This window comes from Protopterus annectens, chromosome 2.part0, assembly GCF_019279795.1.
Source record: "Protopterus annectens isolate FY-2018-M chromosome 2.part0, PAN1.0, whole genome shotgun sequence".
NCBI classification, from domain to species: Eukaryota; Metazoa; Chordata; order Ceratodontiformes; family Protopteridae; genus Protopterus; species Protopterus annectens.
In genome coordinates, this window is record NC_056728.1 from 920,477,773 (window position 1) to 920,549,861 (window position 72,089).

The following is a 72,089-nucleotide window of genomic DNA, read 5'->3' on the forward strand; positions in this document are numbered from 1 at the left end:
CAAAGTTATTGCCTTCCCCATATCCATCCTACTTAACAGAACTATTAATGAAGGAAGTATTCCAGACATCTGGAAAATCTCCCACATCATCCCCCTACATAAAGGAGGTAAATCCTACGATTACTCTAATTATAGACCAATAGCTCTGCTATCACCTCTAGTGAAAATCATGGAAAAGTGCATTCACCACCAGCTATTAGACCACCTAACTAAACATGACATACTGGCTAAGTGCCAGCATGGCTTTAGGCCATTTCATAGCACTACCACTGCTCTACTCTCTTTCACTGACTCCATTTATAGGAATCGTGATAACAACACCCTCTCCTCTGCTCTCTTCATCGACCTTTCAAAGGCTTTTGATATGGTTAATCATCCACTGCTTATTAATACTCTTGAACTTCTTGCTCTAGATACCCTAGCTATACAATGGTTCAAGTCTTACCTTAACAATAAGCAGCAGGCAGTTCTCTGGGAAAACAAACTTTCATCCCACCTGCCAGTCACCCTTAGAGTTCCCCAGGGATCCATTTTAGGACCTCTTCTTTTCTCACTATTCATCAACGACCTTCATATAGCAGTCCCTGAAGCCACCTGTATTCAATATGCCGATGATTCCACACTTATATGTTCTACCAACTCCACTTCTGATCTACACTTTCTAACTCAAAAATTATTCAACTCAGTAGAAGACTGGTTCCTGAAACGCTGTCTCCTTTTAAACGCAAAAAAAAACAAGCTTCTACTTTTCACACCTACCTATAGGTCCTCTCCCATAAACTTCTCTATTAAATCTAACAATGGTACCCTCATCTTTCCCGATCCTACTACCAAACTATTAGGAGTTACAATTGATAACAACCTCAACTTTGATAACCATATAAATAACACCATTCAAACAGTGAACAAAAAAATGGGCTCCTTATATCGAATTAAACCCTTCTTAACTCCTATAGCTAGAACCACTATTGCCCACTCTCACTTAGTCTCAACTCTTCTCTATGCTTCTCCCATTTATACTAATCTAAAGAAAAATAATCGTCTCAAACTGTCTAACTCCTATAACAATATTGCCAGATTTGCCACTGGAAATGCATTTCGAACACACCACTGTCTGAACTTAAAGCAGCTAGACTGGCTTGAACTCCCTAACATGATAACTTATTCCCAACTCACCATTGTTCATAAAATATTTTACAAACCAAATCATACTCCAATACTTGCTAAACTCATTACCTCTTATAATAATCTAAATTCCCTACGCTCTTCTAGCAAACTACGTGCTAACATAAGTAAGTCCAATAACTTGTCAGGTGACAGCCTATTCTCCAATACTGCTGGGAAACACTGGAACCTTCTACCTACCGACCTAACACTACTACCTTCACTGTCACTCTAAGCAAAAACTCAAACATCACCTAAAATCTCTCTGGTTATGCCCCTGCACTAACCCTGATTAATCTACTACCTATCCTATTTTATCTTCTTACTGCCTATGGATATATAATCATACTCTATATACCTCTCTGTATGCTAAATCTGGACATTGTAAAACTTATATAACCACAAGCATTTAAGTTAACTACAATGAACTGTAGTGTATGCTAGCATATCATATGATTATATGACTGACATGACTTTATACTCACCTTTTTAATATTGTACTTTTTAATAACCTTTCTTCTTTATTTTAAATACTTACTATTTTATGTGCTTTATTATTTTTATGTGTTTTTATAATTTGATATTTCATTTTGTGCTATGCTGGAGCTTTTCTCCCCGGGCCTATACTGAAAATGGAAATATATCCAGTTGGACTAGCCCGGTCAACAAATGTAAAATAAATAAAAAAATAAATAAAAGTTTAGTTTTGTTGGGGTTAAATATGAGCTGTGAGTTTGATAGTCATATTTTGATATCTGTAAAGGACTTTTGAGTTATGTTTTGAAGTTCCTGTAGGGTTGATGCTGCACAGATAATAATACAGTTGTCTGCATACTGTATTGTGGTGGCAAGGGGGATGGCTCTGCTAAGGTCATTGGTAAAAATACTATAAAGGAGGGGACTGAGTATAGACCCCTGTGGGACACCTATAGTGACTGGGAGAAAATGGAGAGAGATCTTGTTGCCACTTTACTGCCTGATGACGACCTGTTAGGTTGTTAGGTAACTTTGGAACCAATTGAGGGCAGAAGGTTTGAGTTTTATGGCTGGGAGGACAGCTAATAGTTTATCATGATCACCACTGACATGTCTAGGAAAATAGATGTTACTATTTTCCCTTCATTTCTGTATCGGTTTATGGTGTTAGTGAAGCTGAGGAGAGCTGATGTGGTGTTTTGATGGGGTCTGAAGCCATGTTGGGATTTGGCTTGGAGGGTGATATAAGGTATTGCAGACGTTGGGATGGATACACCTTTCTAGAATTTTGGATAGTGGGGATAGTATGGAAATTGGTCTATAATTTGTGAGTTCTATTGATTTTCCATCTTTGTGTAAGGGTATTATGTGTGAGTTTTTCCCAGATGGAGGGGGACATATTATTCAGTGATGGATCAGTTAATTAGGATTGCTTCAACTGTTATTTTTAGGAATTCACATGGTAGGTTATCAGCTGCGATAGTAGCTGGTTTGAGCTTTTTGAGTAGTTTTTCTATGGTTTTGGTAGGTATGGGTTGGAATGAAAAAGGTTCATTACTATTGTTAGTTGGAGTTGCTGTAGAGTTTTGCTTGTTTTGGTATCTTTGGTTGTTTTTGGTGATGGATAGATTACTTTCAGTGAAATATTTATTGATGTGCTCAACAATGTTACCTGAGTTGTTTGATATTGTGGGAGAAGAAGTAGAGGTTTGACCTAATTGCAGGATGCTTTTTATTGTGTTCCAAATTTTTTGTGTTTTTTTTTTTTTTTGGTGTTTTAGTTGGATATTGGTGTAGTAGTTTTTTTTTTTTTTTTTGTTTTGTTTTTTTTTATCTAGTTTGATTTGGAGTTTGGCCTTATTTCTAATTTGTAGATAAGCTATTTGATTAAACTGGGTTTTGTTAATGTGCCATACAGCTCATGCTTTATCCCTTAGTTTGAGGAGGGTTCTTGTTTCTTGAGTAAGCCAAGGAGTATAGTTTGACTTAACAAGGATTGTTCTGGATGGTGCCAGTGTATTGAGAATGTTGAGGAAAGTGGAGTTAAAGTGTTCTACTGTGGCATCTAGGGGTAGGTACTTGAGTGGGTACCAACAGAGTTTCTTTAGAATGTTTATCAAGTCCTGGGGGTTGAAGTGTTTTTTTATTACTAATTAGGCAGTACATGGAAAGTCTTGTTGAGTTGGTATGTTGCCTGATGAGATATGTGGGTATATGGTCACCGAGGCTGCCTGGTAAACAGCCTGTGTTTTGATAGTTTGATTTTTTTTCCTTTGTAGTTAGGGCAAAGTCAAGGACTGACTGCTTCTTTTACTACCAATTCTTGTAGGGGATTGGATAATTTGTGAAAAGACATAGAGGTTGATATAATTGCTGGGATTATTTGAGTTACATGCTAACCAGTCAGTGTTGAGGTTTCCCGTGATGATAATTGCATAACTGATGTCATTAGAAATGGTTTGAAGGAGATGTTCAATCATGGTGGCATTGTTCCCTGGTGGGAAATTTATGTGGCTGTTATAGCTATATGATTGTTATTAAAAAGTATCTCAATGTTATTTGCAGTAGTTATGTTAAGGTTTAGGGGTTTTATGTTAAGATTGTTTTAAGATAGCTTAGCTACCTCTCCACATCTTTTTTCTTTTCTATCTGCTCTGAGTATGTTATAGCCAGGTGAGTGATTTTGGTGTCCATAATGTGCAGTTTTAACCATGTGTCTGTTAATATGACTATGTCTAGAAAGTACAAGGAGATGGTAGCATGAAACTCAGGGGCATTATTCACAATGTTTAAGTTCAAAATTACTAGGTCGATGAGTTTATGATGGAGATTAAATCTATTTTGAGGGTGAGGAGGCATTGAGGAGGAGTAGGTGGGACCAGGGTTTGGGTGCATTTCTGCAACACACTACACATTCATGTCAGGGAATGCTTCTTATTGGCCTCATTACAAACTCATGTAACAACTGGTTGTGAATGGTGAATTTAGCCAAGGTAGTACAGTTCCGGCACAGTATAATTAGTGCTGGTTTGGGAAACCTTTGTAGCCTTGAGTGACCACCTGATGCTTCATGATGATGGCCTATGGTACTATACCCCATCAAGTTATTGTAACCACAGTACTACATATAGCTTTCATTGCTATACATCTTAATGTTCCGTGTGCACACATATGCACCTCTAAACAGTATGCATACCAATCACCATTTGCACAACTGACACATATATGTCTTGTGATGCTGTTGAGTGGCTAGGTCATATGACACACATTGGGTATGTGTAGTGTTTAAATATGCAGTTGTGTTTTAGCATGCCATGTCATAGATGAGACTGGCATGTCCAAAATATGATCTACACTCACCATAAGTACCGTACATTGGGTATGTGGCCGAATGGTATTCCATCAATTATCCATGCGCCACTGATCATGTTGTGTGAATACTCATCATGCATGTGCTAAAAATGTGTCCACAATTACTTGCTAAAGACACAGAGGCTGTAATCAGCACTGGATACCTATCTGACACACAGATGCACATCCAGCAATGGTATGTACACCTGTGAGTTATGGTACACAGTACATTACAGGGTTATTAATACCTGCACAGCAATGTTGCGTCCATGTATGCATTGTGTTTCAGGGGGAGGGCCATTGCCTAATAACAAAACACATGCATCAAAGCCATGTATACTGTTAGTAACAAGGGCTGACTACACTTGCACTGCATGCTGTTGAGCAACACATGTCCTGCATTCTGACATGTGTGATATGACTGTTTTGTTTGTGATACTGTACCATACCATCACCTGCTATTGTGTATGTTCTGTGATTGCTGGTGTTGTGTGTGTCTGCTTTAGTGAGGAGTGTATTTTTTTTGTGTGTGCATGCGTGCATGTGTGCATGTGCACATGTGCGCATGTGCGCATGTGGTCTGAAATCATGTTCAGGTCTTAAAGTGTGTTTCCTGTTTTCCTCTCACAGGTGCCGAGGTGGGGCTGCTTCAGTACAGCAGAGAACCTGATGTCACTGAGACAGACAGCGATGATGAGGATAGGTGTGTTGAGGCAGAGGCAGGTTTGTCAGGGTCTGTTGTTGGGCAACCAATTGACAGTACACAAGTCTCCACCCCATCCATGCACACAGTCATACTGCCTGTACATCCATCATCACCATTGGCCTTAGCTGAGGGACAGTGTACGGTTGACACTAGCCAGGACAGTGTGGTATCTATGACACATGTATCAAGACACAGCAGCCATAGCCAGATTTCTGGAATGGTACCACATAGGCAGATGCCTAGGGGTTCTCGTCAGAGCAGTGCTGGTTATCATGCCCCTGGCAGATGTGGCACACCTCTTTCTACCACACGCATGTTCCAGGCTGTCATGGCAGCACAGACATGAATGGAGCGGTACACCAGACAGGGGCTAAGGACACAGAGGGCTCATTACACCTCTGTAAATGACAGTATCTGTGACCTAGCAGGTGCCATACATAACTACACTGAGGTCATTGATAGACGTTGGGGTGAGACATTGGATGTCCTCCACAATGTCATGTCCATGTATCAGGACAGTGCAGGATGGTTGAGACTGGACGTATGCCAGCAACATCAGCAGCTGGAGGTCTTCGTGGACGTCCAACAAGTCACAGCCGCTCCCGTAGTGCCAGTACCAGCCCCAGCAATGTTGGGGGGGGCTGTCCATAGACCGTCCTAGCAGACCACGTGCACGTGGCTCTGGCTAGTCCCAGCAAGGACCTGGATCCAGTGGATATTTGTCAACCTCTTTGGATAGTACGCAATCTGGATTAGTACCTGATACTGTCTGTAGCACCCCTGCCAGGCACAGGTTCCCTATCCATGGCCAGAGATGGTGATCTGCAAAGCCTGCTAGGTACAGTCTGTAGCTGTCTCACAAATCCTCATATATGGCAGCCACATGGTGGAACTGTGTGCATGCAGACACACACACATAAACCAGAAACCTAGGGCAAACACATACCCGCACACATTACATCAACAGTGTCCCATAACAGTACTCATGGCCCTCACACACACACACTCACACACACATGTCGATTGTATGGCTCAGTGTAGGCCTCTGGCAAACCAACAACACACCCTGTGCATATGATGAAACTTGTGGCACCTCCTGTCATCTGTAACATTGATGCAGGAACAGGCTAACATGGTGCTGATGCACAGGGTGACTTTAATAAAGTATAGCAATGGTTGTATGTGTAGCATGTTGTCAGCAGTAGAGTGTAATGAGATCCTTGAAGGTGTAGCTGAGCAGGCGTGATGCATTAAAGCTGTAATTAGCAATGTTGTATTGTTTTCACCAGTGTTTATTCCAATTGTGTTTTGTTTGCCCATGGCTGATGTGTGTAGTTGTGTCAGCATGCATTATGCAGTGGACAGTAAGTGTGTGGTGTGTGCAACACAGGTTTGCAGGTGTCCATTTGTGAACAGGGTGGAGGTGCACTGTCTGCGTGTACATGAATATTGGATGCATGGGCAGGGTGACATGCCATGTACTGGCCAGTGTTAACACTCCATAGTTTCTGTTTGTGGCCAGTATGCATTGTACTACACACATTTTGGAACTTGAGTACGCATATGTGTGTATGACACAGGCTGACACCCTGCTGTGGGTGATGCTGTTGTTGCTATCCGTCATTGGTTTGCATTACTAAGGTTAACACTGTCCCAGCTGCATAGTCCTTTAGTAATGCACACTGTTCACCTACAGGGTTGCATGGACCGTGCTATCACAAACACAAGAAATTCTCACTTATACAGTAAAAGTGCATTAGTCTCATGGACCCCTGCCATAAACTAAATATATAATAGAAGGTATGAAGTTGTACCAAAAAAGAGTTACATACCAAGAAGGGATAACCTCTCTGGTCAGGATCATTGGGAAAATACAATCCCTCAATAAACATACAAGGCAAGCTTCAAAATACAAAATGGCAAGGATTCCAAAGACAACACTAAAGCTTTCTTTAGTGTTGTGTATAATCTACAGGGGAAATCTCAGATCGGGTCACAGTTAATGTAAATGGTCACAAAGTACACTTATCTGACTAACATTACCAATTTATAGTCAGACAATTTGAATGCGGATTTCACCACCCTGTCGTTACACAAGGGCCACATTTCCAGACCTGAAGAATGTAAAACCTGATGATTCAGACACTCTAGTTAAAACATCTCTTTACCAAGGTCCAAACCACAGTGGCAATGGTACTGGACAATGTCTCTGGCTGTGTCATGCACAAGCTGACATATGAAGTCACCACTCACCTAAACACTCTGTCCAGATGCAGCTGCTATACAGGTTACATACTTGTGGAATGACACACGGTAATGGTGTTCACAGTCTACAAGGGTTGAGCTACAACGTCTTCTTCTTCTCCTTTCGGATGCTCCCATTAGGGGTCGCCACAGTAGATCATCTGTTTCCATTTCTTCCTGCCCTCTCCATCTTGCTCTGTCACACCACCCACCTGCATGTCCTCTCTCACCACAGCCATAAACCTCATCTTAGGCATTCCTCTTTTCCTGTTACCTGGCGGCTTCATCCTTAGCATCTATTTCACAATATAGTATGTATCATGGGAGTTTATTAGGAGGCTGCTAATGGTTTGGTGCGGGGTATGTTAGTTAGGAAATATTTACTGTTGGCATTATTTTTCCCATGCTGATACCACTGAGTACAATTGATTAATTATATGGTTCATGCAACATTGCCTCCTCCTTAACCCTAAAAAAAAAATTATTGCTCTTTACACCTACCCAAAAGTTATCACAATTTCATTTTACAGTAATCTCTAACAATGGAACTAGCATATCTCCAGATACTACGACCCATCTCCTAGGAATCACAATAGACCACAACCTCAGCTATGATGATCATATTAATACTACTCTAAAATCTGTCAACAGAAAACTAGGCTCCCTTTATAGAATCAAACCCTTCCTTACGCTGCTAGCCAGAACTACTATTGCCCAGACCCACCTTATCTCCACCCTGTTCTATGCTTCTGCCATATATACCAATCTATCAAAAACCAACCTTACCAAACTTGCAACTAGCTATAATAACATTGCCAGATTCACCTCTGGCTCCTCTTTCAGAACTCATCACTGTCATAACCTCAAACAACTGGGTTGGTTAGAACTGCAGAACCAACTACTTTGTCAACAGCTTACCATCACCCATAAGATCCTTTACCACCCCATGAATACCCCAATCCTCACCAATCTAATTACCCCATACAAAAATCTTGCAACACTATGCTCAGCTAATAAGCTTCTAGTTTCCACTATTAAATCAAACAACAAGTCTGGGGACTCACTATTCACTAACACAGTGGGAAAAGCCTGGAACCAGCTTCCAAATGAACTCTCAACTCTTTCTTCCACACTGCTTTTTAAAAAGTATCTTAAAGAATATCTTAAAACCCACTGGCTATGCCCCTGCTCTAACCCTGACTAAGATCTCATTCCCCATCGTGCTCTCCCAAATTGCTCTCCCTATACATTTCTGCTTTGTTGTTCTGATACCTACCTGTGCTAACTAGTAAGCTAACCTCTAACTAGTAGTTAATCGAGTTTTGTTCCCTTCTTAGTACTCGATATGAGTCTACTTTCTCTAAAAGTGTATTAGATATCATCATAAGTTTGTATGTCTATAAAACATGCCAAAAAAATATTTTTGTTTTGTTCTCTGTATTCGATCTTAGCCTAGCCTTAACTAAATGACTCTGTACAAGTTTACTTATGTAGAATCTAAATAATGTACTGTATCTCATGTTACTCATTCATACAATGTATGTCATGTCACTGCCTATTCTTGGAACTTTTCTCCCCGGGCCTCTACTGAAAATGGACATGTATCCAGTTCAACTAGCCCGGTCAACAAATGTAAAATAAATAAATAAATATCCTCTGTGACATCAGCATAGCAACAAAGAGGGGCTGCTTTGATTGACTTTTAGGAATGTCCCACTGCACATCCATTAAACTCTATAGATGCAGGATACAGAAATTGATTTGGTTTGCAATTTAATGAAATTTTACAAATAATTTTATTGAATTCACAAAAAATGGTAAAGGTGTAAATGCATCAAGATACATAACATAAGCCAGTGTATAGATATGAACATCAGCAAAGAACTTGAGTTTCCATATGATGCCAAGCAGTTTTTTTGAGATATTTGCAGAAATGTATCAATGTATAACATTTACAGTTTTCTTCGGCATTACCTAGTATTTCAGCTGACAATACACAAGATACAAGAGACTATTCATAATTTGGATATGGCAGTAATAAATAAAGTATGAAACAAAGCATATTTCCATAATGCTAAAGAACTACCTGACAGTATCCCCAGTGTATTTGTATGTCTTCATGACATTTGACATTATGCCCTTCAATAACATGTAGCTCACTAAGTTGTGAAAATGTTACTGCAAATAAGAAAATATTTATAAACTGCAAACAGTGGTTAAAATTGCCATTATGTTGCATTCTGTATAGTCAAGGTTGGATTCAATAAACCCTACACAATTCGTCCATGCTGTGTTCATACTGTGGCACAACACACTCATGACAGTGTGCGGATTTGTGTTCAGCAAATGGCTCTACGCAAAGCTGCGCTAACTAGGTAAACATTGTGGCATTCTAGTTGATGAATAAGCATCTGAATTATTTGCCAATCAACTAATACAATATGGTGGAGTTATTCAGCAAGCTATAATGGAATTGTGTACATCCCATGTAACCATGTACCCTATACTCCAAAAGCTTTTGGAATACAGCCACAAAATCTAACCATGAAAGAAGAATTTGTTGGGCTGCTGCTGTTCTTCTCTATGTCTGTTTGAAACAGACACAAGTCTGTGCCTCTGCTGCTATTGATAGACTTCGCACAAGCAGTATTTAGACCCTGTTAAACTTTTGATGGTCTGCATAAAATGGAACTAGCAGAGGATAGAGACAGAATCCAGGAACTCTGCAACATCTGCCATCCTCACCTGGTATCAAGGGCAAACTGAGGGTAACGCATGTCTTTGGAGATGAAGGGGACAATATGGAGTGTCACAGGCATCAGCTTTTACACAATTTCCTAAAGGCTATGCTACAGCATGCCAATGACTACATATCTTTTTCTGTGCCCTAAGCACAAAGCTAGAAATATGCAGGGGTTCTTTCCCATAGCACACTTCCTGGAAGTCTTGGGTGTAATTTATTGCACCCACATTGAGATCAAATCACCACCTAGGGAACAGGGAAGGGTCTGTATTAAACGAAAGGGGATCCACTTGCTTAACTGCCCAGGCATGTGTAATGCTAGGGGAGTCATTCTGAATGTGTACACTGGCAAACCCTACAGTTACCACAACTCCCATATCCTGCCCACCTCACAGCTCTACCAGAGATTTCCCAGGGGTGTTATCTCACAAGGCCATTTACTAGGGGATGCTGGGGATGCATTGCAACCATAGCTGATGATGCCAGTCAGAAATGCACACAGACCCATGGATGAATACTATAATAAGGAACACTCTCAAACAAGAAACATCATAAAGAATGTGTTTTGACTGCTGAAGTCATGGTTTAGCTGCCTAGATACATCAGGGGAGCCCTGCCATGTGATCCCAGCACTTGTGCTGAAATTATTACAGTCTATGTACTCTACACAATATCATCCTATGAAAACAGCTGCAGCAGGAACACCAAGGGGAAGAAGTACACATTCTACCACCACTGGCAGGGGCACCACATCCACATGCAGTTGAGAAATCAGAGGGGGAACCCCTTGCTGCTGCGTGTGTAAGTAGATGTAGACATAGGTGTGCACAATTTTCCCTCATCCTGACCAAGAGGCAATGGACAGCACACATGCTAACCACCTAAGGGATACACCTTTTATCCAATGCATATACATAGAGTACAACTGATGCCAGGTAATGCTCACAACCTTTACTTAATAATGGCTGTGTGCTGCTAACATCAGACAGAGTCAGCCCTGAATGATAACAGTTGTAAGTGAAGGAGTGTCAATGTAAGTGTGGAACCTGTGATAAAAAAATGTCTGAGAACATGAATGATTGGCAAATATCTGCATTACTGGTACTTGTAAATGTAGCTAAGTAGAATGTGTGAGTTGTCCAGCAATGCCATCAATATCTGGCATGTCTGACATCTGTAATATATATTTATGCAGTTTACCAAATAACCTGTTCCATGAAACTGAAATACCCCCTATAGAAAAAGCAGACCAAAAAGTCTACTCATCCCAAAATTTTCGCAAGTAGAGCAAAAAGCATGATTGTAAACTGCCTTCCCCTTCAAGTTCCAAAACTGCACAGTTACATTTCAGTGTAGATTCAGCCATCTGAGAACTCTGAATATGTAAACTCATTAGAATTGCTGAATAACAAACTTTTGACTTCATGTAGAACATGTAAACATAGTTTAGCATATACACCATTGTTGGGTGCTAATACCTTGCAATTGTGTATGATTACTCTGAAGGAAGCAAAACACAGTAATGCACAGACACCCTTCACTGAAGTGAGTGTGCTAGTGAGGATACACTTACAAAGAGTGGAACTAACTGCACTGAGCTTTTAAACAAAACCAAACACCCTACCGGTATATTTCCTTAGCATAATAGCACAGTTTCCTGCCTTTGCTGAAAACTGTTGTCCACTGTGATGTGTTTGTATCACACCTTGAAAGAAAAATGAGAGAACATGCACTGGAGAGTACATGCAATAGTAAAGCTGAGATAAGGGAAGGATTCCCAGAATACAAAGAAAAGGCAGAGCTGCAGTTTTGCAACTATATTCATAAATATTGTGTAATCACTCATTCCACTAAAAAGGTTATCTGCACATTTACAATCAACTGGAATGGCACAGTGGCATTGTGGTAGCATTTGGTCCTCACAGCGAGAGGTTCTCCAGTTCGATTCTTGGCTGGAGTGCCTTCTCTGTGGATTCTGCATGTCCTCCCTGCATTTGTGTGGGTTTTCTTCGGGTACCCCGGTTTCCTCCCAGTTATAAGTTCATAGGTAGGTACTAGGCTATCGGCACTGGGGCCTATATAAGCTTATAAACCAAGATTTTCCTATACCCAGACGCGCCAACAGAATAGCCAATCGCAAACAGACAAATTTTTCTGCTTACCAGAAGGTAGCAACCAAATACAGAAACCCTCCGAAATGGTAGGAGATTCTTTTTTAGCTTCTAGTTTTAATAGTAATTTGTCAAAAATTCAATATACTATGAATGGTTTTCATATTTTCAATTATACAGATCAAGAAATTACACCTGAATATTTTTCTTTATTCTCTAAAGGATTTAAATTTGTTCCAACTAGAACACCTGATATAGCCGACACCTTTGTGGAATTACAATTATATCTAAGGAAGCTTAACTTAAAAGTAATAAACGTTAAGAATGAAAAGGACCCTGTCAATACAGTTAGGACAGGTTTTAAGAAAAGTACTACCTTCAATCCACCCCTTCATCCTCTTATTGGTACATTTGAGAAGGTTATTAGGGATGAAATTTACGAGATTTAGGGAAGGGATAAAGAAATCTTTTACAACCTTAACAAAACAGAGAGGGCCCTACTTGACAAACTGAGAAATGACAGGAGTATTCGTGTCATGGTTCCTGACAAGGGTGGAGGAATTGTAGTATATAACAGTACTGATTATACCGATGCTATGCAGAAAATTTTGTTTAATGAAAATTATTATTCAGTGTGTTCTAGGAATGAGATTTACATAGCCTATAGAAGAATAGATAGCTTCTTGTATGAATATTTGATGGACCAAAGAATTGAAAAGACAGTATATGATTTTCTAACCAATTTGCATCCAAAAATTCCAGCCATCTTTGGGATACCTAAAGTACACAAAAGTGTTGAGAATCCTCCTTTTAGGCCCATTGTGGCCGCGGCTGGATCTAAGACCCACAATTTATCTGTGTATGTGGACAGGAGGATAAAGCATGTTGTTGATTTATGCCCCCACCTGGTTAAAGACTCTTGGGATTTCCTTGGGCAACTTAAAGATCATTTGTGGCATACTGACCTACACCTCTTGACTATAGATGTAGTTGACCTTTTTACCTGTATTCCAAAGCAGGAAGGATTGTCCTTTTTTGAGGAAACCTTGTATAGTTTGTCTAATTTAGACAACAATGAGGTTAAATTGCTTAGCGAAATTATGGAAATTATTTTGGACAACAACTACATCTTTTTTGAGGGTGAATTTTACCAACAGGTCAGAGGTGTAGCGATGGGAGCGACTTGTGCCCCTACTTATTCCAACTTAGTTTTACTGGGATGGGAAAGGCAGCATTTATTTAAAAGTAAATTATATGAGAACATATCCTTTTACTGTCGTTTTTTGGATGACATATTTATTTTATGGAATGGAAACGTTGCTGAAATTCCACCATTTATACAGTATTTGAATCAAACCACAGAATTTTTGAAGTTTACATTCCATCATGACTTTTACGAAATTAGTTATTTGGATATTAAAATTATTAAAGGTCAAGAGAACTTTATATCTAGGATTTACAGAAAAAAAACTTTTTGTAATAATTATTTGCTTTATAACAGTCACCACCCCTTATCTCAGAAGAAAAGTATCATAAAGGGACAAGCTGTGAGGGTAGCCAGAATGACGTCTTTGTATCAAGACGTCATAATGGAATTTGCATTTCTCAAGGAAATGTTTTTGGAAAGAGGCTACCCTGCAAGTTTGGTAGAAGATACTTTAACTGAAGTTCTAGACGAGTGGGGGAAAAATATACACCCCTTCTTGGTAAAGGTTTAGATAAAAACAAGAAAAATGTTTCAAGACATGAGGAGGAAATTGGAAAAGTGAATAGTATTAACTATGAACAAACTTGTATTGTACAGTATAGCCCCTTATGTCAACAAATAAAAAAAGTAATGCAGAAAACTGGAGCATTTTTAAAGTAGGTAATGAGATATTTAAAGTGGTGGGAGCCAAACCTTTTTTTACTACCAGAATAGGACTAAACATTAAGAGAATTCTGGAGAAGAGACAGAATGTACCCCCACACAAAAATAAAAATAAAGGTGTAATGGGTACTAGACCTTGTGGTAGATGTAAATACTGTAGTTATATTTTACAAGAATCAGTAATGCATTTGAACAACCTAATGAAAAGTATTATTTACCCTAGGGGAGGAAACTGTTGTACCAGTAGGCTAGTGTATATAGCCAGGTGCAACACATGTAGTTCATACTATATTGGGAAAACTGAAAAAACCTTAAAAACTAGAATGTATGAACACTAGTATGACATTAAAAACAAAAGAGAAACTAATGCACTGTATAAACACAGTGTTATTTGTGAGAATCATACAGGTTACAAATTTGCAATACTTGACTGGGTAAATCAAGATGTTAGAGGAGGGGACTGGCAGAATTTTTTATGTAAAAAAGAACTTATGTGGCAGCTTAGGCTAGCTGCCAACCTTCCCCCTGGTTTAAATGGCTATTTGAGCATTTATCCTGTTTTAAAGGAAAAAGCAGAAGCTATTTATTCATAGATTAGTACTAAGCTAACTGCCCTTGTGAGCCATTTTAAGCCTAGCCAATTATCCCTTGTGGGACTCAAACTCTGCACCTTCTGTTAATAAGGCAAACACCTTAACCATTAGGCCAGCCCTCCAAATTTCATAATTTTATATGCACTACAGTTTGTATTTTTTAAAATTATATTTACTGTGGCATTGCTTCCACCTACTGAGAAATGTTAACATATAAAAAAGTGTTTCAGACAACATTTTCCTTATTGGTTTGGGATTTCCTAATAACTTGTTATTGCATTTTCTAAACGTTGCTGTTATATTTTAGAAAAGCTTTTCCTTTAAAGTTTTATTGTTTAATCGATCTATTAACCTCTTGACAGGTAACTATGCAACCTATTGGTTATTTTACAGTATTTAAGAAGGTGTTTTGTGGCTTTCTGGTTGATTCTGATGAAGTCAAGGTTTTATTGACGAAAGCGCTCAATTTTTATGTAATTTTATGTTAATAAAAGAGCATTTCGGACTCGCAACTTTTAGTGCTGACTTTATTGCCTATATAAGCCTGGCCAAAAAGGTTCCCTGGCTTTTGCCACCCAAGAAAATTATTTTCCTGTGCCCCTGTCAAGCAGAGCCACAGAAGTGATCCCCATGGTAAATTTTCTATTTCCCATACAGTCATTAAGATTTTTCTTAAAGAGGGCCAATGAGGAGCTTTGCTTGACATGAATATGTAGTTTGCTCCAGAGTATGAGAAGTCTCTGGGACAGGAGACTATCCCTCCAGCATGTTCAGTTTATTGTGGTGACAAGTATAGGTCTCTGGAGCATGTGATTTGGAGAGATTGGGATTTCTTTAAGTGTAGCATGTCCAACAGCTCTGGGTTTGACATAGCTTTGTACTTTAGGCAGAGATAGCCTGTGAGTAGGTGACATGTGATGGAGTAGAGCTGGAGTTTTTTGAGATGGTCTGCATATGGCATCTGTTTGAGGCTGATAATCCTCTTAGTGAGGTATTTCTGTTGCCTTTCCAATTGTTGTAGGTGTCTTGTGAGATACATGCCAAATGGGGCATTGTACTCTATAATGGGTCTGATGAGGGATGAGTAGAGAAGAACAATGACCTCCTTTTTTCTAGAAAAAGCCCTTTTGTGATGAGGTGTGCCATGTACAAGGATTTTCTGACTACTGTGGCAAAGTGGTTATCAAGGGACAGACTACTGTCCACCTGTGTCCCGAGGTCTCTTATCACACTTTCAGTGTTTAGTGAGCTACCGCCTATGTGGTAGTTCATGGGTACCAAGTTTTTCCCAAAGGGGATGACAATGCACTTCTTGGCATTGAGCTTGAGGCCATGACTTTGACACCAAGCATCTCTCTCTGTGAGGCCCTTTTGTAGAATGTCTACATCATTAGGTGATTCTGTTATTGCTTCCAGTTTGCAGTCATCTGTGAACTTTGTTAGCCAAAGACCTTCTGTTTTGGCCTGCACTTCAGAGAAGTAGATGCCAAACAGGAGAGGACCCAGGACCGAACCCTGTGGTACTCCACTCATCACTGGTCTGAAGTCCAACTTGGAGTTGGCTACTTTTACTGTGCGAGTTCTGTCAGTGAGCCATTTGGCACCCATCTTGTGGCATAGTTATTTATGCCCAGTTTAGTGAGTTTATATATAATTCCAAAGTGGGGGATGGTATTGAAAGCCGTGATTAGGTCAGATAGGCTGTGTGCACTACCTTGCCCTCATCTATGGCTCTGATGATTGCTTCAAAGAAGTCAATCAGGTTTACTAGACATGATCTACCTTTTACAAACCCAAACTGAGTGGGGCCCAGGGTTTGGAGGTTACCTATGTCTTTGTTTATAAGCTCCAAGATGATGCGTTCCATAGCCTTGCAGACCAGGCTCGTCAAGCTAATGGGGTGGTAGTTTCTTGGGTTCATCGTGGCACCCCCTTTGTGGATTGGGATAACCATTGCATTCAATAGGCACATAGCCTGAGGTGAGGCTATGATTGAACATGATACTTAGGTTGGGTGCCAGTTCATTTTGTAGTTCATGGAGTATGCAACCTGGGATGTTGCCTGGTCCCATGGATGCTGTGGTCTTGGCTTTGGAGAGTGTGGTCTTTACTTGTTCAGCCATGATTACAGGGTCTTTGTATTTTTCCAGTATTAAGATGGGCCCTTTGGAGGGTGAGTGGAGGGTAAAGTTAGCACTGAACCTATCTGCCAGGATGTTGGCAATATTGGTTGGTTTGGTATATTTAGTGCCATTGTGCTGTAGCTCTGAGCAGATCTGAGTGTTGCCATTGAGAATCTTGACATAGCTGTAGAAAGCTTTGTGGTTGTCTTTGGAATCAGTGGTGATTTTATTTTCATAACTGGCTTTGGAGGATTTTATGAGGGATCTCAGTTTCTTGCTGAGGCTGACCAGGGAGTTCCTCCAATCTTGGGATTTTACTTTTTTTTTGCAACAGCTTCTTCCTTCTGTTGTAGAGTTTGCTTATGGCAGGGGACCACCAGATTGGCTTCCTTTTTTTGGAGGATAGCATCTTGGTTCTGTTAGGGTGGTTGCAGTGGTGCAGCGGTTAGTGTTGTCACCTCACAGCAAGAGGTTCTCCGGTTTGTTATTCGGCTGGGGTGCCTTCTGTGCAGAGTCTGTATGTCCTCCCTGTAGTCATGTTAGTTTCTTCTGGGTGCTCCAGTTTCCTCCCACATCCCAAAGACATGCTGTAGGTAGATTGGACACTGTAAATTGTCCCTAGGCATGAGTGCGTGCGTCTGCGTGCATGTGTGTGCCTTCCATCAAAGGTTGGGCGCTGGGCTGGCAACTCAACACAGTAAAACTATACTGCCAATCATGAGCAAACAGGTGATCCACTGTGGTGAACCCTAACCAGGAAAAGGAGAAGAAGCATCTTAGTTCTGTTGGGGATGGCATGATCCATGCACTTGTCTATGTATGTATACAGTGCATTTGTGTAAGATTCAGCAGTTGTACCTCTACTGTCCGTCTTCATGGGTGTCGTAAAGTTTGCCACGTCTGTGTTAAGAAGCATGAAGTTGGCTCTGGAGTAGTTTTTTATGGTGGTTCCCTTAATGGGGGGTGGGGTGGGATATGGATGTCTAGGGTGATTAGCTTGTGGTCGGATCTAACCAGCAAGAAGTTGACCTCTGGCGTAGAACACCAGTTATCCATATTGGTAATGACCCAGTCCAGGATATTGCCCCTGATGGGAGTGTGGACAAGCTGATCCAAGGCATTGGAATTTATAAATTCCAGAAAGAGTTGAGTGAATGAATTGGTACACGAGTAGTTTTACCAGTTGATTGTGGGGTAGTTAAAATCACCCATCATTAAGGTATTGGGTTGTACCTTAATATTTTCCAGCATCTTAAGAAATGAACAGTGGGAATCCTGGGGCATGGTGGGGGATCTATAACAAGCTACAACTTGGATTGCAGTCTTGTCCAGTGTTAGTTGCACTTGGATAATTTCGGATGCATTATGTTGAGCAACTAGCCTGGAGGTGTGGATATCCTTAATGAATATGGACACGCCTCCACCTTTAATATTTCGGTCCAGGTTAGGTGGCCGAAAGGTGTGGTATGAATTATAGCCTGGTAATGTATGGGTGCTCTATGGAGCCTTGAACCAGGTCTCTGTCACTGCACAGATGTTGATGTTCTCCATTTTAAGGAGTGCCTCGAGTGAATGCATTTTGAAGTTTATACTTCTAGCATTGAGTAGCATTACCCTTAGAGTTTGCTTGCTTGTACCTGTTATGGTGGTGAATTTGGCATTTGAACCTTGCCTAAAAAGGCACTATAGGGGTGGCAAGAGCCTTAACCAGTATCCGGAATCCCAGAGGAGAAAGGTGCAGGCCATCTCTGGCAATGTAACATGGTCTGCCGACCATATCATCCCAGGCAGACAGATACTGGATCCCCTTATAATGCCACCAGAAGCTTAGCGAATTGTTGAAGTCAATCATTTTGTCCTTGTACTGTGGTATCATTCTGGGTGATGGCAGGATGCTACTCAGGGCTAGGGTCATAACTGCCTGGGCTACAAGATACAAGAGCTCAACTCAGAAGTTAAGTTAATAATATTGCTACTTAGCCTGGTTTCATGTTTAAGAAAATCAGTAATAATGGGTATTGTTTGACCTGTGGCGCTTTTTATATAGGAAAAACTGAAAGGGAATTTAGGAAGCGCATATATGAGCATATCTATGATATAGGTAAAAAGAAAGATAGTAACGCATTCTATAAACATTCCCTTGGTTGCCCTAATTTCAAACTTTCCTTTATGGTGCTTGAACAAGTTCATCCAAGTAACAGGGGTGGAGACTGGGAATCCACCCTGGAATTTAAGGAATTAATCTGGCAGCTTAGGCTTGATGCTAGCAGTATACCTGGCATGAATGAGACGCTAAGCATAGGGCCAGTTCTCAAACTCAGAAGAGCCAGATTATAGCTTATAACACACACAATTTTTAATATAGGTTGACATTTTATACAACAAATTCAGTAGCTGACAGTTTGGTTGTTTGGTGTACAGACAACACTTTGTTGTCTATTACAATTTTATGCAATACTTGTAGGCTTGAATGTTGTTTTTTAACAGTTTTTAAATGTAATGTTTTAAGAAAATGTGTTATTGTACAGTATATGTTTAATATATTTGTATATGAAATCAATTTTGGTTTACACTAACATTTACATCCCAATAGACTTTTAGTAACAAGCTAAAAGGAAATGGTATATGTCTTTAAATAATTTTCTGCTAGCTTGTTTTGTTTAATTAACAATCAATTTAAGCATGTGATTTAGGTATATAGGTAGTGCTTTCACAGTTTGTTTTTACTCTGACTTGATAAAGCCTGGAATTGTCCAGGCAAAAGCGCTTGTCTCCACTGTGTTCTTTTTCTGTGCTAAAGGATTCGTTTGGGAATTAAACCTGCTTTTACCATCTTTTTGCAGCAGTTGAATTATTGTCTCCACGGGTGTGTTTGGATATTGTTCTTAGTTGCTTCTCATTCTTCACGAGTTTTGTTCCTGTTTGGTACCATGACCACCGGCGTAGAGGCGTTCAACCCTGCAGTTACACCCCGCCTGTTACAGGAAACAGAAGCAAATCTTCCTGTAACATGAGCGGAATTTAACCAGGTGTTAGACATGCTAACTGAGCTTAAGGGATTGCTAAAACAACAAAGTAAAGACGACGTAGGAACTTCTTCCTCCAATATCGCACCTAGCATTGTTCCACCGATACAACGGTCTACCGGAGGGGAGGTAGACGGAGTTAGGATTCCATCTGAAGTTTCTCAAGAAAACCATGTGGCCCAGGAAAGTACAAGATCCTCTAACAACCGAAGTAATCCAGGAGCTCGTTCCAAAAAAGCCAAAGACAAAACAAAAGAGTTTGATTTCGCAAATTGGGCTGAACCAGCCCTTTAACTTTAACAAAGGTACTGTTAATTATGTTAACTCTGTGGCTATTGACACAGACTTCACAGCATTTAAAACAAGTTGTACGCATTAAAAAGCAATCAATGTGAGATTGACTATCTGGCAGAATGTGTCAGGACTAAGCGTATCCCTAAGGGGCTACGCTTCTTTAAATTTCCTAATTTTGTTAAACAAGGCTCTGCACAATATAAACAGCTTTGTAGTATTTTTGATAGAGCAGGCCTTGAAGTTTTAACAGTCATGATAGAGGAATATGAAAAGAAGGCCAGGGCACTTACAGAGGAATTAAATAATTTACATAACAATGTCATTTCAGACACTGACTTTGGCATGGTCAAACATGACTATGACAAAGTCTTTGATGAAGTTGACCAGTTCTGTTCTAAAATCATTTCCAGAAAGATCAAAAAACTGGAAAGAGATATGCATGAGTATAGGGAAGAGATAGCATATCCCTGTTACAACAAATCAACAAATAATAGTAGATACAACAGTACCTATGACAATGGAACTGATGAAGTTTTTCAGCGTAATTATAATGAAGCTCCACGTAGGAGCGAACGTTTGGCTGAGAAAGATAGAAAGGAACGAAATCAGGATTTTCACTATCCCCCGGGGAGAACCGGGGGATGGGGGTACAAACCACAGAGGCCAGGGGCCAGATGGAACAACAAATAAGCATAGGAAGCCATGATGACAAAGCCCCTTATCCAACTTCAGTTACTGCTCCATGCCCTTTGGTTGAGTTGGATGCATATTATGATTGCATCCAAATAGTGGATGAAGTTAATTGTAAGGTGTTTAAAATGAATAACTTCAGCATTTATAACTTTACTGATGTTTCAATAGACACTACAGCCTTTGGCATTTTTACCAAAGGCCTTCAATTTGTACCTTCCAACAGAACTAATTTAGCTAACTTATTGGTAGATCTTAAATTATTTACCAGAGCACTAAATTTGAAACATTTTTTCAAAAACACAGTATATAACTCAAATGGGCTTAACAGAAAAAGTACATTTAATCCACCTATGGTACAACCTTTGAAACTGTATGAGGAGCTAGTGGAACATGAACTGCGTGATAAGTTCCTTTATTCTACGAACATGCAGCAACCTAATATAACCAAACAAGAACTTGAATACATCTCAATGCTATCCAGGGAACACGTCAGGGTATTGAAGCCGGACAAGGGTGGTGGTGTTGTACTTATGTATGACCACACCTATGAAGAAAGTATACATAATATGCTGCATGATGACCAACAATACTGCCTCATATCTCGTAATGAGTACAACATAGCCCTAGCTAAGATTAAATATACACTATATGATTATCTTTTACAAGGAGCTATTAACGAGCAGCTTTACAACTTTCTACTAGTGAATAAACCCAGGGTTCCTATTATTTTTGGAATCCCTAAGACCCACAAAGGCATCAGCCCGTTACCATTCAGACCAATTGTCTCAGGTGCAGGTGGGGTAACGGAACCCATTTCTAAATTTATAGATTTTGTCACTAAACAGTACACCCTGGCCATGACCCATGTGATTAAGGACTCATGGGAGTTTCTCAGACTTTTCCCAAAAGAAAAATGCCTCACCTCTTCATTAATGATCACTGTGGATATTAAGGAGTTATTTCCGAGTATACCCCATAGTGTTGGTGTTGAATGGTTTACTGATTTTCTTAAACATGAAACCAGGCTAAGTAGCAATATTATTAACTTAACTTCTGAGTTGTTAAATATTGTTCTTAACAACAGTTATGTGTTTTTTAACGGGGAATTGTTTAAACAAACCAAGGGAGTGGCTATGGGTGCTTCCTGCGCTACCGTATATGCCAATGCGGTATTACATAGATGGGAACAGGTGCACATTTTCCAGTCCCCTTGGGCACAGTACATCACTTTTTATTGCCGTTACCTGGATGATATTTGTATCATCTGGGACGGCACTAGAGATCAAGTAACAGGTTTTCTGGAATATATCAATTCTTCCACTGATTTCCTTACATTTACTCATGAAATCAGTGAGAATGAGCTTCATTATTTAGATGTAGCAATCCTTAGAGATGCACAATCAATGGAATTATACTCTAAGGTTTATAGAAAACCTTCATTTTCCAATTCCTGCTACATTTTAACAGCCAACACCCATTCCAACAAAAGAAAGGAATAGTTAAAGGTCTGCTTATTAGGGCATCTCGTATGTGTAGCAGATTGCCTGATTTCATTGCTGAAGCTAACAACCTCAGGGTGATGTTTATAGAGAGAGGTTATCCGGATTATTTGGTGAATAACCTTATCCATGAGATTCTTAGTAAAAGGGACTCGTTATACACACCATTGTTTGGGAACAATGATGTTGGTATCCCCATCCCAAGGCCCTCTAGCACACAAGCACAGGAGAATTCTAGCTATTTTATTTATACTTTTTCAGAGAATTCAAGGGAGATAGAGAACACAATTAATAAGTTTTGGTTTGTGCTACAAACCAATGATGAATTTAAAAACTTGATTCCAAAGAGACCAGCTTTTGTTAGAAAAAGAGGTCGTAATTTAAAAGAGGTGTTTGAGCAAAGACATATCACTACTTGTATGACAACTCAACAAAGGAATGGCACCTTTAAATGCGGCACGTGCAAACAGTGCCCTTTTATTATCAATAGTAACCATTTATATCTTAAAGCACGTAAAACAAACTTGAAACCACACGGTCACTACACTTGTAACACGAAAGGTGTGGTATACATTGGGTATTGTTTGACCTGTGGCGCTTTTTATTTATTTTTATTTATTTATTTTACATTTGTTGACCGGGCTAGTCTAGCTGGATATATATCCGTTTACAGTAGAGGCCCGGGGAGAAAAGCTCCAGTACAGTTAAAATTACAGTGTTGAATATAAATAAAGTAAAAATATGTAACAATACATCAAAGATTTTCTACATAGATTTCTAAGTGGTACAAGAGTGGCAAGGCAATAACATTTCAGAAACTTATCAGTCTTACATTACAAGAGAGAAAAACAAACAAATTTACAATGTACAAGTCTAGTTCTACTAGTAACATAATAGGCTATAAAAAAACTAAGGATAGAATGATTTAAGGCATAACTAAGATTAAATCTCATCTCCAGAGAGGCATCAGGTAGGGGCTTAATAAGAAGATAAAAAAAAAATTAGTTGTATTTTTATATAGGAAAAACTGATAGGGAATTTAGGAAGCGCATATATGAGCATATCTATGATATAGGTAAAAAGAAAGATAGTAACGCATTCTATAAACATTCCCTTGGTTGCCCTAATTTCAAACTTTCCTTTATGGTGCTTGAACAAGTTCATCCAAGTAACAGGGGTGGAGACTGGGAATCCACCCTGGAATTTAAGGAATTAATCTGGCAGCTTAGGCTTGATGCTAGCAGTATACCTGGCATGAATGAGACGCTAAGCATAGGGCCAGTTCTCAAACTCAGAAGAGCCAGATTATAGCTTATAACACACACAATTTTTTAATATAGGTTGACATTTTATACAACAAATTCAGTAGCTGACAGTTTGGTTGTTTGGTGTACAGACAACACTTTGTTGTCTATTACAATTTTTATGCAATACTTGTAGGCTTGAATGTTGTTTTTTAACAGTTTTTAAATGTAATGTTTTAAGAAAATGTGTTATTGTACAGTATATGTTTAATATATTTGTATATGAAATCAATTTTGGTTTACACAAACATTTACATCCCAATAGACTTTTAGTAACAAGCTAAAAGGAAATGGTATATGTCTTTAAATAATTTTCTGCTAGCTTGTTTTGTTTAATTAACAATCAATTTAAGCATGTGATTTAGGTATATAGGTAGTGCTTTCACAGTTTGTTTTTACTCTGATTTGATAAAGCCTGGAATTGTCCAGGCGAAAGCGCTTGTCTCCACTGTGTTCTTTTTCTGTGCTAAAGGATTCGTTTGGGAATTAAACCTGCTTTTACCATCTTTTTGCAGCAGTTGAATTATTGTCTCCACGGGTGTGTTTGGATATTGTTCTTAGTTGCTTCTCATTCTTCACGAGTTTTGTCACTATTGCATACATGCCTAACCTGCGCCCTAACCCTAACTCACGTAAACCACCCCAACCCTAACATAAAACCAACCGCACACTTACCTGAACCCAACGCATGACCTAACACCACAGGGCTAACAATAGCAAAGCCACAATGACGTCAGTATGTCCATTTTGTGTTTTCAGGATTTTGAGTTTCAGGATTTTGGGTTTTCGGGATTTTGAATTTTCAGGCTTTAGGTTTCAGGATTTTGATTTTCAAGCTTATAGTGTTTCAGGCTTCTGATAGGGAACCGTATAGCATGTTGTGTAAATGCATACTGCAGTAGTACCATAATGTACTTAGGTAGGAGGTTGAATCCCGCACTTGCTACCTGTGTGTGAGTGTGTGTGGCACTGTTGGTAAATGTGGAGTGGGTTTTGTTTTTCTAGTATATGACATATCACAATTACAACTGTATGTGCATAACACATAAGGTAGCTGTGGGGCAAAGCCATATACATACATGTGACCTCAATTATTTCATAGGTGGGTGGGTACTCTGCTTTCTCCATGAAAGCATCTATCTTTGCCAGAGCATGCTGGTGCTTTCCAGACCTTAGGCCACTTCTGTATGCTTGTGACAAGCTTAGCCACTGCAGTGATCCCTGGGCTATGTCTTCTGTTACACATCCACTCATCACAGTTTCTATTGAAAAGTGTGAGTGTGGGTTTATGCTTGAGGTATGTTTGAATCCTGTTCCAAAGCAAGCAAAGCCTGGCAAAGATGACTAATCATTATAGGTGTGCAACAACCTCTGTGGATCTGCATGCAAACCTTTTATTGCTTATGTGCTCCAAAGAGGGATTTCCAAAGCCCTTTGGTAATGTGGTTATCAAAGGAGAGATGACTAAACACATGGCTCTATGTATACATTAGTACCTGTTCCACATTTTGGGGGCTGCTACCTATGTGGTACTCTGGGTATACTTTGTTTTCTAAAAGTGGATAACTATGCTTTCTTTGGCTTATAGCTTCACAGCATGATTTTGACACCAGGTATCTGTCTCTATGATACCCTTTTGGAGGATGTGTGTGTCATCTGGAGAATAAAGTATAGCCCCAGTATGTATTTTCATCAAACGTGGGCGGACATATCCCTACTGTGTTTGTTTGTACTTAAGAAAGCTATATGCCAAACAGGAGTGGTCCCAGGACTGAGTGCAAGTAAATACCACTTGTTACTGGCATAGAATTGTACATGGAGGCTGCACATGTTACGGTGTGTCCTACATCTGTGCGTCAGTTGTCAATTCATCATCTAACAATCGTTTATGGTCAGTCTGTTGAGGTTATGTATAATACCAGAATGTGGGATGGGTATGAATTGCTGGTGAGCTATAGCTTGGCTGTGTGGACCTCCCCTCCCTCACCTATAGCCTTATTAACTGGCTTGAAGTCTACTAGGTGTAGGAGCCATGATCTGGCCTTTAGAGAACCTAAGTGGGTATGGTGCAGTGTTTGCAGGTTCATAATGTCTCTGTTAATGAGTTCCATAATGCTGTGCTCCATAGCTTTCCAGATAACATTTGTCTGGCTTATAGGGTGAGTGTTTCCAGGATCTGTTGTAGCTCTACCCTTAATCAATTTATGTTAACATTTGTATTGGGTGTGATGAGGGTGGACAGGATTAGGAATAAGTATATTAGAGGGTCAGCCCAGGTTTGAAGGTTAGTAGACCAAGCCATTAGGCAGGATTACGTTGGTCTGTACATGTGCTGAAGAGGGATGAAGAGTATATTGTGAAATAGATGCTAAGGATGAAGCTGCCAGGTAACAGGAAAAGAGGAATGCTTAAGATGAGGTTTATGGCTGTGGTGAGAGAGGACATGCAGGAGGATGGTGTGATAGCGCAAGATGCAGAGGGCAGTAAGAAATGGAAACAGATGATCTACTGTGGCGACCCCTAATGGAAGCATCTGAAAGGAGAAGAAGAAGACGTTGTAGCTCAGCACTTGTGGACTGTGAACACCATTACCGTGCGTCATTCCACAAGTATGTAACCTGTATAGAGGTTGCATCTGGACACAGTGTTTAGTTGAGTGGTGACTTCATATGTCAGCTTATGTATGACACAACCAGGGACACTGTCCAGTACCATTGCCACTGTGGTTTGGACTTTGGTAAAGAGATGTTTTAACTAGAGTATCTGTGAATCATCAGGTTTTACATTCTTCAGGTCTGGAAATGTGGCCCTTGTATAATGACAGGGTGGTAAAATCCACATTCAAACTGTCTGACAAGAAATTGGTAATGTCAGTCAGATAAGTGTACTTTTTGACCATTTACATTAACTGTGACCCGATCTGAGATTTCCCCTGTAGATTATAAACAACACGAAAGAAAGCTTTAGTGTTGTCTTTGGAATCCTTACCAATTTGTATTTTGAAGCTTGCCTTGTATGTTTAATGAGGGTTTGTATTTTCCCAATGATACTGACCAGAGAGGTTATCCCTTCTTGGTATGTAACTCTTTTTTGGCACAACTTCACACCTTCTATTATAGATTTAGTTTATGGCAGGAGTCCATGAGACTAATGCACTTTTACTGTATAAGTGAGAATTTCTTGTGTTTGTTATAGCACGGTCCATGCAACCCTGTAGGTGAACAGTGTGCATTACTAAAGGACTATGCAGCTGGGACAGTGTTAACCTTAGTAATGCAAACTAATGACAGATAGCAACAACAGCATCACCCACAGCACAGTGTCAACCCATGTCATACACACACATGCACACTCAAGTTCCAAAATGTGTGTAGTACAATGCATACTGGCCACCAATAGAAACTATGGAGTGTTAACACTGGCCAATACAGGGCATGTCACCATGCCCATGTGTCCAATATGCATGTACATGCAGACAGTGCACCTCCACCATGTTCACAAATGGACACCTGAAAACCTGTGTTGCACACACCCCACACTTACTGTCCACTGTATAATGCATGCTGACACAGCTACACACATCAGTCAAGTGGCACATGGGCTAACAAAACACAATTGGAATAAACACTGGTGAAAACAATACAACATTTCTAATTACAGCTTTAATGCTTCATGCCTGCTCAGCTACACCTTCAAGGATCTCATTACACTTTACTGCTGACAACATGTTACACATCCAACCATTGCTATACTTTATAAAAGTCACCCTGTGCATCAGCAGCATTTTTGCCTGTTCCTGCATCAATGTTACAGATGACAGGAGGTGTCACAGGTTTCATCATATGCACAGGGTGTGTTTTTGGTTTACCAGAGGCCTACACTGAGCCATACAATCAACATGTGTGTGTGAGTGTGTGTGTGAGGACCATGAGTACTGTTAGGGGCAAATGTTGACGTCATGTGTGCGGGTATGTCTTTGCCCTAGGTTTCTGGTTTATGTGTGTGTGTCTGCATGCACACAGTTCCACCATGTTGCTGCCATATATGGGGATTTGTGAGACAGCTACAGACTGTACCTGGCAGGCTTTACATATCACCATCTCTGGCCACAGATATGGAACCTGTGTCTGGCAGGAGTGCTACAGACAGTATCAGGTACTAATCCAGATTGGGTACTATCCAAAGAGGTTGACAAATATCCACTGGATCCAGGTCCCTGCTGGGACTGGCCAGAGCCACGTGCATGTGGTCTGCTAGGACGGTCTATGGACAGCCCCCCCAACATTGCTGGGGTGGGTACTGGCACTTTGGAAGCAGCTGTGACTTGCTGGATTTCCACGGTGAACTCCAGCTGGTTGTGTTTCTGGCATACATCCACGTCAATGTCTCAGCCATCCCACACTGTCCTGACACATGGACATGACATTGTGGAGGGCATCCATTGTCTCTCCCCAACGTCTATCAATGACCTCAGTGTAGTTATGTATGGCACCTGCTAGGTCACAGATACTGTCATTTATAGAGGTGTAATGAGCCCTCTGTGCCCTTAGCCCCTATCTGGTGTACCGCTCCATTCGTGTCTGTGCCTCCATGACAGCCTGGAACATGCATGTGGTAGAAAGAGGTGTGGCACGTCTGCCAGGGGCAGGATGACCAGCAGTGCTCTGACGAGAACCCCAGAGCATCTGCCTATGTGGTACCGTTCCAGACATCTCGCTATGGCTGCTGTGTCCTGATACATGTGCCATAGATACCACACTGTCCTGGCTAGCACCGACTGTACACTGTCCTTCAGCTAAGGGCAATGGAGATGATGGATGTACAGGCAGTATGACTGTGTGCACAGATGGGGTGGAGACTTGTGTACTGTCAATTTGTGGTACAGCAACAGACCCTGACAAACCTGTCTGTGCCTCAACACACCTATCCTCATGATTACTGTCTGTCTCAGTGACATCAGGTTCCCTGCTGTACTGAACCAGCCTCACCTCACCTCCTGTGAGAGGAAAACAGGAAACACACTTTAAGACCTGAACATGACTTCACACCACATGCACACATGCCCACATGCACACATGCGCACATGCACACATGCACACACACAAAACTACACTCCTCCCGAAAACAGACACACACCAGCAACCCCAGAACATACACAATAGCAGGTGATGGCGGGATACAGTATCACAAGCATAACAGTCATATCACACATGTCAGCATGCAGGACATGTGTTGCTCAACAGTATGCAGTGCAAGTGTAGTCAGTCCTTGTTACTAAGAGTATACATGGCTTTGATGCATGTGTTTTGTTATTACATGATGGCCCTCCCCCTGGAACACAATGCATACATGGACACAACATTGCTGTGGCGGTATTCATAACCCTGTGATGTACTGTGCACCATAACTCACAGTTGTACATACCATTGCTGGATGTGTATCTGTGTGTCAGATAGGTATCCAGTGCTGATTACAGCCTCTGTGTCTTTAGCAAATAATTGTGGACACATTTTTAGCACATGCATGATGAGTATTCACACCACATCATCAGTGGTGCATGGATAATTGATGGAATAGCATTCAGCCACATACCCAATGTACAGTACTTATGGTGAGTGTAGATCATATTGTGGACAAGCCATTCTCATCCATGACATGGCATGCTAAAACACAACTGCATATTTAAACACTACACATACCCAATATGTGTCATATGACCTTGCCACTCAATGACATATATGTATCAGTTGTGCAAATGGTGATGGTATGCATACTGTTTAGAGGTGCATATGTGTGCACACACGCATCATTATGGTGTGTAGCAATGACAGCTATGTGTAGTACTGTGGTTACAATAACTGGATGGGGTATAGTACCATAGGCCATCATCATGAAGCATCAGGTGGTCACTCAAGGCTACAAATGTTTCACAAACCAGCACAAATCATGCTGTGCCAGAACTGTACTACCTTGGCTAAATTCACCATTTCACAACCAGTTGTTACATGAGTTTGTAAGGAGGCCAATAAGGAGCATTCCCTGACATGAATGTACAGTGTGTTGCAGAGTGTTTAAATGCCCCAGGATAGACCTCTACCCCTCAGGTATATTATGTGTAATGTGTGGATGAGATTTTGGATACTGGAGTGTGTCCTTACAGAGGGTTTGGGAATCCTTTATGTGTAGCATGTTAAAATGCTCTGTGTATGATATAGATGTGTATGTTACATGCATGTTGAGTATCAACTGTGCCTATCCAATGTTCACTACAGTCTAGCCACATTTGTTTGAGATGGTCTGGGTATTGCATGTGTTTGAGGCAGATAATCACATTAGTGAGATGTGCGTGGTCTTACACCAAACATGCACAGCATGCATTATGGGTAGGTGTGTTACATGTGTACATGGCCTACACTTTAACTATGACATGCACTTTTTAATTGCAATAATAAATGTAGGACACACTCACCAGCATCTGTCCACTGCCTTGATGTCACCCCAGAGGTACCTACATAGAGATGAGACAGTTTGTCAGTGGCCACAACTGTGGCATTGCTACTGTGTGTTTGCAATCTTACAGTACAACAACAGTTTACATTCACAGGGCTACAGATTATGTTCCAAATGATCAGTATTGCACAACAACAGGCTCCACATCTTTGAACGACACACTCCACATCTCACATATGCATGATCTACCAATACAGATAACAATAGTCTACAGATATGCCATGTTACCTGCATGCTCCATGTGTACTTGATGGGTAGTTCCAACCTCCATAATGGTGTATGTCTGCTGCTGTTTTTGTTGGGCAGGTGCCACCAGGCTCATGAGCAGCTCCTCCACCCTGGTGAATGGGGGATGGATGTTAACACCACCCCCTGTTGCAAGTTGTTCTCTTCCCAAATCAGTGGCATGCTGATGGACATGTTGGAAAAGATCACTGCAGTGGTGGTGTACCTGCACATATGTGTGGTTATGCAGGCCTACCTCATTGACCCTGCAGACAAGATCTTGTCACATTGCAGTACGCTCCTGCTGGTTCATGAAAACATTAAACGGTAGTGCTGAATCATACTGCTAGTGAAGATATCATCTTCATCCCTACTGTAACTTGGGTTCCTGTGGTGGGCCATGATTCCTGGCAGACATAAATACAAAAATATGTCTGAGCAAGTCATATGGCACATTTAACATTATACAGTACAGATATCACTGAACTGCCATATATAGCAACCTATAAGCTAACCGAGAGTGAAGCACTGTAACTGCCACTTATCACTACTCACCCCGCAACTGCTTGTAAGTGCCTTGCTCACTCTCTATCTAATGAACCATGTTCTGCACAGCAACAAAATAAAATCACTATATAAGACTATGCAAGAGTACCTGGCACACTGTATGCAACACGATACACCAGCTAGCCACAACAGACATACATCAAGCTGATGTGTAAAGAAATATATCATCCATCACAATCAGTGTAAGGTCCAGTAAATGTATTACTATTATACCACATAACTTATTAATGCCAAACCCATGGCCAAAATATGTGCACAATTGGGAATATAGGTCACATACTGCTGTAGAACACTATGAATGTTGCTAGATACGCAGTTATATGTATTGCCACACATATGTCAAAGGACATGTTACAGACATTCCCACACACACGTCAGACATAATTACAGAACACAAAGATATGACAACCCAGATAAGCTTTCAGTACTTACACAACCTTAATCTTGAGAAATGTAATCTGTGATGAATACAGGGACCACACAAAACAGTGGATGCAATCAATGTGGACATACACCATACTTTGCTGTACAGGACCAGAGCTTCAATTAGTACTACAGTACACACAGGATTTGCATTCAACATCGTTACCAATCAGTAATCTTAAATGTAGTGCTTTAGCTGCCAGTGACACACCCTAGTTAAAACCAAGGGACTTAATCACACTGTATGCGATAGCACTTGTTCTGCCTAGCAACAGAATACACAGCTTTTGCTAGGATCAAAGCAAGGACCCATAATACCATAACATAAACAGTTTCCCACTAAGCTATCCCACAGATACTTATCTTTGACGTATTCACAAACATATTGCCCATCACAGTCAGTCAACAGTACAGAGAATCTATTGCAACAAGTAGATGTAGGTGTGTATGAGTATATATATATTATATATTATATATATCTATATATATATATATATATATATATATATATATATATATATATATATATATATATATATATATATATATATATATATATATATATATATATGTATGTATATATATATATATATATATACATATACACATCCATTTGTCTATATATATATATATATATATATATATATATATAGGCACATAAACATTTCAGCTTTCATAGTGAGAATATCAATTATACAAAGGATGTAAGGTGTACAGTAATGTAATAAAATTGCACAGTCTTGGGATAAATGCATTGAAGTTGTACACAGCCCAGTTAGCTTTAGCAGGCCTTACTGGCTTCAACATTGCAAACTGAATGAACCACCCACAGTGTTTAACCACCGCATGTCATATACCAGCACTATATGCTGTCTTGTTTGTCGCACACTAAAACCTACATACAAATATGCGCATACTAACCTTCACCAACATATATATCTCCCCCCTTCGCAAACATTTGCAATATGTCCCCTGCTCTATGCACATACACAGATGTGAATATATATGACACATATATATTTCTCTGTATGTGTGTGGCATACACACACATGGTTCACACTGTTTTAAGTCCCTGGATATCACAGCTGAACTGTTGGGCCTTGCTGCAACACAAACAGGTGTCACATATGAACACACACTAACATTAGGGGGGTATATATGGCAACAGATGCTAGATAAGCATACTAGACTGCTACAGTAGTTGCCAATGCTAAGCTACACTTTAATATGGCTATCATGCATGTGTTGTTCTGTCACACCCATGTTTATATAATGTCAGCGCTAATCCCCCCAACAGCCATTGGCCACACTACTGTACAGAACACAGATAACATGGATCAGATCTTTGACATTTAATGCTGAGCTACACATTTCACAGGTATGTCCCACTGCCCACAGGTACACACAGCATTGTCCATAGCAGTAGTTAAGCAGAACGTCCGTGCAGAAAGAAGTACTGCTGCCACATATGAATGTTTCACATTATGTAGACTATTCTTTAATAACATCTACTACATGCCAGTAAATACATATGTGTCACATACCTTTCCTTTGTATAATTTGGTAATATTTATTTTTCCTTTTCTCTCTCTCTCTGTCTCTCTCTCTCTCTCTGTCAGTCTCTGCAATAGAGTGATTGAGTTTGTTGGTGGATATTGCAGCCTGCTTTTGTAGGAATTGCACATGAGCATGTGATGGCCTCTGCACCAATTAGTGTCCACCATTTGCTAACTGCATGCAGTCTGCTGTGTAGTAATTGCAGTAATCACTGTCATAGCAACCCAGTACTATAAATTGCTGACTCATGTAGGTGTGGCCCTTTCAGCTTTCCAAGATGGAGATCATCCTTGTTTGGTGTGGACATCATTGTTTAAGACAGAAGGTTGGTATACTTTTTATATCAGAAGCCAGGGGTATAGCCAGAGATTTACATTTTTTCCTCAGACCTAATGCTGCTGCTTCCAGTACCCACTTGTCAGTGTAGAAATGTACTCACACCTCAAAATGCTACCCCATGATACATGGAAAGATGTACTTTCTTTTCAACTGTTACAATTAACTGCCATACAAAGCTGGTTATAGAGATGTATTCCTTTGGCACAAGAATTGTTTGTGAACTGCTATACTGTGAATATTCATTTACTCAGTTCTAAACAGTTTGTGCTTTTTTAGTGTTGACATTAGCACAAGCTGCTCAGAAAAAACTGGACACATTTCAGTACTGTGAGTATGCTTACCTACATCCTTGGTAGACCCTGCACACCCAGGTATATTCTACATTTGGATAGGGTTGCAGAAGTACAGAGAGCGTAAGTAGTATTGTGTGGATTTTATCTTGCTGGACTTACAGGGTTAATGTGTACATGTTAGTTTATCAAGGCATGTAGTTTGTCTGCGTAACTCCCAACTGTGGACCTATCCACATGATAGCCAGAAAATAGCCTGTTACTTTTTGTCTGGGCACCACACAGGTCTTTTCAGCAATAGAGCAATGGCATTCTTACAGTTGGTTGCTTCCAGTACATGGCTACATCCATTTGTATTTCAGTGTTGCATTCCTACATAAGGGTATGCTTCTGAAACTCCTTCCAAAGCTATTTGCACAGTGTGTAACAGCAGAAAGGCTAATATGCCTCTGTGTTTCTGCCTCTGCCAACCTCTCAACCAATCAGGTACATATTTGAACAGAATCAGGGAAAAGTCAAGAAAAAGTCAGGGACAATCCGGGACAACTTTAAAATATTAGTGCCATTAAGATGAAACATTGAGAGAATCAGAACATATGAATTAATACACCTTTTCTGAAGTAAAAGAAGTGTCTAACTCTTAATTATTGTTATTATTCATTAAGTGTAATTCACCACCTTTCTGCCCAAAGTCAGCAGTTTTAGGAGGGATTCAGAGAGACAGAGCTAAAATTTGGGTCAAAATCAGGGACGTCCCTGAAAATTAGGGACAGTTGAGAGGTATGGCCTCTGCCATAAACAGATATGCCAGTGTTTGTCTGGCTGTGACACTGTGTGGGGTTGTAAAGTGATGGTGTAACATTATTTCCTGCTAGATTGGCTGCTTCTCTTATCACAGTCATGTAATGTAATCCCACAACAACTGTTAGTCAACATCCATGGAACAAGTTGTGTGGTATGGTATTCCTAATTTTCCTTTACATTCACTCATTCTGATGCATGATATAATTATTTAATCACCAGTTTGATGTATATCTATCGTGGCTTAGTGGTACTTCATGTTGTGTAGTGTGCGCAGGGTTCGAGACTTACAGAGGTGTTTTATTTTGTTCCTGAGCAGAACAAGGGCCCTCACATACAGAGTGACTAAGACACCTTTAAGCAGTTGTAAGTGGGTTTGCGAGGGTTTGTGCAATGCTGTGCATTGCTTAACCAAGCACAAACAAGCGCAAACCCGTGCAAACCCGCTTACTACTGCTTAATAGTGCATACTCCCACTCACCCCATACTAATTTCTTTGAAAGAAAATAAAAATGGGAAGATAGGAAAGTGGTGAAAAAGAGGCACAAAGAGGGAAAGACAGTATGGAAAATAGCTCGGGATGTGCAGGACAGGTGTAGGGAAGGTCCATAGCATCCCATTTCTTCAACAGCAACAGCTGTGCATATGCAATCAATTTGGAGGTAGATAGAGGGGAGAGGACAACAAAGTATGTTGTGATGCCAATTAAATAACATTTCATGTGTCCAGTAGACGTGTGTAAAATGGGCAGCTATGTATGAGGCGTATTTTTTTTTTGGGAGCCGATTGCCCTTTTTTTTCAGGTGAGAGTGGAATGTGGGGTAGGGGAAGTAGATATATATGGGGAGGTAGGTTGGGGAGGCAAACAGACAAGACAAACAAGATGCATACATATGACACATGTGGTGGGTGAACACCTTTGATGGGGAGGGATGTTTGAAAATCGCAAGCCCATGAGCCCCCAGATGGAAACAGTGGGACTGAGGTCCCCACCCATGGGCAGTCCCCACTGCACCTTCATGGCCCAGAAGGTGGCTGTGCTGGGGGCTATGTAGGAGGGGCAGGCTGACCCGTGAGTTGTGCCACTCGGGCCTCAATCTGGCATAGAGGTTCTACAACAGAACGTTCAATCTCTCTATGCACCACAGCCCGGACCCTACGAAACCAAGCCCCATCCCCTGCAGTGCTTCCATCCAAAGGTGGCACAGGGCCAATGGAGGAGGAGGTCCCAGGCTGGGCACTAGATCTGCTGGTGCCAGGTGCCATGGCCAGCTGAGGTGGGACAGGTGGGTCCGCTTGGACTGGCCTTCCCATACGAACTATGTTTTGGAGAGTTTAATAAAGATATAGGTTAGCAACAGTCAACAGCATTGCCAATTAGTTATAACAGCATGCAGAAATATTCCCATTAACCAAACACACCAGATTTTCAACAGTTGAAAAGCAAGCATGACACATGCATATATAGAACAATAGTGGACATTACAACAGCATGCAGGTTTAATTTATGGCAACAGGCCACCAATATTGTGGTACTTTAATAGGGTACATGCATAGAAATAAATGCAAATATTTATAAACCAATAGGACATATGTCCCAACAAATGTTTTGAGATTAGACATACTGATTGAGGTGTGGAATTGCATTTTTATGCACATACAGTAGGGTGGAAAAAGATAGCTCAATTAACAACTTATATATCCTTCTAGTTTTGACTACATTCCTATTAACTGCAGTTATATGTCCCTTACATGTATTATTATACTACCCAATATCCTTATATTGTGCAATTGGATTTTGCTAGATCATTATATACATGAGCTGTATCTTACATACAAACTGTCCATGATGCAGATGTTACTGCAACATATTTTGAGAGTTGCTCACACACACTACTGCTAAGATGGTACACTGACAGATTTACTTTCATATAATTATCTAGATATGTTCAGGTGAAAGTATTAGTTATATGTTAACAGCTCCCTACATTTCTGGCAGCACACTGACATTTCTGGGGAACACAATACCAAGCTACTCATGTGTCAGATTAACCTGTACATGCTGGCCATGAACCAACAGTTGAGAGCTGTACATATGCATACAAGTTACTGGCACTCCCTTCATCCACGTTATATGGGCCTACCCAAGTGTGGGTTGACACTGCTTAATACAACACTACTATTTGTAGAATGCAACAGTACAACAACATATCAAAGAAAATGACACAGACACACTCTATGAATCATACATTTATTAGAGGATTATTACACCTTTATTTATTGGGTTAAAAGACTTTTTGAAGGCTCTCTCATTTATTTTGTATAACAGTACATGCAGAATAATTAGTAATCTGCCTCATGACGTAGCCTTTGCAGCCTATCTTCATGGGCTTGCAGGTTCATAGCCAGGTCACCTGCAGCTGTGAAGTAAATGTAGTGATATTGAGACATACCTATCCATAGTATAGACAAGCATAGCAATTCTTAACTACTTAATACAATGGGTACTTACTCAGTACTGGGGCATTAGGCATTGTATGGGATTCCTGGATCCACTGGTCCAGTTCATCTCCCCTACATCGCTTCAGGTCAGAATAATGGTGCCTGACCTGCTTACCAGTCTGAGGAACACCAGTGGCACTGGTGAGATCATGGGCAAGACTGTTCCAGGCCTCCATTTTATATTGGGTACCCTGGTACTGGCCCCTCAGGGGTCTTTCCTCATTTTTGTGGACGAGGAGCTAAACCATAATTTTAGACTCCTGGATGCCCCAGCATTGCTCACTAAATTAAGTGCCTTCACCAACACCAGCCAAGCTGACTGCAGAAGGAAGCTAAAACAGTTATAGCAAGTATTCCCACCTGTGAAGCTTAAATATGCCTCATTTCCCGCACTTATTTGTGATTGGCCTGTTTTGGAAAAACTCAGCTGTAGGCGCGCCTGTTTCGCTAATGTTGGCAATGTTTAAAATTCCTTTGATAGATATGGTTTGTTGAAAGTGCATGTTTGTGAAATGCTGTCATGGCTTAGTGGTTAAGTACTGTGACTATAGTGCACAGTATCCTGAGTTCGAGTCCTGTCACTGCTTTTTATTTTCCTGCTGGGCAGACCTGACTGGTTAAGAAACAGTAAAGCAGGTGTGAGCGTGTTTACCCGACTTTGCTCAACTTTGCCCGATTTTGCCCGACTTTGCCCAACGTTGCTCAACATTGCTCAACATTGCCCGACGTTGACGGACGTTGCGCTAGTTAGCGTGGTGCACAGCTATGTGCAATTGTATTTAAATATGCTCAGTACTGGTAAAATGTGCTTAGCAGTGTTTTAACTCAGAATGAATAACCATTTCACCTTTATATATATATATATATATATATATATATATATATATATATATATATATATATATATATATAATTCGTTCACTACTACATTTAACATTTCAATGCTTTTTACAAAACTTATATATAAAAAATATCAGGAAATATTTTTGTATACAGATTTCCCACAGAAAATGAAATGTGCAGTAGTGGGACTCGAACTGGGAATGCCTCCTATTTGTGAGAAGGCTCTAACCACTACACTATCGCTGTATTGCTTAATTTGCATATATTTTTCTTATTATCCTCTTCTGGTAACTTAGCTGCTAACTGTAGCTAAGCAATGGGCAAACCCACGCAACTACAGGCAGCTATATCGGAAGAAAAACATTTCTTTTTATTTTTAATTTTGTAAGTTGTTTAACATATGGGGGAGCGTAGTGTTACATTGTACACATGTGAGCAGACACGCTCATGTAACTGGAAGTTGCGGCATTTCTTCATTTCAAGGGGCGTGGATATTTGGACTGCTCGGTAGTCCGACATGCCCCCTATACTCGTCCATGCTCCATGTAAGCTTTAGAGTTGAGGCAGCATGCCCTCATTAATATGCATGGCATGCTGCCATCATACTCTTACACTGGTGCTTCCGTGTAAGACTAATCTAGTCTTACATGGAAGATTAGTAAATCCGGGGGGTTGTCTATTCATTTTTCCTTAATCGTTTTAATTTTTGCAATCCATCCATAAATGCATTTTTGACACATACCATTTCAATTCACATTGTTTGCATCATCTTCCATTTCCCCACATACATAACGTTTGTATCACAATTACTTATCAAATCTCCTATTCCAAAAAAAAGATAAATGTTTTGATTCATCCTCAGTATTTTACAACACCTCTACTCTCCTCTACATTTATCATGCTTGATATATGTATATTCTTTTCTCTTTATATTTTTAACACATTATTACAATCCCATATGCCAGTCCAAAAACCCCTTTTATCATAAACTTTTGCAATGTCCAGTGCTTCTTTACATAAGGTTTGCAAATGTCTTTTCAAAGTCATTCTTTTCACCCATTTGAAATTGTACATTAATTTTCTATTTGTTTCCCTGCTAAATGCTTTTATCCCAAAGATTCCATGGGTTACAGTCTTTTTTATATTCTCCAAGAAAACTTAGTACTAATCAGCATGGGGTGGGGGTAGTGCGCTACCCTACATGTGTTGCCCTCTCTGTTAAGGTCAGATAATAAAGCTGTCTTATTTAAAGTAATGATCAAACTTGACACCCCCACAGGAGCAAAAACATGAAAAGATTTCTCCAAAGCAAACTACAGCCTATGAGGTGATAGTATAAAAAGTTTCAACCCCCCTGCAAACACTGTCAACAATGACTCCTATGCAGAGGAGTGCACAAATGCCCTGCATAACCACCTAAACTATATAGATTCAGCTGTACCTAGCCAGATCAAAACCACGTCCTCCCCAATAAAAAGGCCCCCATGGTGGACTTCAAGTATAAATAGGTTGTATAACAAAAGAAAGAAACTGATGTCTAAGAATAAAAGGTAAGTTACTCAGTAGAAGAAGAATACCTCCCACAACTTGAACAAGCAAATCAGATACCTTGTAAAGTCCTCTAAAGCTAGGTGCAAGCTAAATTAGTTTCCTTAGCCAAGGATAATCATAAAGGCATTATTTAGCTATGTCCAAAATCTAAAAGGGAATGCCCAACTATGTGCCATACTTATAGTGGACGGTACTTCTCATGCTCAACCTGGGGAAACTGCCAACATGCTAGCTGACAGATTAGGTTCAAACTTCACCCCCCGTCCCCACCAGCCATATCCCAAAGCATACCTGAGACCAGTCCCCTATCTAATATCTCCAAGCAGCCGGTCATATCTGTGCTCTCCAAGGTCAAAAACACAGCCTCTATAGGACCAGATAACATCCCAGGCTGCTTACTAAACAATCTAAAACAAGACCTAATGGAGCCACTTGGCACTTTCTTTAATCTCAGCCTGAGCACTGGCTTTGTTCCAGCAGAGTGGAGATCAGCAACAGTAACTTCCTTTGCACAAAGGGGGTCCATTAACCGACCCTGGGAACTAAAGATCCACAAGCCTAATCAGACTTATCTGGAAGGCCATAGAATGAATCAACATGGATTTTATCAACAAGGACATAGGTGTTCTTCAATATCTTGACCTGATCCACTTTGGCTTCCTTAAGGGTAAATCATGCTTATTAAACCTGGTGGACTTCTTCAAATCTGTCACCAAAGCCCTGGAATAAGGATAAAAGGTACATACTGTGCATCTTGACTTAGCCATGGCTATTGACATAATCCTCCACTCAGGTGTTACTGAGAAACTCTCCATGCTGGGGGTTACCCCATATTATACCATGACCCCCCCCAAAACATGCACGCTGATTGACCAGCGTGCACATTGTAAATCGAGTTATACTAATGGAAAAAGGTCTGGTCGCCTGGACTTTTTTCCATTAGTATAACTCTACTTTTAAAACACTGTCTCGCTATGTTAAATGGGTTTAACATAGCGAGACAGCTTTAAAATAAGCAATGGAGATCTCCGTTGCTTATTTTAAAGCTGTCTCGCTATGCTAAACCCATTTAACATAGCGAAAACAGTAAAAAAAAGCAATGGAGATCTTGCTTTCTCCGTTGCTTTTACCCACAGCTCTGATGTACTGCGCAGGCGCGCAGTACATCAGAACTGCCGTGGATGCCAGACATCTGCGGAAGGGCAGTAAACAGGCATTATATTATGCCATTATTTAAGAAAAGTAATAGTTTTTTTTCTTAAATAATGTCATGGTATAATAGCAATAACCCACTTCTGGGTGTGGGTAATGCTGTATTTACCCACTGTTGGCTTTGTTTGGTTAAACCACGCCAACCGTGGGTAAATCCAGCATTACCCACACCCAGGCATGGGTTATTGCTATATGACTAGCCAACTGGTTCACCGATAGAATGTATACTGCCAGAGTTGGAGATTCCATCTCTACCGGTTGACCAGTTACCAGTGGTGTACCACAAGTATCTGTGCTGGTCCTCTGCTGTTTGGAATCTATTTCTCTGAAGTCCAGGTGAAAGTAGATGGCCTGTGGCTTACTAGGTTCACTGTTGGTTGTAAACTGGTTGCAATCATTGAGTCCTGAAAAGATGTTAACATATTACAGAAGGGGCTAACACAGACACATAATTAGTTTTAGTATGTGGCTTTGGCACCAAAATCAAAAAAGTACATTATTATCCCCTTTGGCAAAGAGGAATCTCCTCCAAATTACAATATTGACAGCACCCCCTAAGTTTAAAACCAGTGGTGTGAGATTTGGGCAACACAGGTAGATAGCAATCTAAAATCCGATCACCATGTGTCCACAGTGGTAAGGAATGCCTTCTACACTGACCATCTCATAAGTAAGGGCACTGCATCCAAGACTAAGTATGTTATTACTCCTCTGAACTTGATACTCATCAGACCACTAATAGAGTGCAATGCTTGCTTTTGCAGTTACCTCACCAGACACCTGCAGCAGCTGGAAAGACCACAGAAGTTTCTCACCAAGAAAATTCAGGACCTCCAAAACATAACCTACATGGAAAGGCTCTAAGTCCTGTCATTGTACTCTGCATCCTACAGGCTGTTGAGAAGAGACTTGTGCCTGACCTATATGGCAGTCTCTGACCCTGCCCTAATGGAAATGTTGCACATCCACAAATGAAATGGGACAAGAGTCACTCATTCCAGGGATCTCAAGCTAGCCTGTGACTTTAATAGAACATGCTGGAGAGACAGTTATATCTCTGAAAGATAAAACTAAATAAATAAATAAATAAATAAATAAGCAACCACTAAATAAATAAACTAAGTAAATAAAACTAAATAAATAAATAAGTAACCAGTAGAATCATTACATCTTGTTTATTCAGCAATAATACTCACATTAGGGTATTACATTCGATTGGGAATGAAAAGGTAACAGATTTTGTTTTCTGTGGTTAATATATTGTACCAGCATATTATGGAAGTCTTAGTGGACTTTGACATATTACGGTATGCTCAGAGCTATAAATTAACTGTGATAAAACTGTTTTAACCTCTTAATACCAAGTGCACTACCCCTATGCCCTTTAGCTGATATTGTAGGTATAAATTGGAATACGCAACATACATACATAGACATTAGTGTAAGGCTCATGGTTATTGCAGCTGTGGGCATGGTGCTACATGCTTCCATGTGCCCACCATAAATTTCCCACAGTCATAAGTCTCACAGCAGAATTACAATTCACCATTGTGTTCAGAGACAATTGTCTCTGCAGGGGAATGTCTCACAGCAAATAAGCCCAAATCCGATTGTACCTCTGCATAAAATAATGGCATTTATCAGACATGGCAAAGTAACGGGATGAATTTTTGTCTGTCTGTTCTTCTGAGACAACTTATAAAATTTGTTTTGTATGCCTTTGAAGTCATTCAGTCTTGTTATTCAACTTGAGATTGCATTATTACCCATTTTATGTGCTTTTTCTGGTTCACTTAAATCATTTCAATAAAAAAGGAAAGACAGCAATTTTTCTCATATTCAGCAAATATTCTTGCTCTCTGGTGCTGCCTGATTTCTCCTGGAAGACTGCTTTAGCAGGCAAGACTCCAGGTTTGAGAATTCTTTTTACCCAGGAGTAGTGCAAATTGTGGTCTTATGAATGAGGGTATTTTCATCATTTATTCTTAATATATAAAAATGGATCATGCTACTAAGTTTGATAGTTAGATGTGGACATTAATGAAAATTAATAAATTCATTTGGAAATGTTGATAGAGATGTGTTTGTCCTTCCTGTCACCTGTAACAAATTTCCTGGGGAGATTAACAAACAACAGTGTTCTATTAATCTATTCTATTCTACTAAATTGATAAACATGAAAATTGTATTTACAGCTCCGTGCATTAAGTTGGTACTGTGTGATAGGTTCAGAGACATGATGGGCAAGTCAGTCTATTTTCCTTCTTCTCCCCTAGTAGACACTATCAACACAGTTCTGGTGGTTAGGATATGCTGATGGACTCCGCCTGATTTATTAGAATAATCTACTGCCTATCAGCTGTTTTTGCCAAATGTTCCTCCAAGTTACTTCCAAAACCCACGTTATGCAGACAAGCATTTCCTATAAGAATAGCTTGGTCATCTGGAAGACTTAATGAAAACTTAACAGTTTCCCATAATACCCAAGTGAAGCAGGAGAATAATCTGCTATCAGCCATTTTTGATCAACACTTCTCCAAGTTACTTCCAAGAGCCACGTTATCCGGACAAGCATTTACTATAAAAATCTTTTAGTCAACTGGAAGACTTAACAGTTCCCCATAATGCCCAAGTGAAGCAAAGTATGTTTCAAGAATACTAAATTGTAATTGCATTTATTTTTGTGCTCAGTCACTAGCCTACCACCAGAACTCACCATCCATCCTTATCACAATTTGCTTAAACATATCCCTGTACTATACTGCTCCTAGCTATCTCCTCCTACATGCACTGCAATATCCAAGCTTTTGCTGGTACACTTTATTTCAAACTAAACATTCTATGAAATTAATTCTTTACTGTACAAGTAATTTACCTTTCAAGCTAACCTTATTTTTTTCATTTTTACTGATTGTTTTATTTTAATCAAGCTGTTCCAAATTCAGTGTATCTCCACTCCGTTTGCCCTCACTATGCTCAGGCTCACTTTGCTCCCCTACCCCTGTTCCAACCCACCCCCATTTCAATTACATTTACTCTTTCTACAGCTGCTCCCTTACGCTCTTGTTAACCAATCCCACACTATCTCATATCATTCAATTAATAACCATACACTTAAATAAATTATCTTTCTATTTTGCCAAACAAAATAACTTTAGCAAATAATGTGCAATTTTACCTAAATATATTCCTACACTGTTTCTCCTCAGAAACCCAATCTTCATGGCATACCTAATCTACCAGGTCTATATTAAATCATCGAATGCTAAGAAAAGCGAACAGTGATTTATCGACCCCATGTAAGCGAAAGCTTACATACTCGAACGCTTAGGAAAAAAAATTGCTGTTCCAACAAAAAAAAAAACTTAAATATTATAATTATAATACTTAAATATATCAACTCTGAGATCACACTACAGTGACAAAAACGGCAAAGTAACAGACGCGGCCAAGAGATTTCTTTCCCAGGGAAAGAATTTGCTTATATGCCGCTTCGTCATTTTGGCTTTTCGTCTTTTCAAGTTTGGTCATCTAATAGGAACCCAATCTACCTACCTTCCACTCTTACCTCACACTACTCCCAATGCTGCAACCTAAATACACTACTGTTCTCATCTTACAAACACTCACAGCTCTAATACTACTAACATATAATACTTCCCTCAATCACGGACAAATAAACCTAGCTTCTAAATGCTCCACCTTTCCTACACAGGAAAAACACCTCAGCAGCTTCTCAAAAATAGTAGCTAGTCTTATTTTGCCAAACATACTAGACTTCTCAAAGAGAAAAATTTTAGACTTTTTAGAACTCATTCTACAATTATATATAGTCTCACTCTTCCACCAAAACAATTATTTCCCTTACCTTAATAACCTTCCCAATGTGGGGACATCCACCCTAATCCTGGACCCTCATATAGCCCCTCTCCCCCTCAAACACCTTCTACAAAGCAAATAATGCTAGTAACCCTGAACATATGCAGCCTCTGTAATAAAATAACTGAATTCCATTCCTGGCTAACACATTACTCCTCAGATATAGTAGCTGTCACTGAAACATAGTTAAAACCAAAGATATAGAATGTCTTCCACCTGGAAATAACATACTCAGAAAGGAGAGAATCAACAAAAAATCTGGGGGTGTAGCATTAACGTATCCTAACACTTATACACTACCACAGTACTCTAAATCAATTCCCATATTTGGCAATGCTGAAATCCTTATCGCACCCTAAAAATTAAGCTTTATATATATATATATATATATATATATATATATATATATATATATATATATATGGGTCTACTACTAATTACCGACACGACGATTCCCCGACAGAAAACTCCCCGACGCCAGATGACCGACATCACACAAACCTGACAACGCAAAACACCGAACACCATTACACCGAACACCATTACACCGACACACGGAACGTAAACAACACGCGACACTACATAGCATACACACTAGCCCTGACCCAAACCCTAACCCTAAGGTCCGACACTATCGCACACTTCACCTACCTGCACCCTAACCCTAACTCACTTAACCCACCCCTAGCCCAAGCTCCGACACTAACGCACACATCACCTACCTGCACCCTAACCCTAACTCACTTAACCCACCCACAGCCCAAGCTCCGACACTAACGCACACATCACCTACCTGCACCCTAACCCTAACTCACTTAACCCACCCCTAGCCCAAGCTCCGACACTAACGCACACTTCACCTACCTGCACCCTAACCCTAACTCACTTAACCCGTCCCTAAACTACAGTCCCTCACTAGCACACACTTACCTTACCCGAACCATACCTCCGACACGAACACACACTCACCTTTCCCACAGCCAATCCATCCCTAAACTACAGTCCCTCACTAGCACACACTTACCTTACCCGAACCATACCTCCGACACGAACACACACTCACCTTTCCCACAGCCTAACCCGACATCCCACAATCTCGAGCACTTACCTGACCGCTCCTAACTCCGTCACCATCGCACACTTACCGCGTCGCGATCGCACATTCCCTTGTCGGTCTTTCCGCTGTCAGCAAATCACCCTGTCGGTACACTTACCTGTCGGTCATCTGGCGTCGGGGAGTTTTCTGTCGGGAAATCGTCGTTTCGGGCATTAGTAGTAGACCCATATATATACCCTCCAGCCAGAACATCCTCTCATGGATATCCAATAACATCTCTAATGAAACAGTAATCATGGGAGATGTCAACATCAACTGGCTAAACCTATCCAAAGATGCACCAACAAACAGCATCAATCTTGATGGCTTTACCCAACTCATCACCTCTCCCACTAGAAAACAAAGAACAAAGTATCAACAATTTAACTTCTGACCTTGACTAAATCCTTGTCTCTGATCCCCACAGGTACTCCAACACAAATACACTTTCTAAAACATAAAGCGACCACCTGCCTGCATATACCTATAGAAGCAACCCCCCAAAACCCAAAAACCCATATGTACAAAGCAACCAGAAACCTAAAAAACTTTAGTCAAATTCAGTTTAATAACATACTGGAATCAATCAACTGGTCTATTTTAAAAACTCTACCCTTAGATGAAGTTGTTAGCTATTTCAATAAGCTATTCTTAGATACCCTTAAAAACCTATCACCACTTCGAACAAAAAGAGTAAAGGCTAACCATGCTCCTTGGCTAACCAAACCCACCAAACAACTGCTACAAACCAGTGATAGAGCATGGAGAGACTAGCTAAAAAATAAAACCGATGCAAATCTCCAAAACTATGGAAACTACATAACAATGCAAAAAAATCATCAACTAACCAACCATAAAAACAACCCAAAATTGTTTTGGAAAACCATCACATGACTTCTCACCCCTGGTTCCACACAAAATCCCTCCCCCAATAAAGACAAGACACTAACTTAAGTGGCCAATATGTTTGATACCCACTTCATTGATAGCATAGCTAATTTACTCACAGGCTTTAACTCTAGTGCTAACTCTACTTCTATTTTTAATCTCATCCCCACCAAAACAACCAACAATACCTGTTCTACCAATAACCAAAATTATTCAAATCTGAATAATCAAACATCTTTCTCTTTGCAAGCAGTACCTACTACATTAAATCTTAAACTACTTTGCAAACTAAAACCTTGTTCAACAGCCTCTGATTACCTTCCAACAGAATACTTAAGACTGTCTCAATTCCCTATCCAGTAAGCATTCTTATCGATCAATCCATTATGGAATCACATGTCCCTACCCTCTGGAAGAAATCCATCATTACCCCTCTGCAAAAAGGAGATAAAGCTAATGAACTAACAAACTATAGACCCATCTCCATTCTTTCCTCCCATCTAAACTGCTTGAGAAGTGCATACATCTACAATTGCTAAACCATCTTATCAACAATAATCTCATTACACCCACCCAACATGGTTATAGGCCAGCCCACAGTACTACAACTGCTCTTATTTCTTTTACAAATACAGTCAACAAAGCCAGAGACTCCAACCTATATGCCTCCGTAGTACTATTGGACTTGTCAAAGGCCTTTGACACAGTCTCACATGAAAAATTTCTTCAGCAACTATCATCTCTAAAACCCACCAGGCTGTGGTTTAACAGCTACCTATCCAATAGAGAACAATAAGAAGTTTGTGCTTTCACTAGAGATCTCAACCTGGTGATGAACATGAGCATGACCCGGATTAGGTAAGGTATTGTTTGAGCTACATTTTATAGTGTGGGAGTTTGTTAATCATTTTTCTTGGGTAGGGATTGTGTTCCAGAGTTTGGAGATGTAACAGGAGTATAGTGAGTCCCCTAATGAATTATTTGCTTTAGTAATGTTTATTACAAATTTATCTTCAGAACGGATGTCCCTTGTTGGGGTATAGGGCAAAAATATGTTTTTTAATGCAGGGCATTGTTCAGAAAAATATTTCAGTTTGTATCCCATAACTGGCTGAGAGCATGTTATGTAGTTGTTAAGCTCTAGTCAGTTGAGTTGCTTTAAGGCTTGGCAATGCTGAGCTCAGTGTGCAGTGTTGGTAGCAAATTTAGCTACCTTATTGTAACAGGAGGCTAGTTTGGATTTGAGTGTGGAGCTGTTGGAAGCAAATATGATGGGCTAGGGTTTTCCTTGCTGGTTCTGTATGGGGGTCTATATTAGTTCATTAAAAAAATAAATTCATCAAACATAAATCAACGAGTGGCTGCTCATCGAGCATTCACATCAGTGAACATTTTTCCCAGGGCCGTGAATTACTTGGCCAGCAATAGGAAATTTGCCCTTTTCCCTCCTGTAGTGCGATCTAAGAGTTGTTATATACAAGTGTGAGAAGGTGTGGGGGATGCAGCCCCCACCTTGATGGGTATGATATACTGCGGTGTGTGTATGTTACAGTTGTTATGTTGACCAAGTAACTCACTGCACTGGGAAACATGTTAGTTGATTTATGTTCAATGAACAGCCTTTTGCTGAAGTTCATTTTTGATGCAGTAATACAGATGCCTTTAAGGTACTGTTTTGCCCTGTAAAGGGACTCAATTTTCTGGTGGGTCTGTTTAATTGTTTGAAGAATATGTTAATAAAATGTAAGATTGTAATTTATTATAATGCCCAGTAATGTATTCTGTGGTCCTACCTCAGTTTTGGTATTATTTGCAGATATAACCAAGAAAATTGTTTTTGATGAAGATAATGTTTTAGGGTGAAGACCATCAGTTTTCTTTAACTGGGATTAAGAAGTAGGTTTGAATTTGTTGGGCCTATGTTTACCGATAGAATGACATTTCTACAGAATGGCTAGTAATCGAACACTAACCGACAAAAGTCCATTTGCTCAAACAATCACATCAGTGTAAATAAGATCAACAAATATGCATAGTTGGCCAACATACACAAAACGGAAGGTAGTACGCACTTAACTGGTATGCTAGGGCTAAGGAAATCTTCCCTTTCCCTACTGTAATGTGATCTTGGAGCAGAGTGTGTGTGTGTTTCTGTGTGTGTGTGTGTGTGTGTGTGTGTGTGTGTGTGTGTGTGTGTGTGTGTGTGTGTGTGTGTGTGTGTGTCTGTGTGTGTGTGTGTGTGTGTGTGTGTGTGTGTGTGTGTGTGTGTGTGTGTGTGTGTGTAGGAGAATGAAGAGGATCCAGTTAACACCAGACCCTCCTCATGTGGGGGTGGCTGCACCATCCACACACCCCCCTGCTAATTATATATACCAACTCCGAGATCACACTACAGCAGTGAAAGGTCAGATCATCTGCATATGGTATTATATTTGCTTGATGTATATCAGAGTGAAGCTTGTTTATAAAAAATATTAAAAAGAAGGTGTCCTAGTATAGAGCCCTGAGGGAGACCTGTGGTAACTGCAAGAAAGAAATGTTTTGTTCCCATTTGACTGCTTGTTGACTTCCAGATAGATAACTAAGGAACCATTTAAGGAATTATTGAGAAAGACCCAGAGAAGAGTTTAGCAAGTAAATGTTGGTTTGATACAGTGTTAAAAGCTTTGGCTAAGTCTGTGAACACAGTTAACACTAGGCTACCATTGCTCCTATGCTGGATTATAGGGTTAGTGAGGTGAATAACTTATTAAGCAGAGGCCTGAGATGTCACAATAGTCTTGAGGGTTTTGAGATTTTATTAGATCAGTAAGTGTCTATGATCTGGGTAGTATGAATGACAGTTGTAAGACAGAGGTCAAATATAAAGGTTACTGGCGTACCTGTAAGAGATGCTGCACACTTAAGAAAAGAGGGATGGTATGTAGTAGTTTTAATGTCTGATCTCCTGTCTAGGTTTTTGGGATGTTTGATTATGGAAACTAGTCTGCTTTTCCTAAACTGAAAAGTTGAGTAGAACTCATCATAAAGGGTAGATAGGGTGTTGTGACTGGGTAGGGTGTTGTTAACTGCTGATATTGTTATCTGCAGTGGGCAGGATTGCTGTCATATTCCTTAAAGTTGGATGGCTATCTTCAGCTGACATGTCTACAAGCGTAGGCAGTAAGGATTTGAAATCCCTGAAAAGTTTCCTAAGTATTTTGCTACAGTTGCCTCTATTCTTTATATTTCCTTAACTGAAAGGCGATTTGACACATTTTGTTTTTCACATAACTCAGGTTTTCTCTCTCACACAAATAGTAACTTAATGTTGAAGTAAGCCAAAAGTGCATTTAATAGTTTTCCTAGCTTAATAGTGAGGAACATATCTTGCAAAATGCTGTATTATATCAAAGTTTTTTTGGGGTTGTATTCATTTCATATGAGAATGAAGTTTGTGCATCCAAGCTGATTATTAAGGCTAAATTCCATACTTTCAGAAAATGAGCATCCAGACATCAGTTGCTGTGAGTTTGTTTATGTATTGAAGAACCATCTGGATACTACTGGAAAGTGGTTGCTTATATAACATGCTTGAACTGACTTGTCTGCACATCTGTGAGACTTGTTGATAATTATTAGGTTAAATACAGAAGTTTGACTAATCATTTTGTTTGATCTTGGGTGTTTATTAATCAGCTGATTTAGGCCAAATATGCTGAGAAATCTACAAATGTGCCAACTATATGGTGCTGTTGTGTTCATACAATTGTGTTGCTTCTCGGTTGTTTCTTCTATTAAAGTTAAGATGAGAGGTGAGATTTATGTATGTATTTATTATTTAGAATCCACAAAATAACACCAACAACTCAAATTAATGTCTCATTAGTTAAACAAAATATAAGGTTGATTTTTGATACGGCCATTTCTGATTGGACATCGATATATAGCTAATAATTGTGAGAAACAACAGTTTTTTACCAATCACTATTTTATTCTACCGATTGGTTACCTTTAGAGAAAGGCAAATTTTCATTGGTTCCTCATTTTTATGAGGAAAGGTGCAAGAAAAGTAGAGATGTTATGAAAAGAAAAACTTTGGTATTAGTGAATTTGAATGGATATTAGTACATGATTAATTTTGATTAGTACTAAAAGATCATAGTTATGAATCTGGATATCAGGTTGTATTTTATGTTTTGATAATATTTTGATGTCATAGCACATAACAGAATTTATGTAAATAGTTTCAAGCTAAGAACGGATCATAATAGGTTGATTTTTGATATGGTCATTTTTGATTGGACATCGACATATAACCAATAATTATTTGAACAAGCATCTTCTGACTAATTGCTACCTTAGTTTAGCGATTGGTTATTTTTAGATAAAGGCAAATTTCTATTAGTTCTTTGTTTTTTCTGCATACTTACAAGCTAAGGTATGTGAATAGGGTCTATAGTATTTCCCTGAACAGGCATTCCATTGAACACCTCTTCATCGACCCTAAATCTGCAAACTTTCAGGCTTCGTCCTCCACACCGCCCCAATGTGGGGACTGTGCCCCCCAAACCCCCCTAACTAAATATACCAGCTCTGAGATCACACTACAGTGGGGAAAACGGCAAACTGATGAGGATGGCCAAGCAATTTCTTTCCCAAGGAAAGAAATTGCTTATGTGGACGTTCGATGTTTTCAAATTTCACAGTTTCAAGTTCAATGAAGAGGCATTCAATAGAACACCTCTTCGAGGAAATAATAGGAAGTCTGCGAATAGTAGAGATATTATGATAAGGAAAATTCTGGCACCAGTGAACTTGATTGGATTTTAATGTACAGTTCAACTGTGATTGGAAATAATATTTTTTTACTAATGATTTTATAGTTTAAAACAGAGATCTTTTCCACATTGTTTTTCATATTATTTAATTATGCATGACAACTTGATGATTATATGTTGTATTTATAGCCTAATTAAAATTGGTTTTAAAGATTGCATCCATTTTAGCAACATGTTAATGTTACAATAATGAATTACAATGGAGTTTATACATACATGCTATGTTATATATTTTAAGTTGTCTTTTGATTATGTGTTTTATCTGGAACAGTCATTCTCATGACAGTTTTGGCCTGATGCCATTGCTTTTTGATTGGATATTAGAGTTTCTTTGCTGATTTTGATAGGGCCACCATACTGCATAATTACAATAGTTTTAATCAGTTATGACATTGACTTTGTTGTATTCTGATTGGATAGTATGGTGTTGTATTGCTTTTGATAGGACAAAATTCATTACTATGCAGTGATAGAAGGACTAAGTAAACTGAGTTTATTAAGTATGCACAGTTGATTTTTAAATTGATGTTTGAATTATATCCTTTTTTTATTGAATATCACACTCATTGGTTTCAAATATAAACGGCTGTTGCTTTGGTTTATTTTAAGTGGCTTTTACATTTTAACCTGGTCGTGTGTTGGCTCACTATTATTTATTGCTTTTTTAATAGTGACAGTAGATTTATTATTTAGGTTTGCATTTATGTTGATTTACTGGGGCAGTGTGACTCAGCAAATCCTGACCCTTTCAGCAGACTCTCAAGAAGAAAAACTATATATGTTGCAACAGAAATACAAATCTATCAACTGTTTTAGTAAGAAGCAATACAAAAAGTGATATAAGTTAACAACATAGTACTATACAAATATAAAATTATTTAGAATAATGGTCATACAAAAAGAATAATTGGTAACTTTAATTATATAAGTTACTCCTTAGAATTTAATGTAATTTACAGTAAAATTAGGGAGGAAGAGTTAAGGGAAGTAATAAGGTTTTAGTTTATTTGGAATTTAGAAATGTATATTTAATTGTTAGTGACAGGATTAAGGAGGAAGAGAAACAGATAAGATTATAGTTATAACAGGGCAAATTTAAGGTCCTCTGTTGATATTTATTTACATGAGATTATGTTTTAGGAGAGTATTTCACTTGTTTACATTACCCTTGTGGAAGGTATAGGACCATATAGTCACTGTATAATATTTAAGTATTACTTGATACATTTTAGTGTTGTTTTCATCTCTAAGTTCACAGGGGGTAGAATTCCATAGTTTAGCAGTACATACAATGCAAAGCATTTCTCCACAGTGATTGTTTGTTTTAGTGGAAAATGTTAGATGTATGTCTTGTTTTGATTTCCTATCCAATGGTCAAGGTTTTGTTTGAATAAGATCAAGGATGAACTCTGCTTCAAATGAATGGCGAACCTATTCCATAACATGGGGATCCATTGACTCACATGTCTTTCCCTTCGCCATATTCTATTTATGTCACAAGTGAAGTTTAGATCCTTGGATCTAGTGTTTCTAGTGCTGTTTGTTTTGCAGATGTGCAAAAGATCCATCAGGGCTGGATCTGTGGCTGCCTTAAGCCAGGCATAAATTGCCTTTTAGCAGCCTGTAGGACACTGAGTACAGAGATAGAGCCTTTAGGCAATCCATATAGGACAGGGTATTATCACCTTGACTCTTGTGGTAAGGAACCTTTCTAGATGTTCCAACTACTGCAAGTACCTGGTTTGGTACATGCCAAAGGGGGCACTGTGCTCAATGATGGTTCTGATAAGGAATGAGTAGAGTGGTACTATAATATCCTTGAACCTGTATGCCATACATTTATCTATCTATAAGTTAGGCAACATAGAAAGATCATGGTCGAAGGCCAGATTTCTGATCACATATGTTCCCAGATCCGTAACTACCAGGTCAACTCTTCGGGATGCTTTATTGATGGAGTATTTAACTTGTGTTGACAATTTCCCAAAGGGTATTATAATGCATTTTTTGTAACTGAGTTTTAAACCATGGCTTTGGCACCAGTTATTTGTCTGTGTTGGACCCTTTTGCAAGATGTTGGTGTCATGTGAGGGAATGTATGATAGCTCCCAATTTACAGCTATCTGCAAATGTGGTTAGCCAAATTCATTTGATATTAGCCTTGACTGCTGAGAAGTAGATGACAAACAGGAGTAGACCCAGCACAGTGGCCTGAGGTACTCTGCTGCTGACTGGTCTCTTGGTGGAATTTGTCTCACCAATCCTGACTATCTGTGCCCTATCTATGAGTTTGCCAGCCATTCAGTGAGTTATGTAGGGATTTCTGCCTGGTTCAAAGAGTTTTTCAACAGTGCCTGAGTGGAGCATTGTATCAAATGCCTTGGCCAGGTCAAGGTATGCAGTATGCATTGTTTTACCCTTATCCATTGCCTTCACAACCTTCTTGAAGCAATCAAACAAACACACACACACACACACACACACACACACACACACACACACACACACACACACACACACACACACACACACTTACTACTGTACTGTACTATATCCTGCGATCTCCAGGCTGACGTTAGTACTTATTCCATGCTTGTTGTGCCAAAATGCATTTTGGCAGTAACATTTATTCCAAATTGCAGCAATATATTGTAGTTACAAAATCAATAAATACATAAATAAATAAAGCTTACCTGGATTAGCAATACAGCCAAAAGAACAAAAGACGTATTCACTACCTGTGTTTAATAGGATTTGAAGTTGAAAATACAAGAGCATTATTGTTGTAGGTTAAAAAATCAAGCATTTATCCATAGTTAGTTTGGTTAACATTTAATACTCCTGAAAGATGCAAGCTCTTCAACTTTTCAAAAAAATACCAAATTTACTGTTTAGTTCCAGGAAGTCTTCTCTCATTGGCTGAAAGGTAGAGCTAGTGAGAGAAGAGTTCATGGAGCTTTCACTAAAAATCAACAAGATCAGTAGCCTAATGAGGGTAATTGGAAGATGTGGGACTCTTTTTATCTTTATGGAGCCTACCTAGACAGCAACTATGTAGCTTATGTAGCTGCCTATTTTGCCTACTGCCAGATCTGGCCCTGATTATGATAATAGTGTTTATCACTAATTTTTTTGTAAGCAGGTATGTTTGAAACATTAATAGGTTCTGTTTTTGTGTGAACCTCTGTTCTAATTAGCTTTATACCAATTTGGTAACGTTTTGATATTTGATATTTAAAACTTTAGGGAGTGTGATGTAGTTTAGAAATAAGAATACTTTTATTTTTCTGTGGCTGTAAGGATCATATATTCCTTTGAAGAATAAGTTTAAAATTCATAGGATGCCATCCTCATCATCTATCCCCTTTTTTCCCATTTTCTGTATGCGATCATTGTGTTGTGTCAACTGTCGCTATCTATCACTGTTCAGTGCCACTCTCCTATCTTCTTTGATGCTCAAGCCTGACTTGTCACAGGTCTTCTCTCACATAATCCATCCATTTCTTTGGATGCCCTCATTTCCTCGTGCCTTCTTCCTGTCTGTTTCAAATTTTCTTCTTCAACAGATTGTCTTGTGCTTTTCTGCACATGTGCCTGAACGACTGTAATCTGTTCTCTTTGACCTTTTCTGCAACTGGAGCTACTTTGGCTTCTGCTGTTATGTCCTCATTTCTTAATCTGTACTACAGTGTGGATCCTACCATTTGACTCAGGTACTTCACCTCCATCACTGCCCAGGTTTCTATGCCATATAGTAATATGGGCCATAAAACTTTCTGTACACCTTGCATTTCAACTTCTTTGACATTCTTTTGTCATACGCTACAGCTGACACTCTATCTCAGTTGGCAGCAACCCCTCTGATTCTAGCTTTGATCTCCTCATTCAGACTTCACTTCTCCTCAGCCACCCCTCCCAAAATCTTGAAGCTGTTAACCTGTTGTACTATTTTTCCTTCTAGCTCAATACCCAGCTTCTGAATTCCCTCATCTGCTGCCATTACAACTGTCTTATCTGTACTCAGTTTCATCCTATGTGCCTTCAGTATTGCATTCCATTCCCCCCTTCTTTGCTGAAGTTCTTGCTCAGTGTCTGCCTGCAATGCCACATCATCTGCATACAGCAGCTTTGTCAATCTGTCTAGTCCAATGTGTTTGCTAATGTAGTCCATCACCAGTATGAACAACAGGGGGCTCAGAGTTGAACCCTGATGCATACCCACCCCCACTGAGAACCCCTCTGTGAGACAAACACTGTTCATACCTAAGTTTTTAGGTCCTTTTACATAGCTTGCACTAATTCTACCAATGTTTCTGGGACATCGAGCCACCACAGGATTGCCCAAATCAGCTTAATTGGGACCTTCTCATATGCTTTCACCAAGTCTACAAATGCCCAGTTTAACCTGGGCCTGGTGTCAGAGCCATGGCCTCAACCTCAATGCCAAAAAGTGCATTGTCATCCCCTTTGGTAAAAACTCTGTACCCATGAACTACTACATAGACAGCAGTCTACTTAACACAGAATGTGTGATAAGAGACCTTGGGACCAGGTGGACAGTAGTCTGTCCTTTGATAGTCACATTGCCACAGTAGTCAGGAAGTCCTTCTATGTGGCACACCTCATCATAAAAGGTTTCTCATCCAGGAAAAAAGGTCATTGTTCCCCTCTACTCGACACTCATTAGACCCATTATAGAGTACAATTCCCCTTTTGGAATGTACCTCACAAGACATCTGCAGCAGCTGGAAAGGCCACAAAAGTACCTCACAAAGTGGATTACTGGCCTCAAACAGATGCCCTACACTGACCGTCTCAAAAAGCTCCAGCTTTACTCCATAGCATATCGCCTACTCCGAGGTGATCCCTGCCTAACATATAAAGCTATGTCAAACCCAGAGCTGTTGGACATGCTACACCTAAAGAAATCCGAATCCCTCCAAGCTACACGGTCTAGAGACCTAAACCTTGTCACCACAATAAACAGGACATGCTGGAGGGATAGATTTCTGTCCCAGAGACATCCCATACTCTGGAACAGGCTACCCATCTATGTCAAGCAACATTCTTCATTAGCACTCTTCAAGAAAAATCTTGATGAGTGGATGAGGAATAGGAACTATACCCCGGGATCACTTCTGTGTCTCCTATCAACAGTGGCACAGGAAAATAACTTTCTTGGGTGGCTTAAGCCAGGGAACCTTGTTGGCTAGGCTTACGTACCTACCTATGAACCTATGAACTCTTTTATCATCTCTAGCTTCTGCTCAAGTATCTGTTTCACTGCAAACATTGGGTGAGTTGTGCTGCATCAAAATCTGAAATTTAACTGCTCATCTTACGTTCTACTGCTCTGTACATTTGTTTATCACTCACCCTCTCCACAACTTTCATACAACGTGACAGAAGTTTGATGCCTCTGTACTGCCCACACTTGTGGATGTCCCCTTTGTTCCTAAACAATGGCACTAGAGTGCTAATTCTCCAGTCACCTGGGATATGCCTTTCTCTCCCTATTGCTATGAATACCCTCAGAAGCCATTTCTCCCCTTTCTCACCCAACATCTTTTTCATATCTGCTGTGACCTCAGCTGAGTCTGCTGCTTTCCCTCATGTCATTTTTCTTAGTGCTGTTCTTACTTCTTCTATGGTTGGCTACACCTCTTTTCTATCATTGTAGGCTGTGTCTCGGGCAGTACAATTCTGTGGGGTTTTTTTTATTTAAAAGCTGCTGGAAGTACTCCATCCATCTTCCTTTGATGCCCTGTGGACAGGTGAGCTGTTTGTTGCTGGCATCCCTTATGAAAGGTGTCTAACTATCTTCTTTATCGTTCTGTCATTAGAATCTAGTCTGGATTTTGTTTTTCATTAGGAATAATTGGGTTTTGGTTTAGTAGTGAGATTCAAGACTGTTATTGTGACAATACTGATAAAACAATAGCATGGATGGCTACTAAATTAGGATTCTTTACATAAAATGTTTCATCACTTCGCTAGTTTAATTTAGTGAGAAATGTTAATATTTTTATTAGGTGTCCCAGATGAGTAGAAAATGTTTATCTAATATTCGGAAGTGTCACCCTAGGGACCATGGCAAAGTTGTTCATAGGATCATAGTAGGTTACTAGGCTAATGGCCCTGGGGCCCTGGGGCCCTTACAAGCCTAGTCAAGAGGTTATCCCCGAAAGAAACCTCAGTCAGCACTTGTCACCCCTGTCGATGAAGAACACAGGTGGAACCACTGAGACAAATTTGTGGTTTCCCATCCACTCATCAAGGTTGTGCTTGAAGAGGGTTAGTGAGGTACTCCATTTGACGTGTATGGGAAGTCTATTCCAGAGACGGGGCAGCCTCTGGGAGACAAACCTGTCTCTCCAGCAGGTTTTGTTGATGCTGCATATTATATTTAGGCCTTTTGAGCGGGTAATGCACAAGAAGTTTGACTTACGGATATGGAACACCTCTAGTAGGGCAGGGTCCAAGATTGCTTTGTAGGTGAGAGACAGATCACCTCTGAGCAATCTGTACAATACTAAGTAGAGTGATAGTGATTTGAGCCTGTCCGTATTTTTTTTCCTCCAAATAAGGTTATTTTTTTTTGTAGATTTTTAATAGGCGTGCCTGCCACCAGTTAGTGATTATAAGACCTTGTTTAGCAAAAGTAGAGTGTAGAACAGATTAGCACCTTTGATAAAGTTGTGGAATTTTTAATTTATCCCCCATCACTACTTAATTGACTGTTTATTTCAAGATGTGTGGTTAGGTGATTGTTGAAGTGAAGACATGGGATGGATAGGAAGGTGCGTAAGGTGGAGAGTGAAGCAGACTCAAGTGGAATAATGAGTAGTGGAGCAGGCAGGCCTTAAGCCTTTAAAAAAAAATCAGCAGCTGAGGCATATGTAACAGCTCAAAGCTGATAATTATTATCACATTTCCTACTAGGAATGAAACAAACTATGCAGCTGAAATTCCCTAAGAGTCACATACAATTTGGAGGCATTTGTACTAGAGATAGATTCATTACAGCAAGCAAAGTATTTCTAAAAAGAAAGCAATTTTTATTATGATGTGTTCTACTTTAATCACAATATGGACTCCTTGCTCTGACATAGAAGCTATAAGTGACTCATCTGAAACTTAGGTAGATACCCACGATAAGTCACTGGCATGGGGGTACTCTTTTACCTAGCCTGTACTGTCAACAGATCAAAGACCTACAAGGTTAGTGAATTTCTCTATAAGATCACACAAAGGCTTCTTACTTAGAGTGACCCATACTTTAACACTTGTTTACTCTGCTTCTCTGACTATAGAGACAACAATGTGAGCAAGTTAATCTACTGATGCTTAAAATATATCCCTGTGCAAAATTAACAGCTTAAGTTACAGACTACACACAGTTTTAGTAGCAAGTCTTTGCACAGTAATGCTTAGTTAGAAAGCTAGCACAGTTTAAATAAGAGTTTAGAAGCATTACTAAGTCCCTAAACTATTTAAATGACCTTAAAGTGTCAATGGGCTCTGGAGAATACCAACTAACTAAGCTCAGTTTGTATCAGGCCACTGAGCCAAGGCAAGCAAACACAGCATAAGCAATATATGCAAAGTATTATCTTGCCCTTGCAATTCAAAATAAACAGTGCAGTAAAAGTTTTCTGTTATTTGATCAGTGACCACTTATAGGGGTGTCACTCATTGTGCCCCACCAGCTGATCACCTCCCAGACTGACCTGAGATTATTCCCTTATGCTGGAGCCAGTCTTCTTGTAATTCCTTGGAAAATCTGATGTCTAGCCTCAAGATGCCATTACATTTGCACTTTAAGACACCCTGAGGATAAGTTGTAGGACCACATTTTCCTGCATATTCCATAGTCTCATATTCCCAGATCATATTCCTATGGGACCTCCTCATCCCTAAACTCCCAACAGCTAGAATATCTAATGCAGACTCCAAGGCTGGTTCATGTCTTTGTCCTGCATGGCTTAGAGCTCAACTTCTAATTGGTCCCGCCAATAGTTATGATGTTTAATCAGTACCCGTATATCCAAGTCTCCAATTGGCTGTTTCTTGATTTTGAAAAAATGACCTCAGATCCCAGCCTAGAACTGGCTAAATATATGGAGGGGTCTAGCTGTCTATTAGCCAAAGTCCCGTAGCTCCTCATTGGCCCACTCATTCAGTGTATGATTATTAGCCTTTCATATGCTGACTGACTACTTTTATTGTCCACTTTATATCGATGTATTGCCTCGACTTTTTTGTTACATTAATGAACTGCACCTATAAAATCACATCTGGCTGTTTTTTTTTTCTATGTCTACGGTCTGATGAAGTCTATGGATTACAGACAAAATGAAGCAGTTATGTTCTCCTGGTTTAAGCTTTTGTTTTGTTTGTTTACTAACACACTCACTTCTTTAAAATGAATAAATAAAAAATAACTCGAACTTTGCCTCAGCAGAAAAGGCTATATGCTTCAATCAGTGGTGTCAAAGTGAGGGAGGATATTAAAACCCTAATGGCAAAGCTACACATTCTGTTAAACTATCCTGTATGATGTTGCTGAAGTTCTTGCTCAGTGTCTGCCTGCAATGCCACATCATCTGCATACAGCAGCTTTGTCAATCTGTCTAGTCCAATGTGTTTGCTAATGTAGTCCATCACCAGTATGAACAACAGGGGGCTCAGAGTTGAACCCTGATGCATACCCACCCCCACTGAGAACCCCTCTGTGAGACAAACACTGTTCATACCTAAGTTTTTAGGTCCTTTTACATAGCTTGCACTAATTCTACCAATGTTTCTGGGACATCGAGCCACCACAGGATTGCCCAAATCAGCTTAATTGGGACCTTCTCATATGCTTTCACCAAGTCTACAAATGCCCAGTTTAACCTGGGCCTGGTGTCAGAGCCATGGCCTCAACCTCAATGCCAAAAAGTGCATTGTCATCCCCTTTGGTAAAAACTCTGTACCCATGAACTACTACATAGACAGCAGTCTACTTAACACAGAATGTGTGATAAGAGACCTTGGGACCAGGTGGACAGTAGTCTGTCCTTTGATAGTCACATTGCCACAGTAGTCAGGAAGTCCTTCTATGTGGCACACCTCATCATAAAAGGTTTCTCATCCAGGAAAAAAAAGGTCATTGTTCCCCTCTACTCGACACTCATTAGACCCATTATAGAGTACAATTCCCCTTTTGGAATGTACCTCACAAGACATCTGCAGCAGCTGGAAAGGCCACAAAAGTACCTCACAAAGTGGATTACTGGCCTCAAACAGATGCCCTACACTGACCGTCTCAAAAAGCTCCAGCTTTACTCCATAGCATATCGCCTACTCCGAGGTGATCCCTGCCTAACATATAAAGCTATGTCAAACCCAGAGCTGTTGGACATGCTACACCTAAAGAAATCCGAATCCCTCCAAGCTACACGGTCTAGAGACCTAAACCTTGTCACCACAATAAACAGGACATGCTGGAGGGATAGATTTCTGTCCCAGAGACATCCCATACTCTGGAACAGGCTACCCATCTATGTCAAGCAACATTCTTCATTAGCACTCTTCAAGAAAAATCTTGATGAGTGGATGAGGAATAGGAACTATACCCCGGGGATCACTTCTGTGTCTCCTATCAACAGTGGCACAGGAAAATAACTTTCTTGGGTGGCTTAAGCCAGGGAACCTTGTTGGCTAGGCTTACGTACCTACCTATGAACCTATGAACTCTTTTATCATCTCTAGCTTCTGCTCAAGTATCTGTTTCACTGCAAACATTGGGTGAGTTGTGCTGCATCAAAATCTGAAATTTAACTGCTCATCTTACGTTCTACTGCTCTGTACATTTGTTTATCACTCACCCTCTCCACAACTTTCATACAACGTGACAGAAGTTTGATGCCTCTGTACTGCCCACACTTGTGGATGTCCCCTTTGTTCCTAAACAATGGCACTAGAGTGCTAATTCTCCAGTCACCTGGGATATGCCTTTCTCTCCCTATTGCTATGAATACCCTCAGAAGCCATTTCTCCCTTTCTCACCCAACATCTTTTTCATATCTGCTGTGACCTCAGCTGAGTCTGCTGCTTTCCCTCATGTCATTTTTTCTTAGTGCTGTTCTTACTTCTTCTATGGTTGGCTACACCTCTTTTCTATCATTGTAGGCTGTGTCTCGGGCAGTACAATTCTGTGGGGTTTTTTTTATTTAAAAGCTGCTGGAAGTACTCCATCCATCTTCCTTTGATGCCCTGTGGACAGGTGAGCTGTTTGTTGCTGGCATCCCTTATGAAAGGTGTCTAACTATCTTCTTTATCGTTCTGTCATTAGAATCTAGTCTGGATTTTGTTTTTCATTAGGAATAATTGGGTTTTGGTTTAGTAGTGAGATTCAAGACTGTTATTGTGACAATACTGATAAAACAATAGCATGGATGGCTACTAAATTAGGATTCTTTACATAAAATGTTTCATCACTTCGCTAGTTTAATTTAGTGAGAAATGTTAATATTTTTATTAGGTGTCCCAGATGAGTAGAAAATGTTTATCTAATATTCGGAAGTGTCACCCTAGGGACCATGGCAAAGTTGTTCATAGGATCATAGTAGGTTACTAGGCTAATGGCCCTGGGGCCCTGGGGCCCTACAAGCCTAGTCAAGAGGTTATCCCGAAAGAAACCTCAGTCAGCACTTGTCACCCTGTCGATGAAGAACACAGGTGGAACCACTGAGACAAATTTGTGGTTTCCCATCCACTCATCAAGGTTGTGCTTGAAGAGGGTTAGTGAGGTACTCCATTTGACGTGTATGGGAAGTCTATTCCAGAGACGGGGCAGCCTCTGGGAGACAAACCTGTCTCTCCAGCAGGTTTTGTTGATGCTGCATATTATATTTAGGCCTTTTGAGCGGGTAATGCACAAGAAGTTTGACTTACGGATATGGAACACCTCTAGTAGGGCAGGGTCCAAGATTGCTTTGTAGGTGAGAGACAGATCACCTCTGAGCAATCTGTACAATACTAAGTAGAGTGATAGTGATTTGAGCCTGTCCGTATTTTTTTTCCTCCAAATAAGGTTATTTTTTTTTGTAGATTTTTAATAGGCGTGCCTGCCACCAGTTAGTGATTATAAGACCTTGTTTAGCAAAAGTAGAGTGTAGAACAGATTAGCACCTTTGATAAAGTTGTGGAATTTTTAATTTATCCCCCATCACTACTTAATTGACTGTTTATTTCAAGATGTGTGGTTAGGTGATTGTTGAAGTGAAGACATGGGATGGATAGGAAGGTGCGTAAGGTGGAGAGTGAAGCAGACTCAAGTGGAATAATGAGTAGTGGAGCAGGCAGGCCTTAAGCCTTTAAAAAAAAATCAGCAGCTGAGGCATATGTAACAGCTCAAAGCTGATAATTATTATCACATTTCCTACTAGGAATGAAACAAACTATGCAGCTGAAATTCCCTAAGAGTCACATACAATTTGGAGGCATTTGTACTAGAGATAGATTCATTACAGCAAGCAAAGTATTTCTAAAAAGAAAGCAATTTTTATTATGATGTGTTCTACTTTAATCACAATATGGACTCCTTGCTCTGACATAGAAGCTATAAGTGACTCATCTGAAACTTAGGTAGATACCCACGATAAGTCACTGGCATGGGGGTACTCTTTTACCTAGCCTGTACTGTCAACAGATCAAAGACCTACAAGGTTAGTGAATTTCTCTATAAGATCACACAAAGGCTTCTTACTTAGAGTGACCCATACTTTAACACTTGTTTACTCTGCTTCTCTGACTATAGAGACAACAATGTGAGCAAGTTAATCTACTGATGCTTAAAATATATCCCTGTGCAAAATTAACAGCTTAAGTTACAGACTACACACAGTTTTAGTAGCAAGTCTTTGCACAGTAATGCTTAGTTAGAAAGCTAGCACAGTTTAAATAAGAGTTTAGAAGCATTACTAAGTCCTAAACTATTTAAATGACCTTAAAGTGTCAATGGGCTCTGGAGAATACCAACTAACTAAGCTCAGTTTGTATCAGGCCACTAAGCCAAGGCAAGCAAACACAGCATAAGCAATATATGCAAAGTATTATCTTGCCCTTGCAATTCAAAATAAACAGTGCAGTAAAGTTTTCTGTTATTTGATCAGTGACCACTTATAGGGGTGTCACTCATTGTGCCCCACCAGCTGATCACCTCCCAGACTGACCTGAGATTATTCCCTTATGCTGGAGCCAGTCTTCTTGTAATTCCTTGGAAAATCTGATGTCTAGCCTCAAGATGCCATTACATTTGCACTTTAAGACACCCTGAGGATAAGTTGTAGGACCACATTTTCCTGCATATTCCATAGTCTCATATTCCCAGATCATATTCCTATGGGACCTCCTCATCCCTAAACTCCCAACAGCTAGAATATCTAATGCAGACTCCAAGGCTGGTTCATGTCTTTGTCCTGCATGGCTTAGAGCTCAACTTCTAATTGGTCCCGCCAATAGTTATGATGTTTAATCAGTACCCGTATATCCAAGTCTCCAATTGGCTGTTTCTTGATTTTGAAAAAATGACCTCAGATCCCAGCCTAGAACTGGCTAAATATATGGAGGGGTCTAGCTGTCTATTAGCCAAAGTCCCGTAGCTCCTCATTGGCCCACTCATTCAGTGTATGATTATTAGCCTTTCATATGCTGACTGACTACTTTTATTGTCCACTTTATATCGATGTATTGCCTCGACTTTTTTGTTACATTAATGAACTGCACCTATAAAATCACATCTGGCTGTTTTTTTTTTTTTTTTTCTATGTCTACGGTCTGATGAAGTCTATGGATTACAGACAAAATGAAGCAGTTATGTTCTCCTGGTTTAAGCTTTTGTTTTGTTTGTTTACTAACACACTCACTTCTTTAAAATGAATAAATAAAAAATAACTCGAACTTTGCCTCAGCAGAAAAGGCTATATGCTTCAATCAGTGGTGTCAAAGTGAGGGAGGATATTAAAACCCTAATGGCAAAGCTACACATTCTGTTAAACTATCCTGTATGATGTATAAGACGATTACCATTCAAGTCAAGATACATTTGTTGGATAGTTACACCACTAAGTCTGTAGGCAGACCTGCAAAGTCTTGTAAGGCATCCCTGTTATGAATGCTCCCAAAACTAGATAAAGACCCAGTTAATACAATGAACAGCACCACGATGGTATTCTCTTAAAACCATGACTTTATTTTCTTTTATAAAAAAAGCAGTAACTTAATTACTAACATACCAGTTCTTATGCTTTCTACATTTATAAGAGCAAAGAATACATTCAAAGCCAAGACATGAGTATGTACTATTTTAACAGAAAACAGAGTCATTGTTTTAAGAGGCTACCAGTGTGGTGGTGTTTGTTGGTTTTAAAATAAAACAAGGGGTAACCTTAAAAAGTGAATATGTTTTTGGATACCAGTTAATACAATGCATTATTGTCCCATCTCTCTATATTATTTATTATGATACATACATCAGTTTGGTCACATTATGCAATCAAAAATAACAAATGTGAAAATGCACTGGCTAAGCATGTATTTAATAACCCGGGCCATGCATTTTCGTTTATGGGCATTGACCATGTGGCTCCCTCTATTAGGGGTGGTCCTACTTCTATTTTACTTGAAATACGTGAATTGTTGTGGCAGATAAAATTAGATTCTTTTAATACACCGGGGCTAAATGAAAGTTGTAATATAGCCCCAGTGTTAAAGTATAAAGCATACCTGAGATGACATTCAGTAAATTGAAAATGTCTCTTAATGAATACTTACCTATTTGGCTTGCCAGCTTCTAGTATTGTCAGTACTGCCCATTTTTACACAAAAAAGCCTTTAATATAAATTATTTTGTGTATAGTCAGTATTTACATTTTCTATTTTTAAGTATTTTTAATGTATATGAACTAGTTAGTCAGATACATTATAAGATTGCATTCTAGGCAGAGTAAGTCTGTGCAGTTAGATTTTTGTAATTCTTAATTTTTAGTTATTTGAATTTCTTTATTGCATCACAAAAGGGTTTTTATTGCCTGAAGTTAGCTAGAGTGAATTGTGTTGTCCCTTTAGAAACATTTCCATATTTTTTATTTGTTATATTATATTTTTTTGATATATTGTCATTATATATTTTTTGTTTTAGATTATTTACATGTTTTATTACGTTTAGAGTGCATAACATATGCTTTTGATGTGCAAAACAATCGTTTATTGCACTTTGAATGCAACTTTAAGGGTAAATGTAACAGCAGGCGAGGTTATTGTGTCTGTCTTTTTAACTAAACTTTTTTAATTAAGTTTACTAATTAAGTAATTAGCAACTCCTATAAAAAGGGAGGTACTTTTTGTATTCTTTTAAAAAATTCCTCTGAAGAAGCCACACTGTGTTTGTGGCGAAAACGCTGCTTTTTACTTGTGCAAAATAATAAAAACGCGTTAAGGAACTTTTGGGCTTGTGTTCTTGGCGGACTGGAGCTTTGTTCGCTCGTTTGTTTCCTGTTTTTTTGGTATATTATTTATTATGATACATACATCAGTTTGGTCACATTGGATCAAAGAGGTGCATTCTAGGCTTGTGCACCCTACTTCAAAATAGAAGCTGTCAGATGTAGTTCCTCAGTGTGTAAACTGCTCAGAAATCAATCACATGCAAGAACACAAATCCTCACTAAAAAGTACACACCACAGCACTCAAATACAGTGCAATTGATTTTATTTTTGTTCCATAGTCTCAGAGATAAATTAGTTTCAGCATGGGGCTTCTTCAATATTTAATCTGTTCATGCCAAAAATAAGCTGCTTTATATAACCTTCTAATGATGACATCATCAAACATTGACCAGCTCATAGTATAAATAAATGTCAGAATAAATATATCACTGCTTAGATGCAGCATGCATTTGTCCCATCCCCCTTTAAATAACCACACCAAACACATAAAGACATTTTACAACCTTTATTAAACTCTATTATACAGAGAACATTATACACATAAAACCAACATTAGTTATCTTCCTCAACAACGATGATCTCAGGGCAGTGTCACCACTCAACCTGGACAAATTTACCTCAGGGCAGTGTACCTACTCACCTTGATGCCTCCTCCACCGGGGCAGCGTACCTACTCACCCACATAAAGAGGCAGCGTACCTACTCACCTCCATACCAAACCATTAACCAATAATCACCATCTTTAGAGGGGGAGCAAAAGAGGACAATCCTGTCCCTCTTCTCTGCCACCAGCCTGGTTGCAGGCTGTTCCCCCTCCTAAACCCTAGCCACAATCATATCCTCTAAAAAGAGTTTCAGATGCAAATTAAAAAGATCCAATCCTACATCATTAAGGTGTACTCCATCCGTTCGATACCAAGACTCATCTCCAGCCCCAAAATCTCTATGGTCAATGGTATGCATCCCCAAAATTCTTAATTGCCTAGCCAGCCTTTGATCAACACACCTTCTGACCTTTTCAATTGCCCTATAACTATATGCAGCCCTCCAACACACACGAGGAACCAACTCTGACTGCACAATTTCCATACCCAGGTACAATGCCTGTAATCTCATCAAATCCTGCAGAATAATGTCCTCTAATTGTTTTTTTAGAAACAATGCCCAAATCATTGCTCCCCAAATGAATGACTAGTATACAAGGACAACCCACCTTCAGTTTAGCCCTCTCAAATTCCTGCAACAACCCATCCCACCTAAGACTCCTAACACCATGCCAAATCACTGACCACCCTAAATGTGATAAACCCAAATTTACCCCATCATCCCTAACTAAAGCACACTTCTCTGCCCAGTGGATATACAAATGCCCCAAGATGATAATGTGCTTCCCTAAAAGAAAAGAAGAAAAAATTAATAATCAGACCACAACTTATCTAACATAAGACAAAAATGCATTTGAAGACCACCTCCCCACTCTTTCAATCAATTCAATGGAACTACCCTCTCTAGCTAAATCTGAGGCCCTACCTATCCTGAACGAGTGAGCTGCAAACCTCTCTGCCAGAAATCCTATGCAACATAAAACCCACCTTACCAAAGTTATAAATCTACTACTCGACACCACCTTCCCATCCACTGAACAAAAAATCAGCTGATCCACACCTTTTCATAAATTCTTTTGCCCACATTACTGGACAAAGGCAAGGATTCTTGTCAATTTTAAGACACCACCAAACATCTCCTACCCAATTGATCGGTCTTACTCGTCCTTAATGCAATAGTTACCTCACCCTCCCCTATAATGACATCCTTCTAACATAACGAGCCTAACAACTCCGAAATATGGAAAGCGCCAAAATATAACCATGTACATAATGCACTCCACATAAAGTAATCCGGAGACCCCCTTTCCAACAAACCTAACCCTTTCAACAAAACTTTCAATATAACCCTTGTAAGCGGCCATCAAATATCCCTACGTTCCACCACCACTCTCCCCAATGCCTCGACATACGCCCTAATGTCCAAGACTTAGTGAAATCCTGCAACCCTGCTACCTTAGCGAAAATGCAAATTGCAGCCAAATCCACCTTAACCATCTGCAAAGCCTTGCCTAGCCCCCAAGCATGAGCTACATATCGCATTAGTAATTCCTCTGACCATACCCCTTCCTCTTCTGGCAACTGCAAAATAAACTGATTAAAATCAGAAAGAGCCCTACCATACACCTTCCTCGTAGAAGGTGCCCAGAAATGCCATATCAACCGCCTGGCTACATCGACCCAAGATTCCACACCTCCTCTGGCAGGATTTCTGGCACCTCTTCCACCCATGGAATCAACCCCCGAAACCTGAAAAACTGAAATCGGGACAAGCTATCAGCAATCTCATTCCTTACGCCAGGCACATGCACTCCTGTAAAAGAAAAATTTATTAAGAGGCTCTGCAAAACCAATTTACATAATACCAACAATAACAAACCCTACTTAGCTGTCTTTTTTGCAATACCCTCATTACAGCTATATTGTCAGAGTAAAAAACTACACATTTGCCCTTCAATTGTTCCTTCCACACCACAGAAGCTGCCCATATAAGCATCATCTCTAGAAAGGCCACATACCGCTTCCATACCTCCTCCCAATCCCACTGCCATTCAGCCGCAACCGACCGACCCCCAAAATAGGCCCCCATGCCAGCACCTCCGGCTATGTCCATAAACAACTGAAGTTCCTCCTGCCCCACCCAGTCTGACTGCCAAAAAGATATCCCATTAAATTGTTGCAAAAACCCATTCCACAACACCAAGTCCTCCCGCACCAGTTGGGTCATCCTAACCCAATGGTGTTTGCTCTGACCTCCTTTCAGCAAATACGCCACTGACATGCAAAAAGCTCACCCTGGATGCACCGCTCAACAGGCAAAATTCAAAAGCCCAAGCAACTCCATAAGTGAATGAATCCGAATCTTATCCTTACCCAACACCAAACGTATAACCGACCTAAACCTCTCTATTTTATTTTCTGGTAAACAAAACGGTCCCTGCTCTGCATCATCTGTTAATCCCAGAAATTCTAATGCTCTTGCCGGACCCTCCATCTTATACTGAGCCAGTGGTACCCCTAACTCCTCACACATAATCGTAAACTCCCACAACCCCACCTGTGCTCCTACCCTTCCTTTGCCCACCAACAAAAAATCATCTAAATAATGCACTGCCTTTTGAGTTCCCACTCTCTGCTGCCAAATCCAATGTAATACTGTACTGAACTTCTCAAAAGTCACACATGCCACTGAACAACCCATTGGCATAGCTTTATAGAAGTAGTACTTATCTCCTACCTGCATCCCCAGTAGTGGTCAGTCCTCACTCCTAATAGGCAACAATTGAAAAGCCTACTCAATGTCAACCTTAACCAACAATGGCTCCCTAAATTCCCTAGTCACTTTCACTGCATCATCTAAGGAAGCATAATGCACTCTAACCTCCTCTTCTGCAATAAAATCATTTACTGAATTCCCTTCTGGATACAACACTGTGAATTCCCCCTCTCACTTCTTCAGCACCAATCCCAAAGGTGACACCCTGTAAGTACTAAAAGATGGCCTGTCAAAAGGACCTAATAACCGCCCCACCCGACATTCTTTCTCCAGTAAAACCTCCAAAATGTCCTCTTTACCTTGAACTGATCATAAATTCTTGCAACCCCCCCCCCACATTGGACTTAATAGGAAACCTCCCCTTGAAATCCTTGTATTATCTCCTCTTTGATGGCCAGACCCGGAAACCGATGAAGCATGCCCCGGAGAATCTCCACTTTAATGGGGAATGGCGCCCCTTCTTCTATTGCCTTTAAAGAACCTGAGTCCAAATCCCCAGGACCCATGAAAATTACCCCTCCCCCGGACCGGTTGAAAGCCTTGTGAGAAGCCTTGCCCACCAAATCCACTCTCGCAACCCATATCATTAGAGTTCCAGGTGGTCAGATCTTGCCAACCACTGCCAATTGCCGAATGACTCCCTTCACATCTTGAACAAATGAGTGCAAATTTGCAGCCCACCCATGAACAGGAGCCACTATTAAATGAACAACACACACCCACTGTTTCTGCCCCACTTAAACCTGGACTGAAGAACTAAAGGCAGTGGCGTCTACACACCTCCAGACTAGTGGTCCAACATAATGCATCAGAGATACTTCAAGTACAACTAACACTGGGTAAAACTGCAATCCAGGTTGTAGCCTGCTATAGATCTCCCACTATGTCCCAAGACTCCCACTGCACATTCCTAAACACATTGGAAAATGTTAGGGTACAACCCAATACCCTTATACTGGGAGACTTTAACTATCCCTCCATTAACTGTGAAAATTACTCATGCACCAACACACTTGCTCAATGTTTTCTGGAATTCATTAATTCCAATGCCCTGGACCAACTCATTCTTACCCCCACCAGGGGTAGAAACATCCTTGACCTGGTCATTATACTAACATGGGTGACCATTGCTCTACACCAGTAATCAACTCCTCCCTGGTCAGATCTGACCACAAGCTAATCACCATGGATATCCACATCCCACCCTCACCCCCCCCCCTCCAAAGGAAACCACCATAAAAAACTTCTCCAAAGCCAATTCTGGGCTTCTAAAAACAGAGGTGTCTAACTTCACGACACCCATGCAAATGGAAAATAGGTACATGACTGCTGAATCATACACCAATGCACTGTATGAGCACATACAAAAGTGCATGGAATGGGCCATACCAAACAGAACCAAGACGGTCTCCTCCAAAAAAAGGAAGCCAATCTGGTGGTTCCCCCACCATAAACAAACTCTACAACAGATGGAAAAAACTGTTGCAGAAAAGGGTGAAGTCCCAAGACTGGAAAACCTCCTTTGTTAACCGCAGCAAAAAACTGAGATCCATCATCAAATCCTCTAAAGCTGGCTATGAAAACAAAATTGTTGCAGATTCTAAACACAACCACAAAGAATTCTATAGTTGTGTCAAGAAACTACATGGCAGTACTCAGATCTGTTCTGAGTTACAGCACAATGGCAGTACATATACAGAACCAACTGATATTGCCAACATATTGGCTGACAGGTACAGTGCCAACTTTACCCCCTTTTCACCCCCTAAAGGGCCTATCACAATACCTGAGGAATACCAAATCCCTATTATCATGGCTACACAGGCAAAAACCACACTGTCCAAAGCTAAGAATACAGCTTCCATGGGAACTGATAATATCCCTGGCTGTGTTCTACATGAATTACAAAGTGAACTGGCACCACACCTAAGTACCCTGTTCAATCACAGCCTCATTTCAGGCTTTATTCCTACTGAATGGCACAATGCTATGGTCATCCCACTCCACAAAGGGGGAGCGACTACAGACCCTGAGAACTACTGCCCCATTAGCTTGATGAGTCTGATATGTAAAGCTATGGAGTGCATCATCATGGACCTTACAAATAAGGACATAAGGAATCTCCAAACTCTGGACTCCACGCAGTATGGGTTTGTGAAGGGCAGATCATGCCTGTTCAACCTGATAGACTTCTTCGAGTCTGTCACCAGAGCTGTGGATGATGGCAAGGTAGTTCACACAGCCTACCTAGATCTTGCCAAGGCCTATGACACCATCCCCCACTCAGAAATCATAGATGGACTCACTAAACTAGGCATAAACCCCTATGTAATAAGATGGATTACCAATTGGCTCACTGATAGACCCACACTGTTAAAGTAGCAGACTCCAAATCTGCCTACTGACTGGTTACAAGTGGTGTCCCACAGGGATCGATCCTAGGTCCTCTCCTGTTTGGCATCTACTTCTCTGAAGTTCAAGTCAACACAAAGGGACTCTGGCTGACCAAGTTCACAGATGATTGCAAACTAGGAGCCATTATTGATTCTCCAACTAATGTAGACATTCTACAAAAAGGCCTCACTGACACTGACTGATGCCAGAACCATGGCCTTAAGCTCAGTGCCACAAAGTGCATTGTCATTCCCTTTGGGAAAATTTGGTGCCCATGAACTACCACATAGGCAGTAGTCCACTAAACACTGAAGGTGTGATAAGAGACCTGGGGACACAGGTTGACAGCAACCTCTGCTTTGATAACCACATTGCCACTGTAGTCAGAAAGTCCTTCTATGTGGCACATCTCATTACAAAAGGTTTCTCATCCAGGAAGAAAGAGGTCATAATCCCTCTCTACTCGTCGCTCATTAGACCTATTATAGAATACAATGCCCTAACATCGTATGTACCTCGATAGACACCTGCAGCAACAGGAAAGGCCACAAAAATACCTCACTAAGAGGATCTTAGGCCTTAGACACATACCCTATACAGACAGACTCAAAAAACTCC